At 38.7% G+C, this 72,089-nt stretch overlaps 4 protein-coding genes across 4 annotated transcripts in view; 1 reads left to right on the top strand and 3 right to left on the bottom strand.

Annotated features, from left to right (window-relative positions):
- Positions 1-8,892, bottom strand: part of LOC137941660 (uncharacterized) — a 12,993-nt gene extending 4,101 nt beyond the window's left edge. Inside the window, exons 1-3 of the mRNA XM_068787162.1 lie at positions 8,262-8,892; positions 6,801-6,914; positions 1,915-2,106 (exon numbers count right to left, since the gene is read on the bottom strand). Coding sequence (XP_068643263.1) covers positions 1,915-2,106; positions 6,801-6,914; positions 8,262-8,747 — 792 coding nt within the window. The 5' untranslated portion in view covers positions 8,748-8,892. The remainder of the gene's footprint in view (positions 1-1,914; positions 2,107-6,800; positions 6,915-8,261) is intronic.
- A 24,816-nt stretch (positions 8,893-33,708) lies between these two features.
- LOC137940715 (glycerol-3-phosphate acyltransferase RAM2-like) lies at positions 33,709-35,350 on the top strand. Its single transcript, XM_068785853.1, has 2 exons — positions 33,709-34,341; positions 34,451-35,350. The coding sequence occupies exons 1-2, from the start codon at positions 33,709-33,711 to the stop codon at positions 35,348-35,350; spliced, it is 1,533 nt and encodes a 510-aa protein (XP_068641954.1).
- Positions 35,351-53,071: 17,721 nt separating this feature from the next.
- LOC137942226 (uncharacterized) lies at positions 53,072-55,181 on the bottom strand. The gene is made up of 2 exons (XM_068787931.1): positions 53,852-55,181; positions 53,072-53,335 (listed from the first exon to the last, which is right to left on the bottom strand). Exons 1-2 carry the CDS (start codon positions 55,040-55,042, stop codon positions 53,207-53,209), a joined length of 1,320 nt encoding a protein of 439 aa, XP_068644032.1. The 5' UTR covers positions 55,043-55,181; the 3' UTR covers positions 53,072-53,206.
- A 12,137-nt stretch (positions 55,182-67,318) lies between these two features.
- LOC137942219 (FT-interacting protein 3) lies at positions 67,319-71,329 on the bottom strand. Its single transcript, XM_068787924.1, has 2 exons — positions 71,101-71,329; positions 67,319-70,659 (listed from the first exon to the last, which is right to left on the bottom strand). The coding sequence occupies exon 2, from the start codon at positions 69,981-69,983 to the stop codon at positions 67,662-67,664; it is 2,322 nt and encodes a 773-aa protein (XP_068644025.1). The 5' UTR covers positions 69,984-70,659; positions 71,101-71,329; the 3' UTR covers positions 67,319-67,661.
- Between the last annotated feature and the right edge of the window lie 760 nt (positions 71,330-72,089).

The following is a 72,089-nucleotide window of genomic DNA, read 5'->3' as shown; positions in this document are numbered from 1 at the left end:
ACCGAATTGAACCGAGCTGCTCGCGAACCGGCTCGGTTCAATGCCACCCCTACCTACAGATACACCTATGGAGGTAGGACTTAATCTTCATGATGATCAAAGTCAAGAACTAAAAGATAAAACAATGTATCGGAGGCTAGTAGGAAAACCCATCAATGCTACAATTGCGTGACCAAATATTTCATTTGCAATGAGTGTAGCCAGTTCATAGAGCATCCACGTAAGATTCACCTAGAGAGTGCACAAAGAATCTTGAGATATCTAAAGGGAGCACCAAGAAAAGTCTCCTTTTCAAACCTAATAATCACTTGAGGATTAAAGCTTTCTTTGATGCTGATTATGCAAGCTCCAAGCTTGACAAAAAATCAACCACTGGATACTATGTATTTCTGCAAAGAAATCTAGTCAATTGGAAAAGTAAAAAGTAGAATGTTGTTGCTCAGTCTAGTGCAGAAGCTGAATATAGAGCAATGGCCCATATTGTCAATGAGCTAATGTGGATAAAATATGTTGTCCAGGAGATTTGCCTATGACTATATATTATGATAAGTAGGAGGCAATCTTCATTGCAAACAATCCAGTCTTTCATGAAAGAACAAGACATAAAGGTAGATTGTCACTTCATTCGAGATGCAGTAATGAGGAAAGAAGTAACTACTCCATATGTTTGGTCTAGTGATCAACTCGGCGATATCCTAACTAAAGCACTAGGAAAACATGAATTCCTGAATTTCTGCGACAAACTGGGATTGTTCGACATATACTCTTCAACTTGAGGGGGAGTGCTGAAAAACAAGAATAGGAATATTTTGGACATTTTACCTTGTTGTTATTTACATTTCTTGATGTAATCTTATTCTACATGTCAAACTATGTCTATGGACCAAATTTCATGTAAAGGGGATACGTAGGATAGAAGATATAGGGGCCAAAAAAATCCCCACTAGTGGTTTCACCATATATATGATGAGACAGAGAATTTGTCAGATTCTTCAAGTTCTTTGGCTTCATAGAGGTCAACATGAAAACTCTATGGCAGATGTGTTGGCATATCACAATGTTTCTTTACAGGATCACTCCTTCCTTTTTTATGAATACTGACCGTATCATTTTTTGTTTTTTAATTTGCTGTTCTTGGTCTCCTCTAGAGCCTCTTTATATCAGTTTTTTCTCTGTTTTAATGAAACTTTCTCATTATTCACAAGAAAAAAAATATTAACCACGAGTAAAACTCTATATTGAGCACCACTCAAAGATATCAGTCTCTTTGGAGACATCCGATAAAAATCAAGAATTATAGGAGGTCAGAATCAGCTAAGTCCAAAATAGATCAAGAATGACAGAAAGGATACTCATTTTCCCCCCAAAATGGTTAAAATATGTTTAGATCTTATATATTAGATAAATAACAATCACAATTATCAATGATGGTAAGAACTGTATATAGCAAAATCTTAAAATACTCTCGATGATCTACTGCCTTGATCATTTAATTGCAATAGCATCTTCCCACTAAAGCATCCCAAAACCCCAGGATCAGATATAAAAATAATAATCTTTAGTCATTTAAGGATATGAAGAGACAACTTGTTATCACAGGGATTTTATTTAAACAGTAAGAAAATATTCAGTTTTAAACTATCCTTCATTCTTTTGTACATGCAACATGCATATAGATCCTTCATTTTACAAAGATCACCTGCATTGGACTGAATCAGTCCAATTCGGATGGTAAGTACATACATACTTCACCACAAAATTTTAAACAGAATCACATTGACAAATTCATGTTATATATGTCACTGCCGTTATAATCCAGGAAAAAGAAAAAACTAAAAAAATAACATTTTGATAATTAAGCATCTATTGTGAACTGGCTAAAAGCAAAACAGTTACAAAGATTGGTAGACATACTGTATTATGTTGCAGAGGGCTAAATGATGGCCTCCCGAGAGGAGAAGCAGCAGAAGGAGATGTACTATGCATATGCTGCACATGGCGTGTATGTGTATTACCAAAGTCTTCTGACTCTCCTCCTTCTATATCCCGGATGCCTGATGTCACAATGTTACTCCGTTTCTTCAGTTCCTCCTCTGCTTTCAAAATCTGTTCAGGCATTTAGGTCAACAACCACATAATATCCACTGAGCAGTAATCAATAATATCATGAAGAAAGGAGTCAAACTTATTATGCACAAGAATGTAGACATCAATGTTCCAAAGCCCAATATGGGCATGTATAAGCTATCCAATCAACAAATTGGTAAAAAGCATTGTTCGAAAGTACAGGAGCAAATGGTAATTACACTATGTGTATGGGGGCATACCCTCTTGCTAGTAGGAATAAGTTGAGTGGCCGATGTTTTCTGCCCTTTTGTATGCTTAGGCTGTAGTTGCTATATGTTTTTCTTGCATAGAAGCAAGAAGGGCATTTTAGTCTTTTGTAACACTTCATTTTAAGTGATTAATAAAACAAGCATATAGGTCGTGGGCAGCATCTAACAAGAGTGCCTCTTTTGACAGCAGTTGCAGAACTGCTACTCCTTGTCTCTTCTATCTTCTCTCTCCAGCTCTTCTTCTAATCTTATCAGATCTCAAGATATTACATGGTATTAGAGCAATAAGATCCGACCCAAAGGGAATTTCTTTGATTTTCCTCCTCTCCTAGATCTGTATTACCTTCGTGGAGATCAACTTTCTATTCATCTTTTGCTTGTAAATTTTAAGGTCAGGTCTTTCCTCTTTTTTGTGCCATAACCAGTTAGTTAATGGCTTTAAGTTTTTCTCAAAAAATAAATAAATAAATAAATAAAAATAAAGTTAATGGCTGTATGTGCTGCTTAAGCAATTTGAATTCATGTTTTGTGCCCCAGCAGAGTATTAGTGCAACATCTAACCTGACCTAACACACAAATAAATCCATACGTGTCCCCCACTGCACGCCCTTACATGAAGGATAAATGTCTAAACCCATCCTTGGCCCATTTAAAGAAGCAAGATTTGGTCCCAAACCATCCCACCTGTCTTATATTGTATGTACCAAGTAAGCAATCACAAACACTACTTTGATGTACAACGTGGATATTAGAAATTGGATCCAAGGCCCATCCCAAAATGAATAGCTAAGTTAGGGACACTCTCTCCCAACTAATAAATCTAAGATCTTAGATAATTCTTTCCAACACTCCCCCTCACGTGTGATCCCTTTTTTCTAACTCCCACTACACATGGATGATCTGCGGTGAAAGCCCATGCCTAAGCACCTACGCTAATACCAAGGCCTATCCCAAAATTACTAGCTAAGTTAGGAACCCTCTCTCCCAATTCATTTTTCCATGGGGAATAATTCTTTCCAATAGTGGAATCAGCCATTGAAGAACTACCATAGGAAATGAATATACACCATTCATTGTTATCAACCTAGCATGTATTATCCAAGCCTGAACAAATCAGATTGAGCCTTCTATGCTCGACCAGCTCCTCCACTCCCTCTTGGCAAGGCTTTTTTGTTTGCACACCTACTTCTAGAGAAAGGAGCGAACCGATTCAAGATTTCATGTTCAATCCTAGCCAAAGATACCAAGGAGTAGCAGGAGGAGTGATACACTATAAAAGCATCCCCATCTTAGGAAGCTGACTGTATAAACAGCTGATAATGCGTTATGAGAGAGTAGCTGATATACGGAGTTGCAACCAAATCTTCTTACAAATGAGTTCCAAAATTCCCTTGCACACAAGCAATGGAAAGAAAATCAATTCTCTCTTCTTCACTGCTACAGAACATGCACAGGGTACTGAATGGGTCCATACCCCTTCTTTGCAAATGATAACAGGTGAGGACCATCCTATTTAACAAGCACCACAAGAAGATTTTGGCCTTTGTTAGGATGATCTTCCAGGGTCAGGGTGCAAGGGGATTCCTGTTGACTCTTAGCAATCAGCTCATAGCACTAGGTGATTGTAAAGAACCCAGAACTCTCTGCTGTCCAGATGGGTTTTATCTTCACTCCTCCCTCGAATGTAATAGGTCTTTAATTTACTAATAAGGTGGTCAGCTTGGGCCATCTTATGATCAAATAGGATCTCCTTAGATTGAGATTCCCGCATCTTCCTCCATCAGAGGAGCTATAAACTTGATCCACCATACTACCAGGGTCTTTTCCCAATCTGTAAACGCCTGAGAATTCCATCACAATTGACTGATTGCTGAACCAAATATTTCTTTTTTGATTGGTGGATAAATTCATTAACAAAGAATGATTCCAGAATCTCTGGATCCAGATCTTACACCAAATTTAAGCAGGGTAGAATATGTGTCAACCTAGCTGTTTATCAATGTGCATAGCCCAGAAACAGTGGCATTTCTGATTGCACAAGGGAAGAAGGCATCAACAGGTATGTTATACTTCATACAAAGATTACTCTTCTCTACTTAAAATCTCCACAACCACTTCATAAGAAAAGATTGGTTAAGGGCTTCAATTTGCCTAATGCCTAACCTCCCATTTCTTTTGTGCAAACAGACCTCATCCCAGTGTACTAAATGGTATTTGAATTTGCAGCAAAGTGTAGTTCAGTTGAGGGCATCACAGAAAAATCAGTTCACACGATCCTTCAATGGTCCAATCTGGTGCAAGACTTTGAGAAATTTCCAGGTCCCCTCATCAGAGAGAATAGGCAAACAATAGCATCCTGTGGCAAGCATCACCCCAAGACATTAGCGGCCTGGACCCCTCCCCCTGCAGGCAAGCTCATTTGGTACCCATGGCCACTCAGGCCAGGGGGTAGTCTATGACAATTAGAGCCACGTGCTGCTATCTTTCTAGGGTTGCTTGAGTGAGACTGATTTAACCATGGCAGAAGTTTACTAATGCTTCATGGCCTCAATATCTAAAGAGATATTGATTTAACCTGGAGAATGTGGAAGGAGACTCAAAAGAAGTGATTTATTGGGCAAAGGGGAAGAACTGTTGTGCATGGAGATTTGATCATCAATTCATCCAAATTGAAGTGTTGAAAAACAAGAATAGGAGCATTTTGGTCATTCTACCTTGTTGTTATTTATATTTCTTGATGTAATCTTATTCTACATGTCAAACTATGTCTATGGACCAAACTTCATGTAAAGGGGACATGTAGAATGGGAGATATAGAGAATTAAGGTTTTCACTTAAATTAGAGGCAATGTTGTAAATTGTACTCAACCCACTCAACCCTAAGCTATAAATAGAAGCTGGGGGATGTCCAGGTCCCCCATCTCAGTTTCTTTCTCAAATTTCTCTTCTCCACTTTCTCTCTCTTTCTCATTCTCTCTCTTCAACCTTCTTTCATCTTACTTTTTTCATGAAGATTAACTTCTTTGCAGATTTCATGGAATCATGTGCTTCCCGCTAATACATTAGCGCCTCACCATGATACAATGGGTCACTTACAGTCCAATATTGTTGTTAACTTAGTTTTTCTGTTCCTTTGGAGGTTGTTTTGCTAGGTGTCGATTGGCTTTGTCTGCTTGTAACCTCCTCCTTAACAAACTTCTACCTTTTCAAAAAAAAAAAAAAAAAAGAAAATAAAAAACCATTTCATGTTCAGTTTCTGGCACAAGTTTTGCTTGACAATCCAGATGGTAATGATGAAGATACTTGAAACACTGCAATCAATTCATTTCCAGATTATGATGATGCCCACAATGCGTTCCCAGTTTATGATGCCACCACGGTCAAGCAGTAAGGTAAGTTTGAAGTTGAGAAAACAAGGAATCAAGGATGATAAAGACTTAGAAAGGTTGTTGCAGCATATGTTATCAAGCAATTTCACACAATCTAGTAACAAAATTGAGTTCAAAGACACGTACAGGGTGAAGTATACAAAAGTCATATCAGGAATGCAAAAGGGGCAGCTAAAAAACCTTAGGCACAGTGCTAGGACTTGGTGAGAAAATAAAAGGATTGGGCTTCTAGAGAAGACAGTTTTCTTGTTCATCTTTGTTGGAAGATCTGCCACATTATACAAAAAAAATTCTATATATCATTTGCAGCAAGCTGGGAGTTCATGTTGTTCTCTCACCCCCAGCTTGAGGGAAAGTGTTGGAAGATAGGGCCCAAACCCACACGACCAAGGAAAGCTCACATATTCAAGTGTATTAGAAGATGGGCCCAAACCCATAAGACCAAGGAAAACTCATGCATCCAAGAGATATAGAAGATAGGCTCATAGGCCTACATACAAGATGGCAGGATGGTAAATAAAGAGTCATCTCATAGAGATGGAATTGATGTAATTAAGTTAAAGTTGCGGGGTTAAAACCCTAAACCTTAAACCCTAAGTTCAGGGGTATTATTATAATGCAGTAGTTTCATAAATCTATAAATAGAGCATCAGGGGGAGGGTTAGGAATCAAGTCCATAACCTCTCTCCTCCAGTTTTCTCTCAATGGGTTTATCTCCATTTTCGTCCATTACCTAAATTCATGGAGTCCTGAAAATCAACATTCTTTTTACCCCACCTTCTATTGCCTCCCTCTTAAGAGGAGTTATTTATCAAAATTGATGATAGTACATGGCTAATAGATTTCTGCATGATGAATCATCAACCCTGACAGGTGTGCTGAAGCCCATGGGAAACTTTTATTTTTTTGCCAACCCCTCTCCCCACCATTTAGTCAGTTGGGCAAGTTACTTGACTAAATTATGTGGCTGCCATCCAAAAAAAAACAAGAACAGAAAAAGATTTTTGCTAGAGATAAAAAGAAACGAGACATGATGCAAACCTCATTTCTGATATATCAAAGAAAGGTGGTATACCTGCCTGAGTACTTGAACCAGTTGATGCTTCCTTTCATTTAATGTTTGTAATTTCTCCTCTATCTCCCTTTTTCTTTTATCTTTGTTACTGGCAGCATCCACTCCAGCTTTTACCTACGGTAACAACAGAAATAAAGTTGTCTCAGGATGTGTTATGAAAATTATCCACAATAGAAAATACACTGCTTTAAAAATTAACGGAAGGGATGAAAGAGAGGATGAAGTAACATTCAAATAAGTTGAACACGCTGGAGTCCACTGAAAATAATTGTTCATGAATATTGAGATGTTTTACAGTTTTAAAAAAGAATACAGCAGAGGCGCACACGACTACCATCAAAGACAAAACAAAAATAAAAGAAACTAACTGGAAAACTACAAAATGATATCGTGAAGGCACCTGCAGGCACCAAGCAATCTTGTTTAGGTGCCTCAAATGCCAGAAAGTTGCAAGTCAGTGAAACCAGAGATAGGCAGCCACTGTGACAGAGAAATGCAAAGGCCTCACTGGATTCCCAAAAAAAGAAAAGGTAGTCATAAAGGCCTCATAGATGGGTTCTTAATATGAGACCTTTGGTTCAATTCTTATGGGTGATAGGGCAATGGGATTGTGGGTATACCACCCTAGTACCAAATTTAAATCCCCTTCAACAGAAGAAGCTTGCCAAACAAAGCTTGATGAATCTAAAGCCATGGAACAAACAGGTAGCTATGACTCAGTTGATTCGGCAATACCAAGAGAACACACTACAAGACAATAGATCTTTATCATGATATTAATAGCATCACCATACTTGGCTCCCCTTGGTTGCCACATGGACTTACATCAAGATTCAGCTTCAAGGAACCATGGAAGGCAACTAGAGGATGAATAGAGAAGGTGGTTCTTAAAGTAGGTCCCAATTAATAAAACCTGTAAGGATGGTTTAAAACATGAGACTAGTGAAATGTGTTGTTAGCTTAAGTAGGTGGCCAGAAGCTCCACCTTGCAAAACAGAATAACTTCTTTAAAGTCAGTTCTTTTTTTTCTATTTATTGTTACCCGGGCAGTGTACGAAATGCTTTACCTTCCTGAATGCACGAAATTCTACTCTTCTGTTCTGAATTTCTAGATTGGAACTAAAAAGACATATCTGTTGCAAAAGCAGTTGAGTTGAAAATAAATCTTGATTGCAAGTTAGTGTATTTGCGTGCAACAAAGAATTTTGAAAAACATGTTCGCAGGTCTCCTTCCCTATTGGCTGCTATTTCCTTCAATTATGCATGATCCTAAATATGTGTTTCCTTTCCCCTTTTTTCCTGTTTTTCTTCCCGTTCATTTAGCCCCCAGACAAAATCAATGTTGCTCTCGCCAGCCATAAAATAAACATGCTGATTCTTGACAGAGTGAAGGTCGAAAAATAAATCAAAATTACATGCATAATAAAAAAATTATATTGTTTGAAGCATCGTATATCTGACCTCCGTCAATTGGGAGTCGAGGGATGCGGCTGCCTTCTCCACTGATAAATCTTTCGACCCACTTTGGGCACCATCTCCGGCCTCCTGATCCGTCCTTTCATGCGGAGAATTGGTTTTTTCCACTTGGGATGTAATAGACCCCTCAGTTTCTCTGGCCTCGGGAGGACCCTCTTCAGTGGATGCAGCGGCACCTCTGCGTTCACCGGACAAATAATTAATCCTGTTCGCTGTGGCAGCAGTAGTGGCGCTGTCAGGAACGACGGAGGAGCCTATATTAGGTTGCGAGTTAAGGTCCTTCTGTCCGACGGTTTCCTCCTGTTTTTCTTTTTCGATGATATTAGCTGAACGAGTGAGGGCTTTTGCTCGCTTGTAAATGAGGAGTTTAAAATCTCGGAGAGAGATTTGACGCGTCGGCATTAGCCATCGCTTGGGAACATCTGGCGGAATCCGGTGGAGCTTTCCCCTGTAGAGGGAGATGGCCACCATGGCTCTGATCTAAACTCCAACCTGAGGGCTCGGAAGTCGGATCACGTCCGGATGAAGACTGAAGAACCAAAAATCGGAGGGCCGGGTTTGCAATCGAACTTGATCTTCTATGAGCGCCAGTTGATCTCGAGTTTGCTTGCGGAACTCTTTTCCGCCTAAGAAATGGTCACGTTAATACTACCTTTGGCTAATAATATCCGCTCATAGAAAGAAAGATTTGGGCTGAGACTAATGATCTATGGAGCAAGTGGGTATCCAAGTTCAAGTCCATTTATATATTAAGGGGGCTTGGGTCCACAATGAATTGAATTAATGTGAAAAATTGAGGGGGGGTTAGTCCACAATGAAGTGGAAACGAAGTGGAAAATTGAATTGAAGTGAGATGAATTGTTTCCACTTCAAGTCATGTTTGGGTGTTAGTCCAGGCCAGTTGAAGTGGCTGGAAAACAGATTCCAGTGTTAGTGCTTGGAAAACAGATTTCAGTGTCCTTTTCTAGATAAATGATTATAGTTTATTATATAAATTAAAACAATAATTACGTGTGACTACAATAAATTATATAAAATTAATAAAAAAATTAAAAATAACATAAGAAAATATAATAAATAAACCTAATGGTTTAATTAATTATAGCAATTGGATAATTAACCAATTAACGATTATAATTCATTATAAATTAATATACTAATTACGTGACTAGAATATATTATATAAAATTATTAAAAATTACAAAATAGCATAAGGGAATATAATAAATAAAAATAATGGATAATTAACCAATTAATGATTACAATTCAATATAAATTAACATACTAATTACGTGGGATTAGAATAAATTATTTAAAATTAATAAAAATTTAAAAATAACATAAGGGAATATAATAAATAAACCTAATTGTTTAATTAATTATAGCAATTGCATAATTAAACCAATTAATGATTAAATTTTATTATAAATTATTATACTAATTACGTGGGATTAGAATAAATTATTTAAAATTAATAAAAATTTAAAAATAACATAAGGGAATATAATAAATAAACCAAATTGTTTAATTAATTATAGCAATTTCATAATTAAACCAATTAATGATTACATTTTATTATTAATTATTAAACTAATTACGTGTGAGTAGAATAAATTATTTAAATTACATAAAATAGTTAAAAATAACATAAATGAATATAATTAATAAATAAATTATTTTGTAATAACATACTATATAGTATAAAAATACTTAATAAATAAAATTAAAACAAAAAGGTATAAAATGACAACAACCAATATAATTAGAGTTTGTGCGTTTAACATCATCAACTGACTAGTTTAGTAGATATGAACGACAACATACATGTTCAAATGCAATAAAGTACAACCACTAATAATCACTCCACATGCTAGTTGCTATGGCATCTCAAAATTGTGCAGCTCTAGTGGATTCTAATGCACGACGCCTCCGCATTATTGTTGATAAGTTGCCTTAATCCCCAAGATCATCGCTATCATTGTTATCATTGCTATCTCCATCCAAACTTTCACCAGCTAATCGAACCTCATCACCTCCTCCACCTACCTCATCATCGGAATCATCATCTTCCAATTCAAACATATCATTGTAATCCTCTTTACGTATATAATTGTGTAATATGCAACAAGCTATTACAATTTTTATCTGGATCTTATAAGAAAAGGGAGGAGTAACTTTCAACATTTGGAATCGAGCTTTTAAAGCACCAAAAGTTTGTTCAATAGTATTTCTCAAAGATGAGTGCCTTCGGTTGAATAGCTCTTTATCATTTCTAGGAAGGTTGTCTCCAAATTCTTGTAGATGATAATGAGTTCCTCGATATGGAGCCAAAAATCCTGGCATATTTGCATAACCAGCATCGACTAGATAATATTTACCTACAATACAAAATATTTTTCACATAAGATAATTGAAAAAAAATAAAAATAAAATACTACATAACAATATATTATTTACCTTCAGGTACACAAATTCTATTTCGGCGAGTCAATGCGTCCTTCAATATACTGGAATCAGCTGTTAATCCCTCCCATCCAACAAGTACATAAGTGAATTGCATATCAAATGTACATGCTGCCATCACATTTTGTGAGAGATAACCTTTTCTGTTCCAGAACCTTTGTTGTTCTTCAAGTTGGATATTTGCTTTGATATGAGTTCCATCAATAGCCCCAATACAATCCTAATTATATCATTTCAATTAATACAAGTAACTCTAAATATTAATCTAAAATTGTTCATTATATGTCAAGTGATGTTACCTTAAAATACGGATTAAACATTGGATTGTTTAAAATCTTCGAGTGAGTCCGTTCTGAAGGCCGTTTGATGTAATCAGGCCGAAGTTTGATAATAGCATTCAACACCTTATTGAAATACCTACTTATAGTCCAGTTTAATCTATCACACATCTCTGTTGTGACACTATACGCTTGTCCTTGACCAACAGTTAAGAGAAAATATGCAAGTTGTTCTTCCACTGAGATGGTCTTTGTAGGTGATAAAAATTCTTTGCTATAAAGTATCTCTGCCATTTTTTTAAACACAATTTGATTCATCCTGTAAACTTTTCAAAATTTAACAGGTGATTTCGCTAATGCCTTTTGTAAATAAATCGGACCACCTATCCCACGAGGATGTAATGTACGTCTAGACCTATGGTTCATATAGTATATTCCCATCATGTACATAAGACATGTCAATAAAATCATCATTGTATTCCTATTTTCGTCTTCCATGGAAACCTGCAAATACAATCACCACAACCATAATAACGACTTCAACAATAATTCCTGTTTCTTCATAATATCATCAACACAAAAACATACCATATTCTTCAATCATAACCTATTTTTAATCATACCTATATAAAATCATCTCCAATCACTCACCCACAACATTCATCCACACAATAAGAACACGACAATCATGAAAACCCAAATCTTAACTATAATAAAATTCATAATCTATCAATGATACGTCTTATAAAGTCATAATAAAAAAACATAATTAAACTTCAAAACAATCGTCCCAAAATACATAATATACTTCAAAGTATTGACTCCATTTCACCAGCACAATATTTAAGCCAATTAATTCGCTCTTCCACTGGCAGCTTCGTAAACATGTCCTTCTTCATTGGTGTATCTAACAATATAGGAGCGCGAAACTTCATCTCTACTGATAGGTCCGAGATTTCTGTGAGTGCTTCATACCAATTTTCTCTGGTGGCTTTATCATTTTTAGCTTGTAGAGATTGCAGTAGGGTGGCAATTCTTGTCATTGTATCAACGAACATAATACTATCATCAGTGGCCATTTGTGGTCTCTTTCTACGACGACTTGAACTTGACGGGTTAGTACTTGGAGACTGATCAGGTGCCGACTCATTTTCTGTAAAGAATGGCGAAGGAGATTCTCTACCTAAATCGACATCCTCGAGCATATCCACGTGCTCATTTTCTTCCTGATGTTGGACATCATTACACATGTCTTCGTCATTTTGACTTGTTCTCCCCATGGCTATTGAGTTTCTCACTACCAAAGCCAATTTGTCATAAAGAGGGCAGCCTTATTGTCTGTACTTTTCAGCTTCTTTATGCTCCTACAAGGATAAAACATCATTTAGATGACTTGGCATAGAGTTCTAGTAATGCGGAAAACATACAAAATTTTTTACAGTCAATCATAATTTACTGACCTTGATATAGTCTTGCCATACAGAATGACATGCAGTAACTCGATGTGTGGTTCCATCCCAACCGAACCCACTAGTGTTGAGACAACTTGTTACTGTTTGGTAAGTTTTCTTCCATGATCTTGTTCGATTCTTGAGCTGCTCAACAGTTTTTTTATTAGTTGTGTCTTCATTGAACCTATTGACACAATCCAAATATACTTCATGCTTCCAAACCCCATTAGGCATCCTATTCCCCATATTGACTTGCTCAACCAACAGATCGAGCATTTTGTTGTCATCATCGAAGGTCCAAATGTCATATGATCGAGGAGTTTGTTGTCTTCTTCCAGCCATTTATAATCTAAATTCGAGATGGTCGTCATAGAAATTTTTTTTACCAGACAACCATTACTCGTCGTAGTAACTAGGGACACACAGAAACACAACCAACAAATAACAAAATACCATGTGGTGGATATTTATAACTCCAAAATCTCCTCACCACATGACAAACATTCCATAGCACTTCAAACATATTCAACCACATTCTAAAACATTTCAAAATTAATCTAACTAATTTCATTACAGATGACTAGAACAATGCAAAAACAAACTCATGAAGTCCAAATTCACCGAACACCCCTGGTAGAGCCCCATATGACTTCGCAGTCACTACGAACCGTACATCGTCATTGATGGGGGTCGGGTTTCGTTGGCTAATGGACGCCTGTGTAGGCGACTCAGCCTTATTTGAATTGGACCATGTGGTGGATATTTATAACTCCAAAATCTCCTCACCACATGACATAAACATTCCATAGCACTTCAAACATATTCAACAACATTCTAACACATTTCAAAAGTAATCTAACTAATTTCATTGCAAATGACTAGAACAATGCAAAAACAAACTCATGAAGTCCAAATTCACCGAACACCCCTGGTAGAGCCCCATATGACTTCGCAGTCACTACGAACCGTACATCGTCATTGATGGGGGTCAGGTTTCGTTGGCTAATGGACGCCCGTGTAGGCGACTCAGCCTTGTTTGAATTGGACCATGTGGTGGATATTTATAACTCCAAAATCTCCTCACCACATGACATAAACATTCCATAGCACTTCAAACATATTCAAAAACATTCTAACACATTTCAAAAGTAATCTAACTAATTTCATTGCAAATGACTAGAACAATGCAAAAACAAACTCATGAAGTCCAAATTCACTGAACACCCCTGGTAGAGCCCCATATGACTTCGCAGTCACTTCGAACCGTACATCGTCATTGATGGGGGTCGGGTTTCGTTGGCTAATGGACGCCCGTGTAGGCGACTCAGCCTTGTTTGAATTGGACCATGTGGTGGATATTTATAACTCCAAAATCTCCTCACCACATGACATAAACATTCCATAGCACTTCAAACATATTCAACAACATTCTAACACATTTCAAAATTAATCTTCAGGGTTGGAATTAATTTGGCCATAATCAACATAAATTACGCACAAAATTTAAATTAACTCAAACACAAAACTAAATTAGTTGAAAAAAAAATTAGGGTTTCGGATTACCTTCTGTTATTCTAGTTACTAGGTTTTTCCTAACAAAAGAGAACAACAAAGAGAATAAAAGAAAGCACATCAAAAACTGCAACAGTGAATCAAACTGTAGAGGAATGGCATCTAGTAGCAAGCTGTTGGTGGGAGATCTCATAACTAGCAAGAAAATTGGCAAGACTTGCATTGGGAAATGTGGAACAGCTAAATGCAGATGCTTTGCTTTGGTTTCATGATTTTACCAAGCGAATGGGTAGAACCACTTAATATTGGATGGTTCGTTTTGGGTTCATGGTCTTACCCAGCGTATGGCCAACTGGGTGTCACCCTCTAATAGGAGCATTGTTAGTGCAAAGGAAAAGTTGCAAGAGAATTTACTCTCTTGAAAACTGTATGGAAATGAGTTAGTCAAGGGGAAAAAGTAGGGAGGGGAACTCACTGCATCTAGAGAATTCTCTCTCATTTTATAATATTAACTCTTCCTCTGTTAAAGGTAAATGAGAGAATATAACCCTGCAAAAAGGGTGTCATTTGACCATGTTATCTTTCCATGAATTTTGCAGGTTTACCACCCAAATATAAACTCAAATGGCAGTATCTGTTTGGATATCCTCAAAGAACAGTGGAGCCCTGCGTTGACAATCTCAAAGGTGCTCCTCTCCATCTGCTCCCTCCTCACTGATCCCAACCCTGAAGATCCGCTGGTTCCTGAGATTGCTCACATTTATAAGAACCAAAGAACCCGTTATGAGGAAACTGCAAGGGCGTGGTCCCAGAAATATGCCATGAACTGACAGCATGCTTGATGGGTTGTCAAGTTCTTAAACAGTCAGTTGACCTATCAACTCTCATGCACATGAAACAAGTGAGCAAATCTGTACTATTTATTAATGAACGTTTTGTATCTCAGCTTCAATGAATGTGATATTATTGGAATTAATTTGGCCACAATCAAGATAAATTACGCACAAAAATTTAAATTAACTAAACACAAAACTAAATTAGTTGAAAAAAAAATTAGGGTTTCGGATTACCTTCTGAAATTTGGGGGAAATCACCACCGAATGGGGAAATGTAAGCCCAATGGAAGAAATCGACGCCTAACCATCGAAAATCGAAGAAGATTGAAGGAAATCGAAGGAATTCGAAACCGAAATAGGTTAAATCAAAGGAAATCGGGGGAGGAGGAAAGAGAAGAGCGAGAACGAGAAGGAAGAGGGAGGCCGAGAGTGAAAAGAGATGGAGGCCGAGAGGGAAAAGAGAGAAGGAGACGAGAGAGGGAGAGGGAAGAGAAAGGCCGAGAGAGAGAGAGACGAGAGAGGGAGATGGGGCGAAAACGAGAGATAACAAGAGAGAGGGAGCAGAGAACGAAGACGAGCGCCGAGCGAGCAGACGAGACCGAGCGAGAGGAGCAGAGTGAGTAGAGACGAAGTCGGGCGAAAATTTTCATCCAGAGACGAAGGCTGAGCGAGAGGAGAGGAGAAAGGAAATGAGGGTGATTTTTTAGGGGGGGGGGAAGAAGCGACGCCGTCGCTCGTGGTAATTCGATGACTTGAAAAAAAGGGCAGAAACAGAATTCCGTCGTTTTTGCCTGAGGAGATGAAACGGTGTTATCTCACTTCAAGTCAATTCATTCTGGACTAACACCATAAATGGGATGAACTAGGTAATGCGGGGGGAATTCATTCCACTTCATTGTGGACTAACCCCCCCTGAATTGAATTTAAATGAATTGATTGCACTTCAAATCATCTTTGGGTGTTAGTGTAGACGAGTTCAAGTATACTAAAAAACAGATTCCAGTGTTAGTGCCCCCAAATCAAAAGTACGATATAATCAAGAGAACGAGTAACCTTTTATACTATACTTAAATAGAACATATACCTAAACAGATAATTAACCAAAATAAACATGATTACTATACTTGATAGTGATTTAACGTGTAGTATTAAAATATTATAATATCCTAATTAACAAAAATTATATTATAAATTAATACAATAATTACGGGTGACTAGAATATAATATTAAAAATTAATAAAAAAAGTAAAAAATAATATAAGCGAATATAATAAATAAATAAATTATTTTTTAATAATATAAGATATATTTTAACATTAAAACTCACTAATTTAATACATTAATAAAAAATAAATATAATAAATAAATAAATGTATTAATTTATCAATAACATTATATATATTTTTACATATTATTAATTAATAATATATTGACACAAAATTTAAAACCATTGGTTTAATTAATTATATCAATGGCATAATATATTTTTATAAAATAAAAATGATTTGTTTAAATAATAATAAAAATGATTAGTTTAAATAATATATATATATATATATATATATATATATATATATATATATATATATATAAAATTAAAACTGAAAAAAAAAACCATGCTTCCAAATGAACCGAGTTACTCGTAATAGTCCACAATTTATAACATAAAAGCAAACGTTTATACCTTGGAATATAACAACAAGTTCGTGCATTTAAAATCATCAACTTACTAGTTTAGTACATACGAACAACAACATACATGTTCACAAACAATAAGATACAACCATCAATAATCACTCCACATGCTAGTCGTTATGGTATTTCGAAATTGTGCGGCTCTAGTGGATTGTAATGCACGCCGCCTCTACATGGTTGTTGATTGGTTGTCTTCATCCCCAATATCATCGCTATCTTCATCCTCATTTACACCTGCCAATCGAAGCTCATCATCTGAATCATCATCTTCCAATTCAAACATATCATTGTAATCCTCATTACGTATATAATTGTATAATACGCAACAAGCCATTACAATTTTCATCTGGATGTTATAAGAAAACAGAGGAGCGCCTTTCCTCATTTGGAATCGAACTTTTACAACACCAAAATTTCATTCAATAGTATCAAATTCTTGTAGATGATAACGAGTTCCTTGATATGGAGCCAAAAATCCTAGCATATTTGCATAGCCAGCATCGACTAGATAATATTTACCTACAGTACAAAATATATTACACCTAAGATAATTGAAGATAAAATACAACAAAATTACTACATAAAAATATTTATCAGACAACCATTACCTGTCGTAGTAACTAGGGACACACGGAAACACAACCAACAAAAAAAGAATACCATGTGGTAGATATTTATAACACCAAATCTCCTCACCACATGGAAAAATCATTTCATAGCACTTCAAAATTATTCAACAACATTCTACAACATTTAAAAATTAATCGAACTAATTCTATAACAGATGACTGATCCTACAAATGCAAAAACACACCTAAGTCCAAATTCATAGAACACCCCTGGTAGAGCTCCATATGACTTCGCAGTCACTACGAACCGTATATCGTCAGTGATGGGGGTCAGGTTTCGTTGGCTAATGGATGCTCGTGTAGGTGACTCAGCCTTGTTTGAACTGGACTAAACCCCCTAAATCCTAAACCCTAACCAAGAACACTAAACAAATTAAAATAAACCCTAAACCCTAACCGAGAACCCTAAACAAATTAAAATAAACCCTAAACCCTAAACCTTACAACCCCTAAAAGCTCCAAACCCTAAACCCTAGACCTTAAAATCCCTAAAAGCCCCAAACACTAAACCCTAAGCCCTTAAAACACTATCACCCCAAAAACTAAGAACCCTTTTTTTAAAAAAAAAACATAAACCAAAATTCCAAACCTAAAGACTAAACCTACACCTTAAAACCCTAAAAGTCCCAAACCCCAACTCTAATCCCGAAATTAAACCCAATCAAGACGAAATTGAACCCTAAATCCCATAAACCCTAACCCTAAATCCCACAATTAGGCCACAATCAAGATAAATTACGCACATAAATTAAAATTAAATAAAATACAACACTAAATTAGTTGAAAAATAAATTAGGGTTTCGGCTTACCTTCTGAAATTTGGGAAAAACCACCGTCGAATGGGAAAATTTATGCCCAATCGAAGAAATTGATGCCTAAATGTTGAAAATTGAAGGAAATCAAAACTGGAATAGTTTAAATCGAAGGAAATAGAGGTGGGAGGGGGTAGAGAGAAGAGAAGAGCGAGAGCGAGAAGGGAGAGGGAGAAGGAAGAAGATGGGGCGAAAAAAAATCGAGCGATGACAAGAGAAAGCCAAGACCGAAAACGAGAGACGACAAGAGAAAGCAGAGAGAGCAAAGACGAGAATGAAAGGAAGAAGATGGGCGGAAAAAATCGTCGGGAGATGGTGGTCAATTCAATTCATTCTACACTAACGTCAACTTCAAATGAGGGGGGAGGGGGGGAGGGAGAGGAGGAAAGAGAAGAGCGAGAAGGGAGAGGGAGGCTGAGAGGGAAAAGAGAGAGGGAGAAAGAAGAAGATGGGGTGAAAAAAATCGAGCGCTGACAAGAGAAAGCCGAGAGCGAAAACGAGAGACGACGAGAGAAAGCAGAGAGAGCGAAGATGAGAATGAGAGGAAGAAGAAGGGCGAAAAAAATCGTTGGGAGATGGTGGTCGATTCAATTCATTCTACATTAACGTCAACTTCAAATGAGGGGGGGAGGGAGAGGAGGAAAGAGAAGAGCGAGAAGGGAGAGGGAGGCTGAGAGGGAAAAGAGAGAGGGAGAAGGAAGAAGATGGGGCGAAAAAAATCGAGCAATGACAAAAGAAAGCCGAGAGCGAAAACAAGAGATGACGAGAGAAAGCAGAGAGAGCGAAGATGAGAATGAGAGGAAGAAGATGGGCGAAAAAAATCGTTGGGAGACGGTGGTCGATTCAATTCATTCTACACTAACGTCAACTTCAAATGAGGGGGGGAGGGAGAGGAGGAAAGAGAAGAGCGAGAGAGAGAAGGGAGAGGGAGGCTGACAATGAGAAGAGAGGGAGGCCAACAGGGAAAAGAGAGGGAGAAGGAAGAAGATGGGGCAAAAAAAATCGAGCGATGATGAGAGAAAGCCGAGAGCAAAAAATGAGAGACGACGAGAGAAAGCAGAGAGAGCGAAGATGAGAACGAGAGGAAGAAGATAGGCGAAAAAAATAGTCGGGAGACGATGATCAATTCAATTCATTCTACACTAACGTCAACTTCAAATGAGGGGGAGGGGGGGGGGGGGGGGGGGGGGGAGGAGGAAAGAGAAGAGCGAGAGCGAGAAGGGGGAGGGAGGCCGACAATGAGAAGAGAGGTAGACCGAGAGGGAAAAGAGAGAGGGAGAAGGAAGAAGATGGGGCGCAAAAAATCAAGCGATGACAAGAGAAAGCCGAGAGCGAAAAATGAGAGACGACGAGAGAAAGCAGAGAGAGCGAAGATGAGAACGAGAGAAAGAAGATGGGCAAAAAAATCGTTGAGAGATGGTGGCCGAGGGAGAGGGGGGTGGAATGAAGCAACACGCGTCACACTCTTCAAGTGGATGCTTCGGAAAAATGGGCTGAATCCAAATTCCGCGATTTTTGCCAGAGAGAATGAATTGATGTAATTTCACTTCAATTCAATTCATTCTACACTAACGTCAACTTCAAATGAACTAGGTAATGCGGGGAGAATTCATTTCACTTCATTGTGGACTAAACATAATTAATCATGGGGAACCCATGTGTGTTGGTTGGAAAATGTAAATATTATCACAATCAATTGATATCGGTTGCATCTAAGGAAAAATAACATTAAAGAATTAAAATATTATTTTTCGTTATTAACCATGAAAATATTAAATAATAATAAATTAATTATTTTTGCCAGCAGTCTGAAATGTTAAAAAAATTGATAAAAATCGAATTCACATTTTAAGCTTGGAATTTTTAAAATAAATTTTATTTAAAAATAATTTTCTCTTAGCACTTTAATTTCCTAATGACGTAAGCTCCAGTGTCCACGAGACCTTGCAAATGAGAATGAACTCTCAATGTGGGCCAAAATCAAACTGGTGAGTAACATTGGGCCACATTTTACGGTCCACCCACGTAGGTATAAGTATATAAAGCTTGTCTCGGACTCTCACAAGTCTCACATCACATCTTCCCTCAAAATCGCCTTTCCCTTAAAAATTTTATTTTTATTTTTCATTTTCATCATTTGTTTGTGTTTATCAGAATATGGTTCTAGGATTGCATATTCATTAGGAAATTTTTATGGTTTTAATTCTCTTTTCGATTCATTGTAGCGGTAACACAAATTCTTTCTCTTCTCATTATTCTTCTACGGTATCCCTTGTACATTGACCACCATTTTATATTGCAACTGCGATAATCCATTATATTTCATTTTCTACAGTGTCTTTAATTGTTTTACTTGAATTTCTGTTGTTTATTCGTAATATTTCATCTAGATTTTGTTTCCTATCAATGGCATAGCTCTAGTTTTTCTTGCGTACTACGATTTTTTATTCCAGTTTTTTGTTGTCTAATTTTTGCAGTTCCACGTCCCCTGTATCAGCAATGAGAAGTCTTCCACCTCAGCAGCACAGGGTAAGTCATCATCTCTAGGCCAACTCAGCAATACTCAGCCTTCCACCACAGTAGCTCAAGACAAAGCAGCTCCTCCAAAGAGTCCATAAGGTGTCAACGGGTCATGTATTCCAGAAGAGTCTAAAATACTGTATTCTATGTCATATATTCCAGAAGAGTCTAGAATACTATATTCTATCCTCTGTATTGTATAAATACCCCTTCTTGTAAACAGATTGAGAGTGAGAGGATAAAACATTATAGATTGATTTTTCATCTTTATGATTCTTCGTTCATTTTCTATTATGGTATCCAAAGCCGTGTAAGGACTCACATCTATCTTCACCCATGGATGAATCCCCAAACCTCCACACATTCTCCCTTCCATCTCCCTCCCATTTCATCACTGTCAAATTAAATCACGATAACTATCTGTTGTGGAAGGCTCAACTCATGCCTTACCTCCACAGTCAGAATGCTTTCAGCTACATTGACGGTTCCATCGTTGCGCCCAAACCCCTCGATGACACTCCCACAGATCTCCCTTCACCCTATTCCATTTGGAAACAACACGATCAAGCCATCATGTTCGTCCTCATTTCTTCCCTCACAGAAAACCTCATTGCCCATGTCGTCGAAGCCTCAACCTCCAGAGAAATCTGGCTCATTCTCGAAAACCTCTTCGCTTCAAAATCCTAAGCTCGCGTGATGCAACTGCAATACCAACTCACAACCCTGAAAAAAGGTCGGATTCCATTACAGAATATTATCAATGGGCCATAATCCTTCACGATACGCTTTCAACTAGCAAGGGTTTCACGGTAGAGGCGGCACCCGAGGTAGTGGGCACAGTCGCTTCGGCGGTCGATCCCCTTCTTCCCCCTTTTCCCCAACTCGCCCTCCATGTCAAATTTGTCACCATCAAGGCCATATGACCCTACAATGCTATCACCAATTTGATCATTCCTATCAGGCGGCCCACCTCCTTCCTTAGCCGCCCATCTCACTTCTGCCCCTTTCTCTCACGCTCCTCCCTCCCATGCTCCTACTCCTTCTGTTGACCATAGCTGGTATCCTGATTCGGCCGCGATTCATCACTTTACTCATAATTTTTCCAACCTATCCATCAACCCTACTGAGTATAAGGGCAATGATCAAGTTCGCGTTGGTGACGGTAACTCTCTCCCTATTCACCACGTTGGCAGCTCTGTTCTTCCATCCACTTCTGACAATCTCCTCCTCCCTCAACTTTATCATGTTCCGTCTCTTTCCAAGAATTTAATTACTGTTAGAAAATTTTGTGAAGATAATTCTGTATTTTTTGAATTTCATTCATCTTGTTTCTTTGTGAAGGATTGCCGTACCAAGAAAACACTTCTGCGAGGTCCTACTAGTCAAGGCATGTATGTCTTTCCTCCCGCCGCATCTTCCTATCAAGCTCATACTGGGTCAAAAGTCTCTCCATTCCAATGGCACACTCATTTGGGTCATACCTCCATGCAATTAGTCCACTGCATCATCTCCCAGCTATCTCTCCCAGTGAAGCGCTCTCCACATCCTAGGTTATGCTCTCTTGCTGTCAGGCCAAACTCCATCAACTACCGTATTCATCTTCTCCATCTTGGACCACTGCTCCTCTCCAACTTTTGTTTGCTGATGTATATGTTCCTGCCCCCACTGTGTCTAGGGGTGGTTTTCAATATTACCTCTCTTTTGTTAATGACTAATGTCGATTTACGTGGACTTTTCCATTAAAGTGTAAATTCGATGTCGTTAATGTGTTTTTATCCTTCAACTCTCAAGTAAAAAATTTACTTCATACCAAAATACGTGCCCTACAATATGATTGGGGTGGCGAATTTCATTCCCTTCATATTGTGCTGCAGTTTTTTGGGATTTCTCATCGCTTGGCTTGTCCTTATGCCTACTCTCAAAATGGTTCCGTTGAGAGGAAACATAGACACATTGTCGAAACCGGTCTTGCTCTTCTTGCCCTTTCCTTCACCCATCAAAAATATTGGTCCGATGCTTTTATTACTGTTGCCTACTTAATTAATCGCTTACCCACTTTGGTGTTAAACCATAAATCTCCCTTTAAAAAATTGTGGAACCGACAGCCCAATTACAAATTCTTGAAAACTTTTGGCTGTCTTTGTTGGCCTAATCTTTGTCCTTATAATCGGCACAAAATGGATTATCGGTCTCTTCCTTGTGTCTTTTTTGGTTACAACCCTAATCATCATGGCTACTTATGCTATCACATCCTTACCTCTCGTATGTTTTTTTTTGTATGAAACTGTTTTTCCCTTTCAATCGTCTCCATCCATCTCCTCTTCTCCATTACCTACTCCTCCGCCCTCCTCTTCTCTCCCTTTACAACCCCCTACCACTACCATCCCCAATCCCATTACTCCTCCATCCTCCCCTGGTCCCACCCTTCCGTCCATTGCCCCTTCCCCTCCTTCTCCGACCCCACCCGGTAGACCCATTTCCCCACTCTTACCACTGCCCTCATCTCCCCCTCGTGAGTTTGTACCTCCCAAGCCTTTCGTGTCTCCCCTTTCCCCATTTCCCATCCTCATCCTATGCAAACCCGGTCCAAATCCAACCTCCATTTTCCAAAACTCCGGACCAATGGTACCATTGCCTGACCACCCCCTCAAGCCCCCCTCACATCCCGTGTCACTCCCGATGAACCCTCCTCTGTCACTGAAGCTTCTATATACCCGGAATGGCGTCGTGTGATGCAAATCGAATTTGAAGCCCTTCTCTCCAACAATACTTGGACCCTAGTCCCTCCATCCTCCTCTCAGAATGTTGTGGGCTACCGCTGGATCTTCAAAACAAAATACCTCTCAAATGGTTCAGTCGAACGGCGAAAAGCGCGCCTTGTCGCCAAAGGCTACAGTTAGCTCGAGGGCTTGGACTATTTCAAGACTTTCAATCCAATTGTCAAACCGACAACCATTGGGTTAGTTCTTTCCATTGCCCTCTCTAAAAATTGGTTGGTTCATCAATTAGATATTCAAAATGCTTTTCTTCATGGCACATTGGATGAAACAGTATTTATGTCTCAACTGAGTGGCTTTGTTCATCCTCAATTTCCCACTTATGTCTGCAAGCTCAATCGTGCTCTCTACGGTCTTAAACAGGCCCCCCGTGTGTGGTATGCTCATCTTACCAGCAAACTACTTGAATTTGGCTTTGTCATTTCCAAATCCGACACTTCCTTATTCATCTACCGCCATCGGTCTATTGTCTTTTATTTTTGAGTTTATGTTGATGACATTCTCCTTACTGGATCCGATAGTTTTGCCATTGCTCAACTTGTTAAATTGCTCAATGCTGATTTTCCCGTCGAAGATCTTAGTGATCTTCATTACTTCCTGGGTATTAAGTGTCACCGAAATTCGAATGGAATTTTTCTGTCCCAACGAAAATATATCCTTGATCTACTATACAAGACCAATATGGCTAATTGTAATCCTGTTGGCAATCCTATGTCTCCCTCCACTAAACTTTCTGGTTTTGATTCTACATCTATGGAAGATCCTTCTCTGTACAGGAGTGTGGTGGGAAGCCTCCAATATCTTCTCTTCACTCGGCCTGATTTAGCCTTCTCAGTCAATCGGGTCTGTCAATTTATGCATGCTCCTTGTCTTTCTCATTGGCAATCCGTGAAGCGGATCTTACGGTATTTGAAACAGACTCTGGATTATGGTCTGGCCCTCACTCCTTCTCTGTCCCTTGTTCTGGCTGCCTTCTCTGATGCAGACTAGGCAGGCTGCCCCGACGACTGAAAATCTACCAGTGGCTATTGTTTATTCTATGGCACAAATCTCATCTGCTGGAGTTAAAAGAAAACAAACTACTATCGCTCGGTCCAGCACAGAGGCTGAATAAAAGGCCTTGGCTCATGCTACGTGTGAACTAGTTTGGGTCCAATCCTTATTGTCTGAATTGGGGTCTACTTATCTCAGCAACCCATTCTCTATTGTGATAATCTGGGGGGCCACTTACTTATCTGTGAATCCTGTGATGCATTCTCGAACCAAGCATGTGGACATTGATTATCATTTTGTTCGTGATCGTGTCCATAACAAGACTCTTCAAGTTTCCTTCCTTTCCAATAAAGATCAGATTGCAGATGTCTGTACCAAGCCCCTGTCCATTACCAGATTTTGCACACTAAGATCTAGCCTCACAGTCCTACCAGGAATGCTGGGCTCGCTGGGGGGTATCAGCAATGAGAAGTCTTCCACCTCAGCAGCACAGGGTAAGTCATCATCTCTAGGCCAACTTAGCAATACTCAGCCTTCCACCTCAGCAGCTCAAGACAAAGCAGCTCCACCAGAAGAGTCCAGAAGGTGTCAACAGGTCATGTATTCCAGAAAAGTCTAGAATATTGTATTTTATGACATGTATTCCAGAAGAGTCTACAATACTATATTCTATCCTCTGTATTATATAAATACCCCTTCTTGTAAACAGATTGAGAGTGAGAGGAGAAAACATTACAGATTGATTTTTCATCTTTATGATTCTTCTTTCATTTTCTATCACCATGTATCACTAATATCAGAAGCACCCCATCAACCTCATCCTCCTCGGCCTCCTTACAATCTCCTTCAACATGGCGATGATCGGCATCATTAGTGCATTCAGAAGTGGTAAAGATCCTATCCTCTGTTTACATTTTATGCGTTGAAAGTGGCCTTGCCTTGCCGTGGTGGATAGTCCAAATTAGCTGCATTGCTGTTTTAGAATTTTTATCAAGGTAAATAGTATTGTATATTGCACTCCCCTGCTTAGCAGTTTCTGCTCTCTGCCAAGACATTAACTGGTCTTCTTCTATTGAATGTTTTGCAAACAGGAAAGGTAATTTTGGAAGCGTCCATTCTCACTACTGTAGTAGTCGTAAGTCTCATGGTGCACACATTCTGGGCTGCAAGCAGAGGCAAGGATTCCAGCTTTGGCCATTCCTGTTCAGTTCTATCATTGCTCCGGTTGTGTTCATTCTGTGTCAGGTAATAATCTAAGTACCCATTAGCTGCAAAATATTTGAAAATTGAATTCCTGGTTCCGCTTTTAACTCTTTCTAAAAAAAAATATCTTTTTCTTTCCCTTTTTTTTATCTATCTAAAAATTGCATGTCCTGTGTTCAATTTATTTATGTTAATTTCTCTGGGATATGTTTTGCTTAGAAATATCTTCTGATTATTTTCTCAGTTTCACGAGTTCCAAGCTAATTTTGGTTGGTTATTGTAATTTGTGAAATAACTTTCTTAGAGATTGTTTAATACATGAATTCTTTGATCATTTTATTTTCCATAATGGTATACTCGAGTTGTGATTTGCCATTTTCAGGTTTGCACTTCCAAATTGGATTGTTTCTGGGTATAAAGATATCATGACAAGGAGAATGGGGGGAGGTCTATGGTGAAATATTTATGGATCTTATGAATGAGTAAGCAGTAAGGAGTTCTGGTATCGGGTTCTTGTACTTGGTTCTTTAGCTGAGACCACCTTGGAACCACCATGACTGTGAATTGAATGGTGATGACAAGTCAGATTAGGGGTATGCATGGTGTAATTTGTTTAGTCGTTGAGGCATCTAGAGTGTAAATTGGAATAGACTTCAGGGCAGTTGTGCCTTAGCGGGTGCACTTGCGAGCCAGTCAAACAAATATCAATAAAACTGTTTTCTTTTTATTTTTGGGCGGGAGGAGATGGGAGTAGACAAGGCTATTCTTTTGTTTTTGTGCTTACACTAGCCCTTCCCTCCCCTGGGCAATTTCAAGGCCCATTGTGTGCATTTATTTTTCTCTCTCTTCCACTCTCACTCTCTTACATCACAACCTCTCATTCTCCATTTTATTACTATAGCTATCACCCCTAATTTGAAAACTTATGAAGCAAGTTTGGACTTTCTGATAAACTAGTTACAATTTTCTAAGTTAATGGAACTTTTTTTGCCAATTGTATGATTTTTCTTCTCTTTATCCAGAATATGACTAATGCCAACACTCATTTTTTATGGCCATTGCAACTCGACAGTTAACCAATTTTTTATCCCTTTTGGTATTTACAGGTTTAATTTCTTTTAGCAGTCTGTGGTTCTATGCAATCCTGCGTGTGCCATCATACTCCAACAATCACCCAAACTGTAACCATGTTTGAAACAGGTTGAAATGTGTAATTCATAGAATGGTAGTAATGTAAGTACCTAACCAATACAACCCGAAAAGACTAGTCGATTAAGTGGAATCGATGACCCACACTTACACCCACCCCGCCAAATGCAAAGACCAAATCAAATCCAAAGACCAAACCAAAGTCCCCTCAAGGATTCGAAAATGGGGTGGAGTGTCAAATGCCAAGTACCAAGTCATCCACACCCAACAGACTAGTCTATTAAGTGGGACCAAGGACCCACACTTACACCCACCCCGCCAAATGCAAAGACCAAATCAAATCCAAAAACCAAACCAAACCAAATCCAAACAAACCAAAGTCCCCTCGGGGATTCGAACACGGGGTGGAGTGTCAAATGCCAAGTACCAAGCCATCCACACCCAACAGACTAGTCTATTAAGTGGGACCAAGGACCCACACTTACACCCACCCCCGCCAAATACAAAGACCCAATCAAATCCAAAAACCAAACCAAATCCAAACAAACCAAAGTCCCCTCGAGGATTCAAACACGGGGTGGAGTGTCAAATGCCAAGTACCAAGCCATCCGCACCCAACAGACTAGTCTATTAACTGGGACCAAGGACCCACACTTACATCAACCCCGCCAAATGCAAAGACCAAATCAAATTCAAAAACCAAACCAAATCCAAACAAACCAAAGGCCCCTCGGGGATTCGAACAAGGGGTGGAGTGTCAAATGCCAAGTACCAAGCCATCCGCACCCAACCGACTAGTCGATTAAGTGGGACCAAGGACCCACACTTACACCCTCCCCGCCAAATGCAAAGACCAAATCAAATCCAAAAAAAAAATAAAGTCCCCTCAGGGATTCGAACACGGGGTGGAGTGTCAAATGCCAAGTACCAAACCATCTGCACCCAACATACTAGTCTATTAAGTGGGACCAAGGACCCACACTTACACCACCCCACCAAATGCAAAGACCAAATCAAATCCAAAGACCAAACCAAATCCAAACAAACCAAAGTCCCCTCGGGGATTCGAACACGGGGTGGAGTGTCAAATACCAAGTACCAAGTCATTTGCACCCAATAGACTAGTCTATTAAGTGGGACCAAGGACCTACACTTACACCCACCCCGCCAAATGCAAAGACCAAATCAAATCCAAAGACCAAACCAATCCAAAAAAAACGAAGTCCCCTCGGGGATTCAAACACGGGGTGGAGTGTCAAATGCCAATTACCAAGCCATCCGCACCCAACAGACTAGTCTATTAAGTGAGACCAAGGACCCACACTTACACCCACCCCGCCAAATGCAAAGACCAAACCAAATCCAAACAAACCAAAATCCCCTCGGGGATTCGAACACGAGGTGGAGTGTCAAATACCAAGTACCAAGTCATCTGCACCCAACAGACTAGTCTATTAAGTGGGACCAAGGACCTACACTTACACCCACCCGCCAAATGCAAAGACCAAACCAAATCCAAACAAACCAAAGTCCCCTTGGGGATTCGAATACGTGGTGGAGTGTCAAATGCCAAGTACCAAGTCATTCGCACCCAACAGACTAGTCTATTAAGTGGGACCAAGGACCCACACTTACAAGTAAAAGAAGGTTTATGCAATCTATTATAAATTATGTATATCAAATTATATGACAAGATTGAAACTTGAATTCCGGAATGGTGTATAAAAAATAATAGTTTGTTTATACACTTTTTGAGCCTGTGGATAAGTTTGTGCACTATAGCTTATTGTTTTGTTTTGTTTTGTTGGACATCACATATTTGCTCCAGTAATAATTGTTAGATCTAAGCAAAGCAAGATGAAGTTTCAATTTGTCAATGATTTAACACATGGCCTTAGCTTCCCATATTTAAAGAAGCAACAAGCAAACAATGATGCAAATGCATAACTCTATTATTGAACCACTATTTGTATCAAAAGCAGATAACTTATTTCTTCTTGTTAAGTCTCTTCTTTAGCAAATTCACAATGTTCCTTTTAACAATTATTGAGTCCTAAAAATTAAGAAAAATAAGACATAATTCACTTGTTCTCCACAAACCAAAGGAATTTTGTGGCCATCACAACTTAAGTTTGACTTGATTAGTCAGAGTTACATTCTCACCAGGTTTGGTATTTATAGGCTTACAACTCTTTCAACATCCAGTGGTTCCAAGCAACCCAATAATTCTAGTGAAGATCAAGTTGGAAGTAGGGGGTATGCATGCCAAAGTATGTAATTGATAGATGAGATATCTTATGTAAATGGATAAATAATATATCATAAAATGGGATGTACTATGTGATGGGATTCAAAATATGAATGCTCATTCCATATTATGAGAAAAAGGTTGGTTTATATGAATTGAGTGAGCTTTTCTTTCTTTTTTTGTTTTAACCTTTTGGAGCTCATAGTGGATAAATCTAGCACCGTGGATTTTGTTTTTCATTTTTTTTAGCATGTTGTAGGACCTCCAAATTCTTAATTCTAAATGGAAACAATATGTAGTTGTTGAGCACAAGCGAAAAAATATACACTTGAACACAGGTTTTCTAAAGCAACGTTTATTGTAGCTAAGCAAATTTTCAAACAAATATTAATTATCTACAAGGTTAAGCATGCAATGTTTCCTGTAAATAAAAATTTAATACCCCACTTTCCACCAACTGCAAACACACTCACAAAAGCATTCAAGAAACAGTTCGTTCTCTCTCTCTCTCTCTCTCTCTCTCATTTGAACATGAATTATTTATTGTTGTTCTATCAGGGAATCTTTATTGTTGTCTCTCTCTCCCTACCATTCATTGCAACCTCTCTTCTCCCAATTGACTCCAACAAACACTCCTAACATGAATCACGGTTGAAGCAAACTTCATCTTTGAACGAAACCAGTTGAAAGTATGCAAGGAAATTGAATATAAAGTAACTACTATCAGGCCTTTATATTGAGGACATCACATCTATTCCTAGAATCGCCTTAACATTATGACACAAGTTTGTTGCAGACTCGGTGTTCCAACTAAACCCATTAGAAGTTCTTTTATCTCACACCATTGGTTTGAGCATTTAGAAATATGTGTTATGTGATAGTTGAATGTAGAAGTGTAATTCTTAGATGTTCTAAAAGGATGGTTAATGTGTCATAATAAGTTTTATTATATTATGTGATGAAATACTTATTGAAATTGAATATTAGAATGATTTTTTAGGAGCACAAGAATGGTTTATTATTCACACTTGTCTTATTAGAGTTTTTTGTCTTTTTTTTTTCACCTCTTGCTCTTTGTGGATATTGTGTTATAGATTCCATTTCTCATTCAGTCATTTTCATCCAAATTCCAACTTCCATTCAGTGAGAAGATACAATTTATGTGAGTAGAATTTGAAACCATCAAAACTTCCAATCTGAAGTTATGGGAGCAGAAAAATTCCATTTCTCATTCGGTCCTTTTCCTCCAAATGCCAACTTCTAAACAATGGGAAGGTGCAATTTAAGTGAATAAAATTAGAAATCATCAAAACTTCCTCCTAATACTCATGTAAGGAACTTCTCTCTTCTTCTCCACCAAACCATTGTCTTGGTATCGTTCAACCTAAGGAGTTTTTGAGTAAGTTAAATTAAAACTTCCTAAAAATGATATAGATAATGCTCTAGCCCCTCTCAATGCCCTTCCCAGAAAATATTAGAAATCCAAACATAGTGATATCCTCCACTTGTACTGGGGAAGGGGTAGGTTCTCCTTTTCAATGCTTATTTCTTGAGCCTAATAGATCTCTAGCTATTTTACATTTTTGGGTCATTGCATACACCTTTCGTTACAAGGCAATAAGGAATTTTCATTTTCAAATATTTTCACATCTTAAAAGAAAAGATTGCTTCCGTATGAATATTTTCCATTGAAATCATTCCAAGAAACTTCAAGGGGAGGTTAGTGTATTTTCAAAATAAAATGAAAAGTGAAAGTGAAAGTGAATTACTTTTTTTGTTAGTGTGCATAATGAAAAACATAGTGAGAAGTAATTTTTTTGTGTTAGTGTATAGTGAAAAGTATAGAGGAAAGTTCATAAGAATTTTATTAATAAAATACTCTAATAGATTTAACTTTTATAAGATACTTTTATTTAAATTTTATATTAATAAGTTAAGATAGATTTTAACTCGACTGAATTAATAAATAATTAAATAATTAAATTAAATTTATTTAATTAATTAAATATATAAAATAAAATATATAAAAAAATATTTTTAATGTTAAAATGCTTAATAAAATTTTTAATTTTTAATATCTAAATTCTCACTCTTAATATATTAATTAAATATAATATTAAAAATTATTAATTTATGAAAATAAAAAGAGGGTATTTTATTATACAAGATTACTTTTATAAATTTGATTTTATAATATATTATTACTTAAATAAAGTAAAATATATTTTAACTTTATTTAAATGATTAAATAATTAAAATAAATTTAGATTATTTATTTAATTAAATATACAAAAATAAAATGATTAAGAAAATCCTTAATTTTATAATATCCAAATGTTAATCAAATTGTTACTTTACAATATCTAAATTTACACTCTTAAAATAGTCGATAAATATAATTTTTTAAAATAAAAAATTATTTAAAAAAACATAGAAGAAGAGAGATACTAGGGCACAAGTTGGAGAGAGAGGGAGGAAAATAAGAAATAAAAATAAAATAAATGATTTAGGCAATTGACTGATTTTCTCTAGCCTAGCCCCTTCTATCTGTAGTTTTTTTTTATTTCATTCAAAATAAGAAAATCCTAATTTAACCATGACTGAAATAACAACTATACTATGACTTTAAGATTCTAGGAAATTTTTACCTTGAGAAATTATTTTAAAAATGAAACTACAACTCTTAATAGGAAACAAACTTTTCCCTAATAATGACTTCTAACTTGGGTCTCTTCTTGGATTGCGTTATCTTTTTTTTTCTTTCCTATCAAGAAAAATATCAAACTACCCTTGCAAGTGGCACCCCTAAATTTTATTGAATGCAAAATTAAATTTCCCCTTTTACCCTTACGATAGCTCCCCTTAGAATTTATAAAAATAAATACCCCAAGTTATAATTTGTGCTTCTCCCCTTAGATGGTCCACATATGCTTGTACATAAAATTGGGTAATATCAAGTTACGAGTTTGTTATTATAAAAAAAACAAAGGGTAAACATAATATAAACTTTTGGCTAACAAGAATTCCTACAAAAAATATGATACAATTTTCCTTGCTTTGAAGCTTATTCTAGATATAATTATTTGTGCTTCATGTCAAAGAAATGTGAGTCCTTTGAGATATTCAAATATTAAAAGACTCATGTAAATTAAATAAATTGAAAATTTAAAAATACTAAGGATTGATGAACATGAGTAGACGTCAAACAAATTTGTATAAATATATAGTGAATTGTATAATGAAAAACCAAAACATGAAAATTCTAATAAGTCTTTTAATGAAAAAATAAATCCATCGCTAAGAAGTTTCACATAGAGACATATTCGATGATGAATAAAAACTCATTGTTAAAATAAATCATATCTTTTAACGAAAATAATTTTTGTCAGTAAAGAAGCATTTTAACAATGACATACGGTTCATGGTTAAATAGTTTTTACCGATAAGCATCACATTCGTCACTAAAATTTACAATTTTATGATGATTCTATCTCATTTCCATAGTAAAAGGTTACATGACGACTACCTACTGACGAAATTATATTTATAAAATTTTTATTGGGAGAAGCCTTTATTCAAAATTGAAACTTTTGGCAATGAATCATTTCATTGTTAAAAGTGTTTTTTGTTTTAGTGTTTGAGGGATGCTCCTCCTCCTCCCTATCTGGTGCAAAGAGGAGAAGAAGGGGTTTGGTGAAATGATACAATTATATGTGTGTTTCTGAATGTGACATTAGGTGTATATGTTTGTAACAAAGGAAACGAAAGGAAAAAGATGAAAATTAAAAAAAAAATTGATGAAATTTTTTTTATTTCTAGTTACATATTTTTTTAATTCAATTTATTTAAAATACGAATGGTGTAACGGGAGAGAAAATGAATTTCCTTTTACTCCAATAAGAACAAGTGTTAAAAATAAACTAAGGCACAAAAACAAGAAAATAGATCAAAGAGATATTAAAATTGTATAATTTTTTATACAGAAATTAGTTAATGATATTTTCATTAGTTTGATTTTTTTATGGCACAAGCTGTCCTTTTAAGTTATCCAACCACCTTTGTCTTGAGTCTGAAAATTTTGGTTCTTCTTTCTTCTCATGCTCTTTTTCTTCTATTATTCACTTTTTATTGCCAGTGCACATAAAAATGGAAGCAAGAGAGAGACCCATGAGAAGTCAAATCATGTCACTATGCTTTCCTCCTCCCTGCGGTGCCCGAAGAAAAGGAAGGACTCCACCCCTACCTTCCTCAACCTCTGTTTTATTTTGAGAATTGATGGACAGTTGCATCAATTGAAAAACCTAAACTGCCTGCAAATAACTTTAAGACGTGAATTAAGCAAGTAACATGCTTAATAAATCCAATTAATTAATCTTTGTTTGAGAAAATTAAGGTTCTTCGTGTAACAGAAAGCAGCGTACGTTATGCAACGAAGTTGCAGGGATAACCTTATGGGCCAGTAAGTCAGTAGAGACTCTGGAGTTGAGATGTTTTTAGTCGGGGTAAGAGAATTCAGGAAGAAAGAGACATGATTCCATGGATATTTCATTTTGTACGAGAGAAAGCACAAAGACAGAAACCAGGCGGAACTAACGATAAGTTTTATCTCTTCTCTCCCGGTGAATCCAAAGCGCAGACTCTCCTTTTTGGAGATCTCGGCGTGCTAAGATCTCTTGTCTCCATCGCAAGCATAAGCTTCCAAAAGAGAGAAGAGAGAGGTCAAGACTACGCTCTCTCCAGATCCCTCATTATATATATGAGCATGTAAGGCAAGTCCGTCATAGATTTCATCTCTCCCAAGACCGGAGTAGTTCTTCTTCTTCTAGTAGAGACGACGAGAAAGTACTGATACTCTTTTTGAATTCATGGCTGAAGAAAAGCAAGTAAAATCAGACCGCAAGTTCCCCGCGGTGGAGCGGTGCAACTCCACTGGCCGGGAGAAAAACACGGTTGTGGCCGACATGGACGGTACCCTCCTTCGGGGCAGAAGCTCCTTCCCTTACTTCGCTTTGGTGGCGTTTGAGGTGGGAGGCATATTGAGGCTTCTTTTCCTGCTTGTTGCCTCTCCTTTTGCCGGGATTCTTTACTACTTCGTCTCCGAATGTGCGGGGGTACAGGTTCTCATATTTGCGACGTTAGTGGGGATGAAGGTTTCCGACATCGAGTCCGTCGCTCGGGCGGTTCTGCCAAAATTCTACTCCATGGATCTGCACCCAGAATCATGGCGCGTATTCTCCTCCTGCGGAAAGAGATGCGTGCTCACGGCCAATCCTCGGATAATGGTGGAACCCTTTTTGAAAGAATACTTGGGAGCCGATTTGATCATGGGAACTGAGATTGGAACCTATAAAGGTAGGGCCACGGGGTTCGTTCGACGGCCGGGGGTTCTTGTTGGATCTGCTAAGGCCGCCGCACTTCGCAAAACCTTCGGAGAAACCTCGCCTGAGATCGGGTTGGGTGATCGGAAGACGGATTTCCCGTTCATGGAACTCTGCCAGGTTAGTCCTGCATGAATGGGCAACCTCCACCTTTGTCCTTGTTAATTAGATTTTACGGTCGACGACAATTAAATTCTTAATTTAACCATGAGAAAAATGGCATGAACAGGAAAGTTACTTGGTGCCGTCGAATACAGAGGTGGAAGCCGTCACCCGTGATAAGCTTCCGAAGCCGGTCGTCTTCCACGACGGTAGACTCGTCCAGAAACCAACCCCGTTCCTAGCTCTCATCATCATTCTGTGGATGCCCGTCGGGTTCCTCCTGGCATGCTTGAGGATTGCCGCCGGTGCGCTTCTCCCGATGCCACTCGTCTACTACGCATTCTGGGCTCTCGGTGTCCGGGTCACTGTGAAAGGAACCCCTCCACCTCCGGCACAGAAGTCAATAGGCCAATCCGGGGTTCTCTTCATCTGTTCCCACAGGACCCTTCTCGATCCCGTCTTCCTCTCTACGGCGCTCGGTCGACCCATTGCCGCCGTCACGTACTCCGTCTCCCGCCTCTCCGAGTTCCTCTCCCCGATCAAAACCGTAAGGCTGACGCGTGAAAGAGCGACCGACGCGTCCATGATAAAGAAACTACTTGAGGAAGGAGACCTAGTGATCTGCCCAGAGGGGACAACTTGCAGGGAACCCTTCTTGCTCAGATTCTCGGCCTTGTTCGCAGAATTGACGGACCAAATCGTGCCGGTGGCGATGGCTAACCGAATGAGCATGTTCCACGGCACGACTGCCAGGGGTTGGAAGGGGATGGATCCCTTCTATTTCTTCATGAACCCTAGCCCTGCCTACGAGGTCACATATCTTAGCAAGCTGCCATACGAGCTGACATGCAGCGCCGGGAAGTCGAGCCACGACGTTGCCAACTATATACAGAGGGTGATCGCCGCCAGCCTCTCGTACGAATGCACGAGCTTTACGAGAAAGGACAAATACCGGGCGCTTGCTGGCAACGACGGTACCGTGCCTGAGAAGCCCGCGGCCGCTGAGAACAAAGTCATGGGTTGCTAGAAAACCTGAAACATCCCTGTCAAAGATTTTCCAATAGTTCGTCTTATGAGTAATAACAACAGATGGTTGAGACGAAAGGTTTTTCTTCTCCTTTGTTGTTCTCAATGTAAAATTGGGATATAATGTTTGACTGGTTATTTTCTTTAAATTTATATGAAAATATCCTGCAACATCTGGTAGTGGGTTTTGGATTTAGATATATATGAATTCTAAGGAGCAATGTTTATAAGAAACGTCCATGTAAATAATAAAGCTCAAGATTATATGAGTACTATGTAATAATGCTATAAAAATCGACCTTAATATGAAGCTGTAGAGATGATCTGATTTGATAAATCCTGGGTTAATTAGGTTGGATGATGATATGGATGAAATCATAATAATATCATTTTATTTTTTAAAACAAAAAATTAAATAATAAAGGAAAACAATGAAATAGATTTGTTACTAAAAGATGGTTTTTTTATAACTCCATTATATCAATGACTTTTTTTTGTCGAAAAACTGAGTTTTAGTGGCACAATTGATTCATAGCCAAATATGTTAGACCTAATGATTTTTTGTGACAAACATTTTTATCACTAAGAATTTTTTTAGCATAATTAAAGTATGTTGACCAAGCATTGACTCCTTTTTTTTTAATTTTTATGATAGAAAAACTTAATTGATCTAACAATGGTAATTCTTGCATTTCATATACATCTCCTTCAAGACACACAATAGTCAAAGGTCTATGCAATGAACTGGCACAAACTTCTCAAAGACTTTGAGCTACACAATAGTGTTAAAGTGTTCTTGAAGAAGCACCCTGAGAAAGAAGAAGCGAAGAATTGAAGACTAGAGTTTAGAAATCATGAAAATTATTAAACTTAGTCTATATAACAAAGCAACCCAAAGCCTTCAAAATTTGAGGTACAATGGAAGCCTTTAGAGCTTTAGGTCATGTTTGTATTTCTACATGTTTTAGCAAAACATACACACATTTTAAACATGTTAGAGTCACTTAGGATTACTTTTATTCATGCTTTTAAAAATCTACTTAGTGAACTAACACTTGATCGATCAACATCTACCAATGATCGATCAACCGGCAGTGCACATGCCAAATATAAAGCATGACTAATCAATCGGGCCAAATATATACCGCTCTCGATAAAAAAATATAGAAATAAGATATCACTTCATCAAAGAGTTTGTTGAAACCAAAACAATTAGAATTGAACTTGTTCCCACTAAAAATTATTTAGAAGATATTTTTGACAAAGCCATTAGGATTTGATCGGCTCTCTAAGCTTTGAGGAGAACTAGTCATGAGCAAACCACCTCCATCCACTTAAGCTCATAAATTTGAGCTTAAAGTATTTATTCCTCAAAGATACTACAATGGGTGTGAAATAAAAGCCAAAAGATCACTTTTCAGTCACTCTACAAAGGGCATTGATTGGTACTTTAGCGATTGATCGATCAATTGATACATAATGATTGATCATTCACGACGCCAAATGAGAAGTTGAAGAGTTTTAAGCGATGTCTCAGTTCATTTCCTCATTTAAAATTCTTCCATTGTCTTTGCCCTGACTTGTTTTGTCTTCCAAACCCCTTTTCCTATGATTTACGCTGATTTTGTCGATTTCCAACCATCCTAACCGAAAAAGGGGTATTTTTTTCTTCAATTGAGGGCTTCTCTACTCCAATTTCATTTTTTTCAAGATGGTGAGGACAAAATTCATGGCTAAGAAGAACACTCCTTCAAAAGAATCAAATATTTGTGAAGAAATGCCCAATTTGAGAGAGATATTCCATACAAGACTTCAAAGGAGTAAGTATTTTAAGAATTTCATTTAAAAAACATAGTACAACCAAGCAAGATGGGCTTGGATTATTAAATTAGGGGATTTAAAGATGCATTCTTCCTCTTCATAGTCTATTGGAAAGTGAGGGTGCCATTTATCCACTTGGTAAAGATCGTCTACATGGACCTAGAGGTAGAAGAACTATCCCCAAGCACCTTGAAGCCCACTTCTTACATGAAGAATGTTGGAAGACACCTCAAGTGGCATTAAGATAATATGCATGCCCGCATCAAAGAGGTGGCACACAGGGTAATTAAGTTCTATTCTCATACGGATGACATAGGGACGAATTGTGTAAGATGATGTATATCTACTTATGTCTTTTTCTTTTGAAAGATTGTCGCCCTAAGGTCATTATAGTCATTATAACACTCTCTCATAAACTATAAATAAAGGCTCAAGGAAAAGAGCATATCATTTAGTCTTCCCTTCTTCTCTCAAAATTCATCCCTAGTTTATTAGCCTTTCTCTCTTCTCTCAAGCTCTCTCATGCTCCATCGCTCTCTTGCCTTCTCTCTTTTTCCTCTTTTCTTCTTTCTTCCTCTCCTTTCTTCTCCTCTTTTCCTTCCTCTCCCTTCTTCTCCTCTTTTTCTTCCTCTCCTCTCTCACCACTTTGGTAGAGGACTTTATCATGGTATCCTAAATCCAATATTGTATCAAAGCAATGAGTCTAGGATCCTGACATTAAGGTGGTAAATAAGTGAGCTTTATCAAAGCTTCAAGTGTTCTTGTTGGTGAAGAAAAGGCTCAACAAGTAAGCAAGATAAGTTTTTTTCTCTACCTTTCATGAGATGTTTTTGATAGTATTTTTAACTCGGTACGAGAGTTTCTAGTTTCTCCTTCTATGGATAAAAGATAAGCATTCCATCTCAATCAAAATCTCTTATGCTCGGTTTACTTTGAATCATGCATGAGAATGTTAAAATGCTCGGTTTGAGCATATGTTGGATTTATGCAAATGTTTCAATTTTTTTCTTCTATAAAATCATATGTTGGCTGAATTTTTCTTGTCCTTTTGAAATTCCACTTGCCTTTATAATTCTTTCTAATTTGAGAAATATTTGGAATCAATTTTTACACGATTTGGGTTAGCACATGGAGTCAAAACCTCAGATATTACGTGCATGGTTAAGGCTTGTTTTCGTTTGATTTAGTTATTGACTTGGTTTGGCTCAATTTGGCTTGCTTGGTTTCCTCTCCTCTATTAGTGGTTGGCTGATATAGTGCATTGCATATTCATTAGTGATGGGTGAAAATTATATGAATATGATTGGTAAAGTGATCAAATTACTTGAGTTGGGCTCAGTCAGTTAAGAGATTCTTTAACACTAGAGATCTCTTAGATGAAGAAAATAGTTCATATACCAAATGGCTTAAAGATGAGACACTTGTCATTAGTTGGCTCATTAACAGCATGGAGGAGCATGTGGCTAACAATATTGTCCACCTTGAGACCATAAGCAGATATGGGACACTTGCTCCAAGCTATATTCTAGCACCAAAAGTTCACATAAATTATATGATGTGTTTCAGAACATGTTTACTACAAAACAAGGAGAGAACTTGCATGAGTTCTTGGCTACATTTAGAGGGCTAATTCAGAAGTGGAAACTTGCTCAGCCCTTATCAACCGATATATCTATTCAAGAAAAACAAAGGGAGCCTTTAGCAGCGGCTATCTACTTGTCCAATATGAAACCATATCTTGAAGTGGCCAAAATTCAACTACTTAGTTCCTCCGTACTTCCATCATTCAATGACATCAGTGCAACCTTACTTCATATAGTAGATCCTCCACCTCGCATACTGAAGTATCATCCACTATATACTCAGGAAATAAGGATACATCTTCTAGCACCCTAGGGAGCAGTAGAAATTAATGAGGCCAATTAAGAGGTGGTAGGAATCGCTCTGGTCCTTCAAGATCAAATAATCGGGTATGCACTCACTATGGTAGATTGAACCATCTGGTGGATACCTATTGGAAGATTCATGAAAAACTAGACTGGGACACTGCCAACCAAGCCCCGATTCAGAATGAGAAGAATGTTTCCCAGTTTGAGTCTCAACGAGGAAAGCAAACTCTCACCGATGATGATTATGATCTCTTCCAGAGGATGAAAACTCTGATAGTATCTCCTCCATCTTCTCCAACACCTTCCACTATTGTTGCTGCCACTACTGCTTCAGGTATGCTTTCTGAGACTTTCTCCTCTTCATTCTGGATTATAAACTCTACTGCCTCCGAGCATCTTATAGTTAATAAGAATGTCTTACATTCTCTATCTCCGTGTCTACCAAGTAAGTTTGTTGCCATTATAGATGGATCCCAAACCAAAGTTCTTGGGAAGGGATCCTCCCTTGTTACACCATCTCTTCTGCTTATCGATTTCAAAAAAATTCCTCAATTTCACATGTTATGTGTTAGCTTGTTAACCAAACATCTTAATTACTCCATTACCTTCTCACCTTCTTCATGCGTCTTCCAGGATCTCAAAATGAAGCAGGTGATTGATGGCGGCTATGAACGCGGGGGGGGGGGGGGGGGCGGGGTTTTATTACTTGAACTTGCCTCCAATCACTTCGATTGCCACTTCTATGACAGAGGCAAGGCTATGGCACAGCCGGTTTAGTCATCCATCCACCACATCACTTCAACACTTATTTCCATCCTTAAAAGGGTTACCAAATTTCAATTGTGAAGTCTGTCAATTGAGCAAACACTAGAGGGCATCATTTTCTCCTCGACCTGAACTTAAAGGTGTTGCTCCTTTTTCATTAATTTATTTCGATGTATGGGGACCCTTAAATATCTTGGACATATCTCAAGTTAAGTATTTTTTCACCTTTGTTGATAACTTTACTCGAGTCACATGGCTCTTTCTTTTTAAAGAACGGTCTGAAATTTTCTCCTTATCTTTTCATAATATGGTGTCTACTTACTTTGGAAAAAAAAAATACAAGTGTGTCGATCAAATAATACTAAAGAGTACCTATCTAGTGATTTCCAATCCTTTTGTCGTGATAAAGGTATTATTTCTCAAACATCATGTGCCTACACCACTCAACCAAATGGTGTAGCTAAATGAAAAAACTGACATCTCCTTGAAGAAACCCATGGCTTATTCTACTCTATGAAGGTACCCTACTTTTACTAGCCCCATGCCAATCTTACAAGTTGCTATCTTATTAATAGGCTACATTCGTCTGTCATTAGCCATAAATTCTCATACTCGTTATTGTTTCCAAATGAAGACTTCTTTTCCATTCCTTTGAAAGATTTTGGTTGCACATGCTTTGTTCATATTACTTCTCCTCAAAAGAGTAAACTTGAGCCGAAATCACTATGTATTTTTTTTGGGTAACTCTCGTACCCAAAAAGGCTATGTCAGTTATAATCCCTCTATTTGGAGGCTAATTGTATCGATGGATGTCACCTATTTTTAAGACACACCCCCCGGGTCATTCATCAGTGTCACCAACTTTGAAGCTCGTTGTGCCCCTTGATGCGGGTCTATTTCAACCCCCTGAAAACTCGATCAACACTACACCTGTGGAGTTTACGTATCCATTCGAGGTAAATCCATCTTCCCATGTTGTATTTAGCCCACAATTTTATACTCGGCCCATAACTCTACAAAAGGAGCCTCAGACTTGCATTAGACCCTCTACTTCTTACACTATTTCAAACTTTGTTTCTCACAATCGATTGTCTTCTTCATGATGTCAGTTTCTTGCATCTATTTCTTCTATCTTGATTCCACAGTTCTATCAGGAGGCTCTGAGACATCCAATATGGAAGACTGTCATGGAAGAAGAAACGCATGCCTTATATGAGAATCAGACTTGGGGCCTTGTTCATCATCCTCCCAGAAAGAAACCTGTGGGTTGTAAATGGGTTTTTACTATCAAATACAATCCAAATGGTTTTGTTGCTCGTCTCAAAGCCCGACTGATTGCCAAGGGATACACTCTGTGTTATGGAGTGGATTATGAGGAAACCTTTTCCCCAATGGCTAAATTAAACTTGGTACACATCCTATTATCTCTACATGCTAATTCCTCTTGATCAGTATTTTAATTGGATTTCAAAAATGTTTTTTTAAATGTGGTCATTAAAGAGGAAATATATAGATGCATCAACTACTTGGTTTTGTAGTTGAGGTAAAGTTTGTAGGAAAATTCAAAAAGTCTATATGGGCTTAAACAGTCTCCTTGGGTTTGGTTTGACAAATTTAGCCAAACAATGTTATGGTTTGGATTCAACCGATGCTCAATGTTGAAGAGAAGAAATAGAATACTATTGCATTACTCTCACAGTAAGAAGTCTCACAAAGCCAAAATTAATATGGTGGAGTCGTACAAGAGTCTCATAGAAGAGTCTTAGTTTAAAGGTGTTTGAGTTATGTTAGTCTTTTACTTACGTTGAGTTATTAAATAATGCTAAAAAATGGGACAAGGGTATTTTAATTGCAATTGGACTCTATGGAATCAGAGTAGGTTCTGTGAGTTGACTTGGTCAACCCACAGAGATAATGTGATCCTTATCTATCATCTCGAGTAGTTTAGTTTGTATTCATTTTTTTTTTCTCTTTTTAGTTCCTATACTCATTGTTTTCTTGGCATTAACACCTCCATATTGAGTTGTTCATATTGTAAATTATATATTTACGGAAATATATTTGAAACTACTTTCAAATACAAAATGAAATTTGAAAATTGGAGTTTTCTACAAAGATAAATTGATATTTGAAGTAGAAAAGGTCAAACTGCTAGAGAGGTTCACGTAGTAGTAGAAAGCTTTAGATTTCACGCAGTCTAATGCTATCAAGAACGAGACTTTATAGGGATAATTATATATCCAAAGAAATATATGTAAGTATATTTTTTACTTATTCAACCAATTTTAAATTTGATTTTTCTAGAGGGAGATATGGACCTTGGAAGAGTAAATGGTCATGTAGACCAAAGAAGAAAGAGTACTCAATTAGGCCATATTACAAATTCCAGAAATTCATCAACTTTTTTGTCTCAAAATAAGTATATTCTACAATATAAGTTAAGCTTGTATGAAATTTATTGAATTCTAGTTTCATAAAGATAAAATTTCATGTCAATTTGGTCTATATTAAAGGAGATATTCGCAATGCAGTCGGCAAAGGTCAACATATAGAATGAAGAGAATCAAGAGGTCATAAAAGATTCAAGAAAAAATATTTTTATGTCAATTTAGATATTAAATTAAATATATTTGAGTCTAGTTTCTTGATCAATAAACCATTTGTGATTTTGAGCTATATCTTTAGAGATATTGATATCAGAAGTATCAAAGGTCAGTTCTGCCAAAAATCTCTCTTTTTTCCCTATTTTCTCTCTTATAATCTCTCCAGGCATAGACGTGATTTGAGTTTCCTTTTTCTCCTAAAATCCATTTTTTAGCAAAAAATTTCTTCTAACCATAGATTTTTGGTCCATCTTAATCACTCCAGGATGTGCTCATTTAAGATCTGCAATATATTGCATCAATGTTGTTTTCAAGTTTTGTGTTTTTGTTGCTAACTTGTATATCTTCCGCATAGTTAACTCCAAAAAGTTGTGATCACCCTAAAAAAGTTATACTTGTCAATTTTATTAAGTTCTACCATTCTAGTCTCCCCTAGTTTTCCAAAAAGAAAAAGGTCACTTTGGAAGTATGAGTGTTGCACAGTTGCCTCTTTCCAATTAAAGTTGAAGTATTTCTTTAGTTTTTTATCATCTTGTGTTTTTATCACTTCAGAGCAATGCCCAGACTCACTACCTAAAAAGTATAGGAGTGTGCCCAACATCCAGTTTGAGTTAAGTCTTTTATTCTTCACCCAAGAGGTGATTTGTGTTTGAGGTACCCTTAAAAAGTAAGTAGTCTCTATGAGCACAGTGTGTTTCTGCTTTTAAAATTGAGCACAGTGTGTTTCAAGCTATGACCATTTTGACTTGTGTATGGAGCTTTATCTTACGATTAGGAGTGATTTTTTTCTCCCATATTGTGTTTTGTCCAAGTTGGGTCTCTATGTCCTTGTTATCCCCATCTTGAGGAAGACAAGTAGAAGAAGAAGTACAAGAAAGAGGTATTTTATTCCACATGTTGTGGTAACTTTTATGTGACCAAAATACTCAAGAAAGGGGAACCACAAAAGATGAAGTTTTTGCATCCATGCAATTTTTTTTGCGGCAAAGAAAATTGAAAAGCAAAAATCCATTTCATTGCAAGTTGAAGTTATAAACTCTAGCTTGAGGGGGAGTGTTGACGAGAAAATATGGAAGACTCTTACATGACTCTCATAGTAAGAAGTCTCACAAAGCCATAATTAATATTGTGGAATTTGTTACGGTCCCTAGTCATGGATCAAGTAACACAGCGTGGGACTTGAGACTCCAGCACTGTATGTGAGTGGTTGGACTCGGTAAGGTCAGAAAGAAACCCTTTCTTGAACTGATCTTGGTCAAGTGATAAACACCCTCTTGATGAGGATGTTATGGAGGAAAGGTGTTACCTTTTCTTGACCACGACAAAGAGGGTTTGACCCCTCTTCTTGCTGCTGCTCGTGTTAGGGTTGGAGCCCTAACTTGGAGAACCTTTGGCCTACGTTGGGGAGCTCCTTCCTAGGTTCACGTTGGACTCAATGCTGGAAAGAAGCTAGCTTGTTGCTGCTTGTGATGGAGTGGATGGAATGACTCAGTTCTGGCTTGGTGAGAGAGGGAGAAGCCTTCTCTTACTGCTGGCAATGGAGAGGAGGCTGAGGCCTCTCTTTGAACTCGGAAAAGGGACATAAAATCTCCTTCCCTTGCTCGGTATGAATCAATGAAGAATGGATCAAGAATCCTGTGTGGATATGCAGATTTTGAGGAAATCTAGACCTAGAGATCATCAAGGGAGATCTCCAAACCCTAGAACTCATCAAGGAGAGCTCCAAGTCTGTTTAACCTAATAATCAATGCTTCTTTTTCTCTATTTCCTTACCATTTAAATAGGGTTTGACGTCATAAATGTTTTAGGGCTAAAAATACCCATTCTGCCCCTACGTCCATAATCCTTACATGCTTAATGAAAAATCATACTTAAAGCAATATAGAATATTAATTATAAAACTAATGAACCCATTGAGTCATTGTCTCCTCCTTTGGGTGACTCGGTGTGCTATTGAGTCCACATAAGCTTGAGGGGGAGTGTTGACAAGAAGATATGGAAGACTCTTACATGACTCTCATAGTAAGAAGTCTCACAAAGCCATAATTAATATGGTGGAGTCTTACAAGAGTCTCATAGAAGGAGGTGTCACAGAAGACTCTTAGTTTAAAGGTGTTTTAGTTGTGTTAGTCTTCTATTTATGTTGAGTTATTTAATTATACTAGAACTTATCTTTAAGTGTTTGACTTTGGGTGTAATTGGGACAAGGGTACTTTAATTGTAATTGGACTATACTATTTTCCTCTATTATAAATAAGGGCTCATGTAGTCAGATTACACAACAAATCAACGAAATTTTTCTCTTTCCCAGAAATTCAAGACTCAGTAGATCATTTTGTCTTCATCAAGATACCTTAAAAGGGAAAGTAATTCTAGTAGTCAAAGAGAAGATATGCCAAAATTTTAAAACCAAAGATCTTGGACTTCTTAAATATTTTCTGGGAATTGATGTATTCCAATCCAAGCATGGGGTTGTATTATCTCAGAGAAAGTATGTTTTGGATATACTAGAAGACATAGGGATGATGGGGAGTCGACATGCAGATACCTCTATAGATGCTAATGTAACGCTATGTGCAAGCTTTGGAGAAGATGTTGACATAGGTAAATATCATATGCTTTTGGGAAAGCTTATCTACCTCATGGTGACCAGACTAGATATATCATATGCAGTAAGTGTGGTGAGTCATTATATGTATAAACCACAACCTACCCATTGGCAAGCCTTGGAGAGGACACTAAGATACTTAAAAATGAGCTACGGAAAAAGAGCTTCTCTATAAGAATCATGGTCATTACAACTTAGAAGGTTTCTCATATGCAAATTGGGTTGGGTCACCCGATGACAGGAAGTCCACTTTGGGGTATTGTACCTTAGTTGGAGGTAACCTAGTTACATGGAGTAGCAAAAATTAGAATGTGGTTTCAAGGTCTAATGCAGAGGCAGAGTGCGGAGTTATGGCCTACACAATCAGTGGGCTCCTATGGATCATATCCCTTCTTACTAAATTGGGTTTATATAAAGGAACTTCTATGGAATTATACTGTGATAACCAGACGGCCATTCATATAATTTCAAATCATGTATTCCATGATAGGATAAAAACACATAGAGGTAGACTGCCATTTTATATGGAAGAAATTTCAGGCTGATATCTTATCTCTTACTCATGTTTCATCACAAGGGAAAGTGGCAAACATTCATACAAAATTAGTCACATTCAAGATCTTGACCACTATATGCGGCAACCTGGGTATCTATAATGTTTTATCCGCTTCCAGCTTGAAGAGGAATATTGGAAGATACCTCATGTGGCATTAAGGTAATATGCATGCCAACGTCAAGGAGGTGGCACAAAGGATAATTAAGTGCTCTTCTCAAAAGGATGGCACAAAGGTCTAATTGTGTAAAATGGTGAATATCTACTTATGTCTTTTCTTTTTGAAAGTTTGTAGCCCTACTGGCATTGTAGTCATTGTAACATTCTCTCATAAACTCTAAATACAAGCTCAAGGTAAGGGGTGGATCATTAAGTCTTCCCCGCTTCTCTCAAATTCGTCCCTAGCCTTTCTCCCTTCTCTCTCGAGCTTCATCTCTCTTTTTCCTCTTTTCTTCATTCTTCCTCTCCCTTCTTCTCCTCTTCTTCTTCATCTCCTCTCTTACCACTTTGGTCGAGGACCTTATCATGGGATCCTAAATCTAACAAAGAAGACCACCATCTCCTTACACTCTAGTGATCTCAACGAATATTAGGAACAATTGTCATGGGGATCACAAGATATATAAAAGAAAATTGGACGTTGAACCTCCACGAGGACCGTCCCCAAAATATTCAAGACAATATTTAGATTGTATCTAGCCAAACAGTGGGGAGTTCATATGAAGTGAAGATCAAAGACCTAAGTATGGAACAACGGGTCATCATAGAGATAGTCACCCATTTTCTCAATCCAAGGAAAGGAACTTTTTCTAGGTTGACCTCGACATCACTCAGAGGGTTCATCCAAATTTAGGGTATTTTATGGTCAGTCGGATGATGGACATAACTTTGAGGTCAAGAGCCGATGGTTTACCATTTGCTAAAAAATTCACCCCCATCCTCCTCTAATGGGGGGGGGGGGGGGGGGGGGGGGGTGTTAGTCCACATTTGATTCAACTTCAAGTTCAAATTCAAATTCAAGTGAACAAGTTCAAGTAAAAGTTGGTGTTAGAGTAGATGAGTTCAAGTACACTGGAAAACGATTTCTAGTGTTAGTGCCTCAAAATGAAAAATATAGCTAAAACAAGAAAATGAGTAAGTTATTCTAATATACTTAAATAGAACATATATACCTAATCAGATAATTAACCAAAACAAACATGGTAACTACACTAATAAGCAATTTAATGAAGAATTAAAATATATTAATATACTAATTAATTAAATAATATATTAAATTAATACAATAATTACGTGTGACAATTAACTGTGCACAGGTTAATTATAAAAAAATAACATAAAATAAATATAATAAATAAATTTATTTATTTATTAATAACATGAAATATATTTTAATTACCACTCTTAAATCACTAATTTAATACAGTAATAAAAAAGAATATAATATAATAAATAAATATATTATTTTATCAATAATACAAGATATATTTTTATGTGTTATTAATTAATAATATATTTCCACTAAATTTAAAACCATTGGTTTAATTAGTTATAAAAATGGGATAATTAAACCAAAACAATTGATCAAATGCTTACTTTAACAATATATTAATTACCACTATTAAATCACTAATTTAATATAGTAATTAAAAATGAATATAATGAATAAATAAAAATACTATTTTATTAATAACACAAGATGGATTTTTACCTAGTATTAGTTAATAATATATTTCCTCAAAATTAAAAATGATTAGTTTAATTAATTATAAAATGGGATAATTAAACCAAAATAATTGATCAAATGCTTACTTTAATAATATTTTAATTACCAGTCTTAAATGTTTAATTTAATATAGTAATAAAATTAATGAATATAATAAATAAATAACTTATTTTATTAATAACATAAGATAGATTATTAATAATATATATAATTAAAAATTAAAAAACATGTTTGATAATGAACTGAGTTACTCGTAATAGAAACATATGAACTAACCCTCCCTAAGAGTAGACCTCATCAATAAGAAAAGTGTCAAAATGATGAAGAAATTGTCGATTAGTGAGACAAAGATAAGCAAATTTGGCTTAGCCAAATGGAGAGGCCATTGGATTAAAAAAGAAACAACTGGCAAGGAGGCCACCACAAGTTGGCTCAAGAGTATCGGCATGGATGTGAGTTGGGATTTCATTATAATAAGATACACATGAGTCAAAATGATTGTCTTGTTTTAAAAGGAATACGATAAGGAGGACAAATGATCACAATGTGTTCAGTCGAGGTACGTGCAATCAAGCACAAATAGAAACCATTTCCTTACAAAGTTTTGTGTTATTTCCCACTTAAGCCATTGCATCAATGGTTGTTTACATAAAAAGAAATAACTAAGCATATCAAATGGCATACCGAGATACATGTAGATGAAGGAAATACATTAAGCATCCAAAAAAATCCACGTTGTGGGTGAATTTAAGAGTACATGTGGTTTGTTGCAAACTCACAAATATGTACGTTTGAGACTCGCTAGAGATTGTTTTTAACATGTTCATCAATAAGAGTACTTCTTATGACATATAGTCATGGTGTTGATTTCATATAATTTACCTTCATGTTAGTGTATGAAAGATAATTAGTTCATGATAAGCTTCCTAATTTCTTTGTTGAAGTCGTCGAATAATGATATTGATGTTTATTTATGCTCATTAGTAGATGCGTTGGAGTTATGGGAGGAATGAGTACAAGCTTTTGATACGTTTTCAAGAGAAGTTTTTAGAATGCACACTACACTTCTTTGGACCATAAATACTTTTCCAACTTATATTTCTCTCAAAACGAAATGCAATATGGGTCATCTTCACCTCCTACCCATTCACCATAGGTGGCAAAGCAATAGAAAGTTTGACAGTAAACAAGAACACCGACACCCCCCCCCCCCCTGGTTCAGCTATGAGTAGTGACATCAAGAGACAACTATAGGATATCTTCTATATGGCATATGACAAAATTCGAACCAATGGAAACAAAAATGATCTCTTGTCGAGTTGAACTAGAAGAAGAAGAACATTTTTTTAGCTATGTTATTGGTCGAAGTTGAGACTGAGGCAAAATTTTGAATGTTATGCATTGTGAGAAAAAAAAATTGTGACATAGGGGTGGCATCGAACCGAGCCGGTTAGTGAACATCTCAAGCTCGGTTCGATTCGAATAAATCCAACCTTGAGTTGAATTCGAGATTGGGTTTCTGACTCGTTTAAGTAAACGATCCAAACACGAACGAAGCCCGGTTCGGTTCACGAGATCGAGAACCAACTCGTTTACTTAAACCTATGGTCAGGAGTCGAGAGCGGACACCAAACTTTTCCATCTCCGAAATTTTCAACGAAAGCAACCTGCCTTTCCATCGTGCTGACATAGACCTATCGACGGACCCAACTTCCTGGCACAGTCGATCCTCGACTGAGACAGTCGCTGTGATTGGTTGAGCATTGTTCATGATGTCGATGGTCACAGATTTCCCTGTGTGTCATCCGTCATGCATCACGATCGGAGAAATTGTGAGTGATGGGATGAACATAACGAATAAAAATTCAAATTTTGTGAAGGAAATTTTTGTTCCCTGTTATTTGCAAGCAGAGGTTGGGCTTGGACCTGTTCAGATTCTTAAAAAATGGAGAAACATCTTTCTAGGGGGAGTAGCCATGGGAGTTTGTTGAGGACTCCTACGATGGAACCTCCATTGTGCATTCTTGGCTCTACGAGTTCAAATTTTGTGGAGGAAATTTCTGTTTGTTGGGTGCGTTGGCGTTGAGGTGGTGATGGAGGCTAGCGTAGGGTTGACTCTGAAATCCTAAGAAAAAAAAATTTGTTCAGTGTGGGAATAAAACCCATGCCCTTACCTTAAATTTTAAGGAAATTATCTGTAAGCCATCTCACCTTGAGTGTCATCATGGGATACATTTAATAGATATTTAAATAACTAGAAAATCAGTATATTTATTTTTATGCCTTTTTCTCATTTAATTCATATGAAATAAATAATTTTACATGCAAATATGCAAATATGAATGTAGAAATGCATATTTATTATAATTTTTCTCTTATAAATTTTTTATTTAGGCTTTTATGCATACTTATTTTTCTATGTATATTTTTGGTTTAACTAAATATAAGGAATTAATAATTGGCATCAATTTTAGTCAATTATTTTCATGTCATATTTTTTTTATTTTTGAATTATTGAGTAATAGTCACAATATTCTTAATTAAGAAAATGTCTAGTGACATTAAACTTAGTCACTTAAAGTTCATGACATAAAAATTAAGATTAGTTATGGAGATATTAATAATTTAACCCCATAGGGTAAATGTTATATTTAAGTGATTAATTAGGAAGGGATAAAAATACTTCAAAAAAATAAATAAATTCTAGTTACCCACAGGCCTAGAAAATTATTTTACAAAAAATATTTTAATCCAGTCTAAAGTGATTCGCTTATGTGTTATAATCTAATCCCACAGGAAAGATTATAATGACATGTTTATTTATTTGTTTGAAATTATTTACATGGGTAAATATTCAATATTTGGCTTCATTGTATGTTTTAGTAAGTTTTTTTTGTTTATTTTGAAGTTGTTCAAACTTTATATGTTCCAAATTTTGATTCCTCCTACATTATTCCTCTAAATGGAAACAATTATACTAATTGGAAGGAGAAAATTGTCCTTTCATTGGGGTGCATGGACCTTGACTTGGCACTTCGAGTGGATGAACCTCCAAGGCCCACAAAATCCAGTACCCAAATTGAGACATTTATTTTATGCGCAATTTTAAATGTAAGTTAGAACTCGAGCCGAGTTCAAGCTCGAACTTGGTGAAAATTATTAAGCTCAATTCCAATTTTAGGCTCGAGCTCGAGTTCGAAGTATTTAAATCAACCCAATTTGAATATATGCAGATTCGAGCACGGCTCGACTCGATGCCACCCCTAGACTGAAATAGGCACAATCTTGAACCTTCCTAGTCAATCGAAGGACTCAATAGAAGCTAGGTTTGACCTAGAAGAGAAGGGGATAAGAAAGAAACTGCACTTGAGAAGAAACAGTGATTTGGTTTAGATGCCCTTTGTGTCGTACACAATATTGAAATAATAGAAAAAATGTTTTGCGCTTGGCTTTGTACTATTAAGTTTCCATATGGATATGCTTCAAATATAAGAAGGTGTGTCAATGTGGACACCTCACATATATTAGGTTTAAATAATCATGATTGTCATATGATGGTGCAATGCTTGTTTCTTGTGGTATTATGTGGTTATCTATCCAACAACATATTCACTCTAAATATTGAGACGGGATTATTTTTCAAAGTGTTGTGCTCCGAAATGGTGAAATTTGATATGCTAAAGAAACTAGAGATTGACATCATGCTAATTTTATGTAAGTTGGAAAAGATCTTTCAACCATCATTTTTTTAGGTGATGGTCAATCTAGTGGTTCATCTAGTACATATTCAGGTCCTGTAAAATATCAATGAATGTACCTAATTGAAAGGTAAATTATCATAAACTTTATTCGACTAAATATTTCATGTGGTATTCTATTTTTGGGTTAATTCATGATTGTAGAATAGGTTTCTTTGCAAATTTAAAAATACATATGATATAAAACTTGTCTAAAAGTTAAATTTTAGAGGCACATATTGATAGTGAAGCTTTGATATTTTGTTCCATGTAACTAGATATTGTTAAAATATTATTCAAGCATGCCAATTGGGATTATTATGGAGATGTCGATTGCCTAAAAAATAAACTATTGCTTTGTGCCCACACCACCTACCAGCTAAGTGGAGATGAACGAATTAATTATAGAACCAATCTTATATATGAAAATGATACAAGTTTGCTTTTTGGCCACACTGCCTGTGAGCTATGTGGAAAGAAACGAATTAATTATAGAACCAATCTTATATATGAAAATGATGTAAGTTGTACTAAATAACTATGACAAGATTAAATAATACATCTTGTAATTATTATTTTAAAATTTCCTCATGTAAGTTTAATTGGAGATTGAGAGTTTCAATAACTTACTATTTTTGTTAACCAATGGCATGAAGATGAGTTTGTCGACTTGTTTACGCAAAAGGTTAGTTCGGTGCATTGAGGATTTTGGGTTAATTAGAGTGTGATAGTTATATTAATGTTATTGTATATTACATGTCAAAACTTTAATGGATTATGACCAACTAAACATACATAGGGACACATATAGTCTTGGTATTAGCCCATATTATGCAGCTACTACTCAAGTTGCATTATAAATGACATTCAATTTAACATCAAGCAACTCAAAATAAGTTGGAGAGACTCAAAACAAATGTGTCATTTTCAAGGGGTATTACAAGGATAATTACCTTGATTATTATGGGGCAATGACATATACAATAGAGCTACAATACTTGGGAAATAATTTCATATACATGGTCAAGTGCAAGTGGTTAAATGTAAACAATAAAAAATAAGGTATCAAAACTGATAAGTGATTCATGGGTCTCAATACCTCACGCACATGGTACAATGACAATCCATTTACTCTAGCATTTTGAGTGGAACAAGTTTTTTAAACAGATAATCCTTAAAATATAGTTTCATGGCATGCAATTCAACATGTGGTTATGATAAACGTATTTGATGTCGTAGAGCAATTTATAAGCATTATTGACAAAACAAATGCTTTCCAACGACAATTGTCAAATGATAAAATTCATGTTGTCCACGGGGATGATTATGTTGGGCCGTTAGCTAGGTTGGATATTCTTCCGGACGACACCTATGCTGATTTGGAGGGTAGAGAATGAAGATGAGTAAGAAATGCTAGAAGTAGAGGATGAATATGGAAAAGAAAGAAAAAGAGGAATAAAATGAGGAAGATGTTGGCATGAGTTGTCTTCAAGAGGAGGAAGCGAGGTTTACAAGAGTATCAGTTTAAAGGTGTTTTAGTTATATTAGTCTTTTATTTATGGTGAGTTATTTAATTATGTTAGGACTCATCTTTAGTGTTAAAGTTTGAGGTATAATTGGGACAATAGTAGTTTAATTGTAATTGGACTCTACTATTTTCTTCTATTATAAAGATGGGTTCATATACTCAGATTAAAATAAGTTAATGAAGTTTTTTTCTTTTGCATAAATTCAACGAAAGATAATATTATTGTACAATCACTTGAATAATATTTATTTGTTATAAATTAGTTCATGTCATTATCTATTGATCGGTAACTATTTTTTTCCGATCACCGTCGACACACCTCAGTCATCTTCTCGGACTCTCCCTTGGTTGTATCCGCAGAGAGCCTGGAATGAAAAGGTTAGGCAATTCATGGTTACTCGAATCCATATCAAACGTAAGAAAGAAAACATTGAGCAGACTCAGTTATAAGAAAGGTTGTTTGCCTATTCAGTATTTTCAAACATTACTTCCTTTTCAGTTCTCAGGATTCTGAAATCGAATCCATATCCAGAAGAGTTTAGTCACTCCATTGATTTATTAACTATACCAGCAATGCTATTTATGAGATAGAACCCAGCAAGGGCCGCTCGCATCTTTGAATCCTGTTCACCTTGATCGAACAGTCTCTTCCTTCATAGCAAGCGTGAGGGCGTCCAAGCTCCCGCCAGATTCCACTGTAACGCCGGGCATACAGACGGCCCTGCTCCCCACGAACCCACTCTCTCCGATCCTCACCTTCCCGAACTTCACCTTCCCTCCTTCCCCCTCGTAGATGTGCCCAAAAAGCACGGCCTCCCTTCCGACGCATCCGTCCCTCTCCATCTCCACCATCTCTGGGTTCAACATGACCCCCATGCTATCAACGTAGCATCCATTCTCCCACTCTATTTCCAACCCCATCAGCTTCATCCACACTGTAAACAAGCCAGACCCGCATGTCATCTCCATGAAATAATCCCCTGCTACCGTCCTCAACGCCTGCCATATGGTGTCCATGAACACCTCCTTGCTCCATATCGTCACCGTCTCGTTTTCCTTTTTCTTCCCCACCAAAACCCACTTCGCCAAGACGCAGATCAGAGAAACTAAAATCCCTGAGAAGAGCCAAAAGAAGGGGACCAAGCACTGTAATGGAAGCAGCTCCCTCTCCTTCATGAAAATAAGCCATTTCAGGGGGCCAAATATGGCCAGCCCCAACAGGAAATAAGGCAGCAGCGTCTGTAGAAGAGGCTGGAACAAGGTGACCCATACGTTTTGATACCACTTCCTTTCGAGTGTCACTTTTCTGGTATCAAGCTTCTTCTCTTGCACCAGCGCCTCGGCGGATGCAGCTGCCATTGGACAGCCGGAGATGTCGACTTTCACGTCGGACTGATCCAGGAATGCTCGCCAGGCAGCGGGAAGTGGCTCCCCGTTGCGTAGATGCTGACAGATCTCGTAAATTAGGGAGCGCCCATGATCAATTGACGCGCTCTGCGAGCAGGATGTTGCTCGGAGGATGTCCACCTCGTGAGACCTCAGAAACGGATTGAACTCCAGCCTTTCCGATTCTTCACTGCTCAGGTTTCTGTCTATGGTAATCAATCCCACGTCAACAAAAGGGAACTCAACCTCATCCCAGGGCCTTGTGCAGTCCAGAGCACGGTCTCGATCGGCTTCGTCGCTTGGAACCGGTCGGAATTGTAGCTGGAACACATATTTTACCCCACCGGAGGAATTGACACGTCTCTGGAAATCATCGGCAAGGAAGAGAAGAGGCCGTGCATCTTTCTCAAATCTCGGAATAGCCCCGGTTTCCGGCGGGAGTATCCCTGTAGGCTCCACCTCACCGGAATTTTCACCAATGCTCTCATCCAGCGGCCGCAGCTTGAATTTCACGTACATCTCCTGCCCGTCCGAGCAGCGGAGGAGCCGGACTACGTTCGAGTAGTAATGCAGCTGCGTATACGAATCCGTCAGCCGAAGGGAGCCCCAGACTGCATCACGGACATGAGGGGCTCGCTTCACGAACTCCTCCCTTGCAGGGAGCCCACATATCAACCACGTCGCGAAATCTGCAATTGTGCGAGCATAGAATGCTTTGCCCGTCTTCAGCGTCAAATCGAGCAGCGGTGACTGGTTATCGTCATCCGATAATATCCGGACAGCGGCCCCCCGGGCGTCTATCCTCGCGTCGTCGTCTGCACTCAAGCTGTTACTATGCCGGACTAAGATCGGATAAGTCTTTCCGGGGCGAAACATCTTGTGATCAGGCAACCCACGCAAATCGTCAAACAGTTTGAGAACCCCTCTCCCGCTCACTCCGATCCGGTGGAAGTACCTGGACTTCACCTTCATCGTCGTGATGGCCAAGTTACCGGCGAGGTTCCCGACGATCTTCCTGTATTTGGGATCCATCTCTTCGATCCTCTCGTCCAAGGCGTGGAATATGTTCTTGACCATGATAGGAGTCTGGGATCCAACATAAACTCCACCACTTTGGAGAACTGAGTCTGTAGGGGCAACAGAGAGCGCGCCGAGAACGACATCTTTCTGAACGATGGAACCAGAGAGTATGATGCTCTGACTCCCCACGACCGAATTCTCGTCCACCACAATTTCCCTGGAAACGTATCCATCAGATGAATAAAATCCTGGAACGAGCCGGCTGAAATCGCCAAGATGAACGCCATTGCCTATAGAAATTAGCGTTGGGTCTGTGACTGGATTGATTGCTCTGATTGAACAGTGACGACCAATTTTGGCTCCCAAAAGGCGCAAATACACACAAAACGCTTCTGTTCCAGAGAGGAGACTGGCAAACCGGAGGTGACAGGAGGCGGTAATGCGGTGTCGCAGCCAGGTCCTGGAGTGGCTCTGTTGCGAATTTTCTTTCCCCGACAGAAACCTGGTGACGATGGCAGCCAGTATGATGTGGATAAGACCGTGGATCCCGTAAGCTAAAGCGAAAAAGCTGGCGAATCTTCCCGGATTATGAGGGATAGTTAGGAAGATTGTCGCATAGGCGATCATAGCGGCCGGAACCCAGTGGAAAGCCCCGGCAATGCAGAGAAAAGCCAAAATCTCAGTGGAGGGAGTTGCTTGAGTGAAGTGGATGTAACCGAAGTAAAGCAGAGCAGCGGAGAGAGAACTAAGGAGACCAACTACGTAAACACCTATAAAATGATACAAGGTCCTCAGCTCCCCAAAGAGTTTCTCTGCAAATTCTCCACTTTCACTCTGCAAAAAAGAGAAGAAAAAGCCTAATGAGTTAATATTGTTCATCAAGGCTAACAAGATGAACAGAGTCCCAGCAAGTTATGCGCAGAAGTACATACCTTTTGAAACTTCCCAGCCTTGTGGGCTCTAAGGACAGGCTTTCCACTCTCAGTTCTTTGCAGCGGCGCAACCTCTGACTCCTCTCCTAAAATGCTTCCCTTCTGAATTACGGCATAAGGACCCACGGAAGAATTCCGGCCGATCTTCACCGGGAGGAAGCTCAATATTCCGTCCCTTACCTCGTGACTCTGAATCAGGACACCCTCAGCGACGACAGCCCCATCTCCAATTAAAACAAGAGAAGGGTCAGTGATGTCAACTGTGTCTAGCAAGACTGAGGAGCCAATACGAGCTCCGAGCATCTCAAACCAGTAATTTAGGAAAACTGTGCCTCTTAGATGGAAGGCGAGCACTTTCCCGGCTACTTCTTGAGCTTTATACAAAGCCCACCACTTGACAAAATCAATCGACCAGATTGAGAATTCGGGTGTCAATGCGTAATTCGGCTGCAGAAATGAGTTACCAAATAGAGAGAGGAAAATGCAGGTGATGAACATGAAAAGTATCCATGCAAGAGGAGCCAAAATCACTGGGGTTAGAAAGTTCAGCTGCGGAATTGTGCCTATCAGAGTGCTACTAGCAGAGATCACTCTCAGAAAAACAGAGGTCGAAAGATAGGCAGGAATAATCAGCAAGGCAGAAGCATAAATGAGGGCAAGAAATTGCAGAAACACAATAACCAGTTCACGAAATCTCGAAACTTCGGTTATCGGCCTGACGAACTCGGTCTCTTGTTTTAAAACATGAGAGGTAGCAGTCATGGGATGGAGTTCAGACTTCTTAAGGAGATCCTCAGAGAAGCTCGCCAAGTCCGCAATGCATGTAGCTGTGAAAATATCGACTGCTCCAACTGGAACTCCCAAAAAATCTGAGAGTTTCTGAGCTGCTCGAACTACTCCAATGGAATCGATGCCATAGGAAACCAGGCTCTCTGTTATAGTGATCTTTTCGACTGCAATTGACGTTTGCTCCGAAATTAATCGTTTCAAGAACTCTGCAATCTCTTCCTTGCTCTTATTGCCCTTCAGGGGAAGAAGGGGCGTTTTGTTCAGCGGACTACGGGGTGTTCGCCCTTCTCTAAAAGTACCAGTAGTGAAAGAACGAAGCAGAGACCTCTTTACTGAACCAGAATCTGTAGCTAGATTGAGACTGCCATCCTCAAATTGTTTCAGGCACTCAAACCTTCTTATCTTCCCGGAAGTGGTCTTACTGATTGTCCTAGGCTTGATTAGCTTAATGGATGCTACAGAGATTCCATGCTCTTCGGCCACTCGTGTTTGAATCTGCTCAACTACTTCCTTATCCACACGCTTACCATCTCTAACCTCTGCAATTATTACCACCCCTAAATGATCAGACCCGTCTGGAACCGAAATTCCTTTTGATGACAGGATTTCTTCAGGCACTCCGATCACCGCGCAGCAGCCTGGACGGAGGATTTCCGACGAGTTTTCGACAGTCTTTTCCACGTCTGCCGAGTATATGTTTCTGCCAGCCACAATAATTAGATCCTTTATCCTGCCAGTAATGAAGAGCTTTCCGTCTATAATCCTCCCCAAATCCCCTGTTCTTGTAAATTTCTTGTCCGGAAGATTCAGCAGGACGTTTCCAAATGTTCTCTGGCCCTGTTCTTCCTTTCCCCAGTACCCAATTCCGGCGCTAGGGCTACTGATCCATATCTCGCCCTCCTTTCCACGTTCGTCATGCTCTATACCTGCTTCTGGATCAACAATTCTGATATCCACGTCCGATTTATCTGAATCAACGTATCCACAACAGACTCTGCCTTGCCAATCTATCAAAATGGGATTCCCCTGTCCGAAAGCACAGCTTACAAAGACACAGTTCTCGGCCAAACCATAACCCGGAGCCATTACTTCTTGTGAAAGGCCGAAAGGAAGAGTGAGTTCTACAAACCTTTTCAAAGTTTTCTGCCTCACTGGTTCGGCAGCTACCATGAGAAAGAACAACGAAGAAAGATCATAATTCCGGACCTTCTCCGTATCAGTCTCCAGCCGTCTCACCACGAGCTCAAACGCAAAGTTGGGTCCCGCGCTGTGGGTAGCTCTGTACTTACTCATGATCTCAAGCCACAGGAGCGGATTCTTGATGAAGGCGATTGGCGACAAGAGAACAGCGGAGCCGCCACTAACCAATGCCGTAAAGAGGCCTCCAATTAGCCCCATATCATGGTACTGAGGCAGCCAACTGATTAATTGGGTGTTCGAGGTACTCTTGTATCTTCTCCTCATCAATTTCACATTATGAGTCAAGCCACCATGAGTGATCATCACACCTTTAGCATCACCTGTAGATCCCGAAGTGAATTGCAGGAAGCACAGATCCTCTGGATTTGATTCAGATTCATCAATTTCCACCCGCACATGGTTGTTTCTGGAATTCTTGACCCATGAATCTGTATGGAGCCATGGGAGGTTGGGCCAGGAACCTGACGATTGCCCCCTGTTCTTGGTCAATAATGCCATATTTCTAACTGCACCTGCACGAACTGCAGAATGATAAGACACAGTGGAAAGAATAGCCACAGCATTGCAAGCTTTTGATATGTTCTCGATCTTCAGTAAAGCTTGGCCACCTCTCTGTAATGGATCGGGTGGCAAAACTGGAACAGGCAAAACTTTAGCTCTTAGACACCCAAAGAAAGCATCAACGAAGTCCAGCCCTGGAACATGGACTAGAAGTACCCTGTCTCCAGGCCTCATAATAGGTTTACTGCTTGATAAGAGACGACGAGCAATTTCAAAAGCATTCGCGTTTAGCTGGCTGTAAGTTCTTTGATTCACAATCTGCCCACTTTCGCTGAGCCAAGTATAGACTGTTTTGTTCTCTGTAATTTTATGAGTTCCCCAGAATTTTAAATAAGCATCAAGAGTAGAGAGATCAGGGAATTTTATTCCTGGCATTTCGTCTATTTGTTTGCGAAGATGATCCTCATTGTTGGAGACAACTGGTAACAGTCTCTGCATCGATGAGGCGGTCTCCATTAATGAAGCTATTTATCATCCAAGTAGTCAACAGCACAGAAAAATTTCGATCTTTACCTTAACGTATGGAAACATCGGCAAGGAACTGTTATCTGCGAAGTGTTTGCAGACAAGAGCCATGGCATAAGATGAATTTCTTTCAGTAAGCTCGAAGGCCATGAGCCCTCCCACATAGTACGTGTTTCGTGAGCCTTGAATGTCAGTCTCCAGCTTCTCGTAAAACCCGTTCTTCATATCTGCAATCCAGATTTCAAAAATCAGTAGCTGTAAACTAACTGGTCTCAATGGAGATGAATGACTACAGAGATGGCCGAAAGCAATTTCTTGAAGTCACCTTCACTTTTGACATGAGGAAAGTACTTGAATCTTCGTTGCAGAATCACTCTCTCAACTTCTCCTCCCATGTTCTTCACGACGTCAATGGCGAACTTGGTCACAGCAGGGCCCATGATATCATCAGAATTACCATACGACCAGAAGAGGAAGATATCAGTGTCTGCGTAAAATCTCTGCATTGCCACTGGATTCCCCATTGTTGCGGGGTCCTCCATGAATTCGTTGAAGTAATAAAACCCCATTGGGATATGCTCAAAACCTTTGATTTTCAATACAGTCGTGTAATAATCAATTGTCTGGACTTGGAAGAACAACTCCTTCTCCAGCTCATTCATATCCATAATTTCTGTTTCTGGAGCACCTGTGGAAAAATTAAAAAACTCAATTAAACGGTTCGGTCCCAAACGTGTTAAAAAGGTAGAGAGACGATCATCATATTCCGTTAATCTTACCATCTGCATCTACGGGAGACCTGTAAGTTCTTCCACCCCTGAAAGGAAAAGCGCCGGAGATGATTATCTTGTCAAATTCCAGTACTCTGTTTGCCCCATCGACATCTTTGATTTTCACAGTAACGCCGTCGGAGGCCCTATTGATGTTCAGAACCTCCGTTCGGTATAGAACTTCAATTGGAAGGGAATGACTAAGCTTTTGCCAAACACTCGTGTAACCGCCCTTAAAACGGCGGATCTTTCCGGCCATTGATGTTCTGGTGAACTCGTGAATGTACGCATATGGCATGTCCTGGACGAAGCCGTATCCGGAAGCTGTATATCCGTAAGCTACAGATTTTGGAACAGATTCAAACCCATTAAGCTTAAGAAATTCCGGCGTCAGCTCCGCTGCAATTTCGCTCATCGCGTGGACCCCTATTCGACCGGAGTCGATCGCCTGATCCTGTAGAAAGAAAGTGAGATTACATCCAGGAAGTATTTGAGCTCTGGGATATATCAGCTAGTCCCTTAGGCCTCTAAAACCAACCTGAAGTTTTAAGGTTAGTGAAATGACTGAGAGATAATCATCTGCCATTTTCGTGTCCTCATACTTGCCGGAGGAACTGTCGATCAGTGCAAACTTGTGAGAGTCCATTTCCTCGAGTTGGCATTCTAGTTCTTTGGCCAAGTGGAAGACAACAGGAGCGGAGTTTGCAGCAAGAACTTGGCCTCCCAGATCATAGATTTTTCCTGAAACTCGTGGAAAACAATATTGAGGAAAAATAATTTGGTGAATGGGAAAGAAGAGTTTCAGAAATATCAATTTCGTTCGGATTCCTTACCTTCGATTTCCACTGATTCGCACATTCCTCCGACTGTTTGGTGCTTTTCTAGAACAGTAATGTTGCTATATCCGAGTTTGGTGAGTGCGTATGCTGCGGACAAACCGCTGGGGCCTCCACCAACTACTCCGATTCTCGTTCGCACCGGAAAGCATGGATGCAACTTGGAGAATTGGTCTTCTACAGATTTCCTTACGTCCATCTTTCTGCAGTTCGATCATCAGATGGAGACCTGTTGGAATCAGAGAGCAAAACGAGCACCATCGTCATCTGTTCTCACATTCGAATTTCACAAACCAATTTTCCAGTCTCAACAAACGATAATCAGAGCAAGAACAGAGACAGCGACAGAACTGAATGTTCCAAATCCTTCTGGAAAAAACATGTGCAGAGCATGGAAAATTCCAGGCACGAACAGAATCTTCCTCTCTTGTTTTTACATCTAAACAGGGTGGTCCGACTGTAAACGAAAGAAATACGATAAAAAATTCCATTCGGTGGGTCGATTGCATTCATCTCAGGAAAAGTGTTGATAACAGACAGGGAAGCCACGTTAAAGTGTGAATTATAAAGAATTGGAGCCGAAGCGTTGCCGGAGAGAAGCCGCCGGACTAGAAATCTACACCCACTTAGTCCGAACGAGATCGAAAAGAAACAAGCATCCCCTTATCTTTTTCTCATGCATTGTTGTTTAATCATCAAAACTAGAGCAGAAACAACAGAAAAAAAACACAGTAATTGAAACTCGATCGAAAGACAGTCGGTAATCTTCAAAGCCTTTTAATGGCGAGTATCATACAAAAAAAAAACTCCCTCTCGATCATTCCAGCAACGGAGGAAAAATGTTTGAATTCCAGTAAAGAATCAAACCCAAAAACAGAACTAACGAAAGTGCAGAAGCTTTCCCGCCAGGATCATGTATTCGAAAAAAAAAAAAAAACTGAAGTGCAATACCGAAACATACGTACCTCAATAAGGGAAAATTTGAAATCTCTCTGTAAATCAACTCGGACCCTAGAACAGAAAGGAGGTTGAAAAGAGGAAAAATTCAACGAACTAACGTAGTCGAATGGAAGTCAATGAATTGCCAAATGGCAGTGGGACGAAGACCTTTTACCGATCTGCCGTTTCTCCATCCTCCATTTGCTGACCTCACTGTCGAATATATAGGAAGCGAACTCTGTTTGTCCAAGGAAACAGGACAAAATTATGTCTGTCTTTGTGGCTCTCAAGTTATTGGTCACTCCGAGAATTTCCAGATACTTATTCTTTTGTCTCCCCCTTCCATGGAAAAATCCGTCTGTCGTTACCTGTACATGACTGAGGCCAATTGGAACCGCCGTTTTAAAACCCAACCCAAGAAGGTGCTTGGCTCCGGTTGATCACAGTAAACACCTAATAATAGAATTTCAAAGCATTTTCTTCTGAAAAATAATGAAAATCAATAAGAAAAGAGACGGACGGAGTCCAAAATGACCGGAAAAACCTCCGGCTATTGAGAGGGAGGTGAGGGTGGGGAAGAAGGGGTCAGCTCCAGTCGACGCCAACCAGTTATCTGTGGAACCAGCAAACCAAAACCTGATTAATCTGGTTTGGCTGGACTCCAAAATGAGACATTACAGAAGGGCCAAACCCGGTTGATGCGATTCAACCAATCAACCAGTTCAAATTTTTAAACGTTGAATTACAGTTTTCCGTAATCAAGAAAAGCATTTTCAAGGATCGGATCTTCGGTTCGCAACTTATTAACGGCATCAATCGTCAAAACCAAAGAGAAGATGATCCAGAATCCCATTACTGCTGGGAAACGGCAGTTGAAGATTGAGAATCTCCTATTGAGGTTGAGATTGAATTTGCAGGCGGTTTCTTTTTTGGCAACAGATTGGGTTGGCAGAGGCTTGGTTCTTGCAGAAAAATAAAGCTTTTTGTATTCAGAACTCGAACTCCTCCAGCAGAAATTTGAGATAATTCTCTCTGGGGATTCCGAAACGATTCATTATTCTTGATTCTATACAACTTATCGTCAAGAGAGATCTCATGAAAATGGTATTTTTTATGAAAACTGACACTGAGAAAGATACGAAGAAAAGCTTCACAGTATCTTCAAATCTCAATATATCAAGTTAACCATCTTCTACGCTGTAACTTTCTGCTGCTTTAGCTTTTAACAGCCATCCTTCATTCAGAATAATCTAAAATACATCCTATCCTGCCATTGACGATTTTAATAGTTTTACGTCGGGAGATTTATATTTTCGAGTTAAATCTGCAACAACAACAAAATTAAAAAAAAAAAAAAATCTAACAATGTTCAGGAGTGTAAAATTAGTAATTTACGCGGTACTTGAGACGAAGAAGACATAATTTTGAATACGTACAAGCGGTGTATCTCAGTGAAAACTGGAGTAGGTCCTCGCAAAAACGAAGAATCCTTTCCACTGCATCTGTCGAACAGCAAGAAACGGCAAATTAGGATCTCAAAATACAAGAAGAGGAACAGCCATGGGCAATATATAAAGGAGAGCAGGTCGTAACTCTACTTTCGTCTCCATTTATGAAAAGGCAGTTGCAGGGATAGACATTAATCTTCAGTAAGGAAGCTTTACATGGGATGAAAGCGTTAATTAATGGGTGAAATCTTAGAAATATGTTTTCAAGTATCTAAGAAAACTGCACTTAAATGAATCAAAATCTGTAAATAAGAGGCATTAACTGCACTTGCCCGAATTCAAACAGATTTTCTTCTCTTTTTTCCCACAAATGTTGCAACACATGCTCTACCCTTATTGCTCATGGCATTGAAAATCGGACGAGATTTTCTTTTCCTTGAATGATGGTAGCCAATGCGTCCTAGAAAGATTATCTTATTTTTATTACCTATTTTTTTAATAATAATAATCAAATTCTTATTTTCTTTTCTCAAATTCATGTAAGGGCAGGGTCATACGCCTCTTATTCTAGAGGACGAAGGTCTCTCCCTTCCGACCCAAGGTTAGAGCTACCATCACTTTTCCTTTGTTCCGATTAGTGCTAAAAGAGTGGCCCAATTATTGGGTATACAATAAAAGTCCCACATTGACTAGAAATGGGGAGGATCATGAATATATAAGTGTGAACAATATCTCTATTGGTATGAGACTTTTTGGGGGTAAAACCCAAGAACAAATTCATGAGGGTTTAAGCCCAAAGTGGACATAGAAGGATATGTTAACCATGCCAGCTTGGTCATAGAAGGGTAACCTTGGTTGAATCTTGCATTGTTAGTAAACCCAAACTACTTGTAGCTTTTATAATTCATGCAAGATTGTATTAATCTCCAGATTCAACTTGGTTGGACAAGGGCCAGTTGGAGAAAGTTACTAAGCAACCAGCTAAGTATTAGACAAAAAAAAATTTAATCTTCTTCATTCTTAACCGGAAGGCAGACGACAAGATCAAAACTGGGAAATCACCACCTAAACCAGCCCAGTAAATGCTCGGCTTGCAATTCCAGGTTTACTCCGTCTATGGCCACAGAGCATTGGCTGTACATGTAACAAACTGCGGATTAATCCGCAAAACACCAAAACAAGCAAACAATGGCCAATCTGATCAGAATTGCTTCACTCTGCTGTAATTTTTCTGACAGATAATTAGCACCCAAGATGAACATAACGAAAGCATCACCTAGCCGACCAAAGAAGCTCGAATCAGGCAAAAAGGAACAGCAGAAGATGAACTAGTCTATGATGCCACAAGGGTGGTTGTGGTAGTAGATTCGCTGCACACTAAACAACCCAAGAAAAGAAACAGTCATGAATTAGATTAAGACACCAGGAAGCAAACAGAGTAAACGAACCAAACTCTGATTCATTGCCATCATGAAATGAAAAGACGACGATGATAATTATATACAAACTGTAACAAATGGGCAGCCTCAGCATTTTAAGAGGAAGTGTATAAAATTTTACCGTATAAGCAGAAGACAGATAATGTAAATCAATAATCGACATGAATCCTGCTCTCTACAAAGGATCAAACGGAACTTGGAATCTTTATCGTTTTTGTCCCTCTCAAGACGCTTTCTGATTGCCATCGCCTTCATTATCAGGTTGTATAAATCCTCTGGAATCTCAGGAGCAAGTCCTAAAAATGGACGAATAAAAAATTACGAATTCACCATGAACGTTGAGGATTAAAGAAGAGAGAAAGATGAAAAACCGTGGGACTTTGCTCCCTGCGATACTTTTAATTTGGGGAATTCTGTTAGAATCACGGAGAATTACACCAATCTGGGACGGGGTTAAGCCCTTTTTCGCGAATGTTCTCCTCGACCTGAAAGGCAAAGCTGAAGACGAAATGCCCTCACTGAATAAAACAAATGAGAGGAGGTTAACACACGCAAACACTCGCATTAGAACAGAAAGAAAAGTAGCATTACCCATGGCTGCCCAGATTCTGTTTTTAGTTTAAATTAAATATTAAGATAGAAGATGAATAGATAGTGTGGATCGATTTTTATAGCTAATCTAATATATAGGACTGAGAAATTCCTTAAGATAGGGCCTTCACCTTTCCCTGAGCATTTTCAAAGATCTCTGAGTTGGGCAAGAAAGAGAGATGAAGAGGTCTTTGTAAAACTAAATTTCTAAATGCATTATAAAATTCATAAACTGAATTAAAATGATGAAAGGAAGTATACAATCAAATTCTAAAACTTGCAGGAAACTGTCAGTCGATCCAAAAACTCTTCCATGGAGAAGACAAACTCTCTTGCTAGACCAAAACCATTAAATGAGAAATTGTTACCATTCTCTTACTTTATTAATTCAATACTTAATATGTATCATTCTCAACCTTTTTCCCATAAACATATTATCTTTATACTCAAATAAAAAAAATTAAATTACATAAATCGTGACAGTAAGTCCTTTAGAACAAGTATTACCTTTGGTACATATCTTTATGAATAAACTTCCAAATGCTCACTCAAGATCACCAAAATTTAAACATACATTATCATTCTTTAAACTTCATGATCGATACCGATACACCCAACGTCAGCCTTCGGCACAGAGCGTCGGTCGACTTCACACGCAGAGAAGGAAGCGTTGGGTCTCGACGCTACACCCAACGCCGGCCTTGGCTATATCTTGATGCGTCGCTGAGGTCTCAATGCAGTCTCTCAATTGCTCACAGCCAGCGTCTCATCCGTTCCGACTTGACTCACCACCCCGCGCCGCCGCCTCCTTTCTTTAGTGCCTCTGCCATTGGTGTGCATCCAACGAGCACACGACACCGGCGCACACAGGCATCCAATACGACGTCTCTCTATTGATGCTCTATAACAACACCTCTTGAGACGTCATCTGGTCAGAGAGCTCCGGCCTGATTGAGGTTCGCCAGGCACCCAGCAGTTTGACAATCGCCTGTGCTGCCTATGGCGATCAGGCATTATTTTTTTGGCTTCATGCTCCCAAGGATCAGGCTCACACAACATAAGTTTGCGTTCGTCGAGAGCTCGAACACACATAACAGCAGAAATTTTTAATGGAATTGGCAGCATGCCAAAGATGAAGCTCTGATACTATTTGACTGAACTTTTAACAGCTCTGTTAACCTTTATTAATCATGTAGCGAATCTTAAAGAGTAATAATACAAGAGATACCCATGAAGCTTTTAAGCACTTTGCGATTAAAAAATAGATTCCCTAATTGCTTGCTGAACACTGCACCCTTCACTGAAACCTCTTTAAATTCATTGTAGCATTTGAGTAAGGCAGTTTAGGTTGCCTCATTTATGTCATGAATAGAGACGTACACAGCCCATATCACCCGACTATTTGAGTGATGCAACGACAGACAAAAGCATCTTTCGCAATTGAAATTATAGATGGATGCTTCCGACAGCATTAATTGTTTTGTTTCATTGCGTAACTCGGCTTACACTTCCCCTTCGCCTCCTTCATTCTCTGGATTAGCTTTTTTCACTGTCACCAGTCGCTTGGCTCTGCAGCTCCCACCGCCAACCGGTACCAACCAACCGTTCTTTTCGTTTTTTGTATTACTTTACTTGTCTCATACTGCCTTTTCCCCTTTTCAATTTTTTCTTCCAAACCTTCTCGATTTGATCGATCGGCTTTAGTGGGTGGTGACTGGTACGGCTGCTGTCGAGCGGAGGCCACCAGACTCCAGAGTTCTCAGACTGATTTCACTCTTTCTAAACTCTGGAATGACGAATCCATTTGAAAAAGGATAATGATCACCAGAAAAAACAGAGAACAAGAACCCGTTCCTTTCTTTTTGTTTCTTTTTTCTTCCCTTCTCGAAACACCCTCTTCTAGCACTTGAAAGCCACCAAAGACAAAAGAATAGAAGAGGGAAAGAGTCGGAGACAGACGAAGCAGGTGTCCAGACGGAGGACGCAGCCTTTTTTTCTGTTTTTTCCTTCTTCCCTACCCAACATCGCAGTAAACGAGACTAAAATCGCTGTGACCTCGACGTACGAGTAAGGAAGAGAATGCGATTAAACAAGAACCCCACCTCTCACCGGCAAAATCATGCATTTAATCAAATATCGGGGCTTTTTTAATAAGATGTAAGAGTAGCAGTCGTGTAGACACAAAGACCACAATTCCCTGAAGAGATCTATCTGTCTACCTCACCTTTCTTAAATAGCGAAATAATTAAAGATAGGATCGGCTACAGAGTTCAGAAAGAACATGTGGCAGACAAAAAGACATTATAGCATGTAAATATAATAAATCCGCAGGCATGAATGAAAACTGAATCAACCCCTTGATCTACAAAATCAAGTAAAAGCATTCAAAATACCAGAATCCAAGTCAAAAATTTAAAATCAACCTACATCGATTGACCAGATAACAATGAAAAACAAAGAAACACAGAATAAAAGGAAGCAGGAATCACATATTCATAGCAGCTACGAGCGTACGGTATTAAATTATACATCAGAGCAGACGCCCAAAACACTGAGTCAATTAAAAAATTGACACCAATCCGTCGCAGCAACCTCTTCATGCAACTACTGTATCTGGCAAAGCGAGATGTTAAAGGTAATGGGGCCAAGAACCTCTAACATTATAGTAGCCCACAACGCCATCACACAACCACAAACGGACCCCTCTCACAACATGCTATCTGTTCTAGCAGGCAGCCTTCTAAAGAAATTCAGAGGAACCGACGGAAGTTTGTGCCGGAATCTTGGATGCCGCAAAACATAGAACCCTGAGAGCAGAGCCACCACCCTGAATGGTGTAACATATAGAACAATAGCAACAATCAAGCAAAATGTCACGAAGAGGGCTGTGGCCCTAGGGTCCCGCCAGCTTAGCAGACTCTGCAACCTCTCCCCTTGTGTTGCCAAGTCACCAACAACAGTTTGTATCCTCCCAGCTACACTTCTCAATCGATCATATCTCATTCTAACAATGTCAGATGGTCGAGATGTTGGGAAAGTGTCAAACTCCTCGTCCAGTTCATCAGGATGAACAGTTTCCGCATGAGAAAGCCTTGCATCCATGTGAGGAGGTTGTCTTGGTCTCCATCGGTAGTACCAGATCCCAATCAAAAAGAGATAGAGAAAAATTGTAGGTAGAATCAATTCTGGGTACAAAACCAGAATCAAAAAGAGAATGTGAATCAGAATGGTCGTCAAAGGGTTCTTCCAATGGCAAATTTGGTCAAACCATCTCCCTACCGCAATCAAACCACTCAATACACTCATAATTCTAAAAAAATTAGCTTTGCTTCTTCGCATGCTCCACATATGGGAATCCATATCCAACATATACTCCACAACCTCTTTCCTCAATGGCGGCTCCGCTCTGCTCAACCTCATGGAGACTATCAGAGTTGCCTGGTGCCTCAAACTATCGAGCTGAGTAACAGATAAAGGATGAAGGTAATGCATTTTGGGAAGCAACGGTTGAGAATATATATGCATCATATTAAGCAAAGATGAACAAGTAAACCTCACAGCCAGCTGGAGCTCCCCCATCTTCTTAACCCCAGATGGATGCAAAACCAAGAGCGGGTATGAGTGGGTATAGACCCTATCAGTTTCAAGTGTCGAAAGCCGAATCCTCACCTTTCCAATCCTGGCATCCTTTGCCCCTGATGCTTTGTCACCATGTAAATGGCAATTATCAAAAACACTAATTGTGATAACAGTACATGGATCAAAAACCTCCCAAGTGTATTGCTCATTCCACTTAGGCATGAAGTTATCAATAATCGTCCTCGTCCGGACCCATTTCTGCCCATATTTGGCAACACAGTATGCATCTGTTGTCCCCCGCCCATCTTTCGTCTTCATTGGCAACAGGCCCTGTGCATTCAAAATACCTAGTTCTAAAACCCCAATACTGGCCTTCCATAGCTGCTTTGCAGTAGGCCGAAGATCACTAGTATAGTGGGTTGACTCATCCAACACATGGTATCCACCATCCAAACAGATCCTTAAATGAATTCTACTTGCAAACTTGGTATCCTTCTTCTTCTCCCCCTCCACAACAATATGCTTCTCAAGATTGTACCACCTTGTATTCACAGGCTTATAATCCAACCTCCTCTCCACGTTCTGCAGGGGAATCACACATTTACCCAAAACTTCGTCTTTGTTTGGTCCGACCCTATCTTCCACACTCAATATCAAATGCTCTTCAAATGGTTCAGCAACCACAAACATGAGATCCTCATTCCACATTGGATTTATATTTCTACTTGGAGAAATTCTAGTTCTTAACGCTTGATTCCCAAGGATGGCCTTGACAAAAACTTCAGGATATCTTCCTTTATCACTAGGTTGCAAATCCTGAGCCTCAATGACATTAACTCTTACATACCAAAGCTTTGGGGAGAGATATACCTTTGATCGGATATTTGCAAGACCTTCACTGTGAACTGTTGCAGCATCTGAATGCCATGCTTCCGGAAAAGCTTCATCGGCCTGGGTGCCCATCCAAACAGCCAACATCAGCTCTCCTTTAACCTTATCTCCTTTTCTGTCTTCCAATCTGTACCATTGGGGGGCTAGTGGGCTGTCAGGAGGCACCCGTTTTGGCACTTCATTCAAATCAAAGATCACGCGCCCTATGATATCATCCTTCACCAAGTCCTTATCCTTCACCATGACTTCAATCGTGGATGACTGGAGTCTGTCCTTAGAGAAGGCAAAGACCTGATTCCACTCGGGGTTAGTCTTCTTTTCAAAATGTCGGGTAGTGCCTTTGTAATTACCAAGCTTTACTTCTACGTAGGGATCGCAACTTCCAGTTATATCTTTCGCAGGGAGGTCCCTGGCTTTTACGACACGCACATAGAGGTATTGCATCTGCTCGACAAGGTCATATGTGCTGGTAAGCTTGTCTCCAGCAACTCCACCACCACCAAGGTGGGGTGAGGTCTCCTTCAAACGGTAGTCCTCCGGTGGGAGAGGACGCTGCATCTTTATTAGAAGCTAAATGCAGAGGATTTCAGACGGTGGGGCAAGGTTAACTTGATGGAGCAAAAAATGTGTGAAGTTGCAATGCTCCCAAACCTAAATACTCGAAATCTTCAACCCCCTGACTTCGGAATCACGATTTAGAGAACCGTTGGAATTTCAAACCATGGAATATATGGACTCCAAGATGAGTTGGATACAAAACCCAAACGGATTTTCTAATTTTGCCTGATGATCGGAGATATAAAAGCAACCAAGGTATCGCGGAAGTAGGAAGTAAGGTAACACGTCACACATACAGGATGGCGGATCAAGAGACACCAGACGGTTTAGAAGATGTAGAACCCAGTGGTGAAGAAAAAGGCCACTTTACTCGAACCTTGAACTACCAACACTCGAGATAAGAACTAAAATCGTGAATATTCTATTCCATCAAGAGGAAAGTAACTCTCGGAAACTTCTAGGTCGACGGAACAGCAAGTGTTTTGAGAACCAATGAAACCGAGTAGGAACAGAAAAAAGAATTCTCCAACATCAAATCGTAGTTCAGGCTATAAACTTCCTCAACCAAAAAGCACAAAGAACGAGTAAGCAATAAATTTTCCACGATCTTCACCGGACGAGGGAAGACAGGACGCAGCTACCACCGAGATTCCGAGATACAAACACGCTCATTTATCTGAAAGATACAGCAGATGGCACTGGTTAGAAAAATCTTCCCAACCATAAACAAATCAATCAAGAATCCTGAAACTTTTTGCAGTTAATATGAAACAGAAGGCATCTTTTGGCTTCAACAGACATACATAAGAACAAAATAAAAAGTGAAAGCATTTTAAAACAACTTCCGCAGCGTTTAAAAGCTTGGAAGAGTCCGTTTAAGAGTTCAGAGTAGCCACAGGGAGTCAAGAATGCAACATAATCACGCCATGGCGAGAAGCTCGATTTGCCAAAAAACAAAAAAAAAAACCGTGTTTACCAACTTCCGAAAACGTTTCACAGATTCAAAGCCTCGGAACCACCAGAGTGCTATGGCAGTGGAAAATGCCACAAACTCCCAAGTTTTCAAGTGGAAAAAACAAACTTAAAACATCAATTTTAAAAAACAGAACATCCGAACCTGTAAGAAGAAAATGCGAGGGAGTGTGAAACAGCGAAAGTACTACTACGGAAACCCTAGATCTTTGATCTAGGTCCAGATGATGAAGCAATGGAGTATTGCCTTTCTCGGTTTATCTATTTTCTTTCTCCTGTTGTTCGCCCTTGCAAGAGGGTGAATCTGTAGGAAAAATGAAAATAGACAAATAAGGAGAAGGAAAAGGGAAAGAGAAGCGCTTCGAGATCTGAAACCAGAACCAACAGAGAGATGCACAGAACCTACACCTTTGCTCTTTTACAGAGAACCCAAGGCACACATTGGACGACTGTGGTCGGGCCTCGCACGTGTGGAGACCGTTGTCGTAATTTAAAAGGAAAAAAATTCCGGCGAATCTGGCCCCGTGGCCAGAGAGGTGCGACCAATATCTCGCAGCCATCAACCGTTTCGCGATCTTTTGATTTTCTCGCGTTACTGACCTTTCGGCTGACAACGCTTAGAATATCACTTTAATGGTGGCACCACCACCACAAAACCCCCGTCGTAAAATTTGTGTTTTTTTCTTCCGAAGAAGGAAATAGGGGTTTTATTCTGCAACAAATTGCAGCCCGAATTAGCTGGAATTTAATGTAACGGGAGTTTTTCACCGTCCCTCGAAACTCTTACAGCAAATTACACCAAACTAGCTGAAGTTTTTCGTAAATAATTAGCTGGAATTTAATGTAGCGGGAGTTTCATCGTCACTCGTAACTCTTACAGCAAATTAAACCAGACTACAGTCTACATCTCACTTCAACACGAACGAGATGGAAGATTGAAGGCTCAAACTTAAAAAGGGGAAGCTTTTCTCTTTGACGCAAGGAAGGAGGAGAAGTGCCGATGAAGAAAGACATGATAGGAGAGTCTTTTAAGTTCCCACCCAGTCGGTTTTTTTCCGCAACAGGAGAGACGCTTTGAAGGGAAGGGAGGAACTGTCTTCCCTTCCCTTCTCACTGTCATGCGAAGAAGAAAGG

The sequence above is a fragment of the Aristolochia californica genome, unplaced genomic scaffold (genome assembly GCF_029961685.1).
Source record: "Aristolochia californica isolate CCGP_79_NKW_82.1479 unplaced genomic scaffold, dmAriCali1.0.hap1 SCAF_9, whole genome shotgun sequence".
NCBI classification, from domain to species: Eukaryota; Viridiplantae; Streptophyta; class Magnoliopsida; order Piperales; family Aristolochiaceae; genus Aristolochia; species Aristolochia californica.
This window is presented reverse-complemented; position numbering and strand designations above follow the sequence as displayed.

Excerpts from the sequence above, each read along its gene's own strand:
- LOC137940715 (XM_068785853.1), top strand. The coding sequence starts at position 33,709 with ATGGCTGAAGAAAAGCAAGTAAAATCAGACCGCAAGTTCCCCGCGGTG. Across the intron at positions 34,342-34,450 it reads CGTTCATGGAACTCTGCCAG|GAAAGTTACTTGGTGCCGTC; the intron begins GTTAGTCCTGCA and ends TGGCATGAACAG.
- LOC137942226 (XM_068787931.1), bottom strand. The coding sequence starts at position 55,042 with ATGGTCAAGAACATATTCCACGCCTTGGACGAGAGGATCGAAGAGATG. Across the intron at positions 53,336-53,851 it reads AAAGGAAGTGGTATCAAAAC|GTGAGGATCGGAGAGAGTGG; the intron begins GTATGGGTCACC and ends AAGTTCGGGAAG.
- LOC137942219 (XM_068787924.1), bottom strand. The coding sequence starts at position 69,983 with ATGCAGCGTCCTCTCCCACCGGAGGACTACCGTTTGAAGGAGACCTCA.